Here is a 60,948-nt window from a genome sequence, read left to right as displayed (position 1 = left end):
GACATAAAATTTTTGTAGTTTTTTGAAATTTTGTGGATGAAAATGTGTGTGAAAATGTGTGGAAAGTTGTTTAAAATGTTAAAATGTGAGTTTAAGATTGTGTAACAAATAGACCCAAAATATTTTTAACTCTTAAAAGGGTATTCTTTACTGCATATTTTCAGTCAATCATACGTAAATTAATTTTTTGAGGGATCAATCATACCTAATTGACGATCTACAAAATTAAAATTTGAGGAACCTAAGGGCAATTCATTCTTATTTTAGGTGTTTAAAAAAAAAGAAAAAGAAAAAAGCTCCAAATATTGCTAGTCAGTAGCGACCTTTCTGCGCACGTGCAAAGCAGTTGAGACACAGACATCCCTCACGCCCAAAACTTTTTTGGCTCCTCAACAACACATGCTACTCTAGTCAGCATCTGTCTTCTTCAAAGTTCATACACACACATATAAAAAACACAAAGCAAAATCAGTGGAACAAACAAGCCAGCACTGTCCTCCACACACAGTTACAATGCACACTCCTTCACATTTCCTCCTCCTCCTCACCATTTTCAGTAAGCGACATTCTATAAGACTATAACCCATTTTGGTTGCTCAGAAAATCTTTATATTTGCTTTCTCAAAGGCCAAAACCCACATGGGGGATTGCTTAATCATTTTTATTGTTCTTTTTCCTTCTCAGGTTTGATCAAAGTTGCAGTGAGTGAAGAAGGGATTTGCTCTATGCCCCCTTCTATTATTAACTCTGATTCGGACTCGAAGCCTCTGTACTGGAAGGTCACCAATCCTACACTTTCTCCTTCTCATCTTCAAGGTAAGTGATTATTATTTTGCCTTCTTATTATAACTTGATCTGGGTATTCGTAGAAATGGTTTGTGTTATTCTGTAGAAAAATCCAAAGCATAGAGTTTGATTGCTTTAAACTTTTTCGACTGTGTTTGGTTGCTGAGGATATAAAGCAAAAAAGGGGAGGGTCCAAAGGTATAAATTTTGGGATTTGTTTCTACCTTTGAATTGAAGAAGAAAAAGTAGAAAACAATGCAAAAATATGTTTCACAGGGTGCTGTTGAAGAAGGGTTTTTTTTTTTTTTTTTCTTTCCCTTCTCAAAAGAACATATCAAAATATTTAACAGTTGATTTCTGTGACAACATAAATTGAAAATGATGATTTATGAAATAATTTTTTTACTGTTTTATTTAGAAGTTACTTATAATTTCTAGACCAAGAAAGACTTTAATTTTAGAATTCTGTGCTTTAGTGATGTGAGATTAATAAGTTGGACAACACAACTCAACCATGTAGTAGTAGCAGTTTGGTTGGGTGAGATTTTTATTTAATAAGGTTGAGTTACTTGAGTAGTAATAGGTTTATCAAACATAACTTTTTGGGTTGTATGTTTAGTAAGTGAAAGTGTCCTTATTTTCTCCAGTTTTAGTGAGAGTGGAAAAATCATAAGAAAACATATTTGGTTAGTTCAACAATTCAAAAAACATATTTGATTAGTTGAAAATTTAAAGGTTGTCTTTAAAAAGGATGAAAAGTGGTATAAAGGTGATAAATTAAAGGAAAATTTTCAGGGAATGAAAACTAAAAACTTATAATTTAGCAAAAAAAGAAGAAAACTGAAAACTTATCTAATAGCTGACCAAAGCTCAAACAAAAATTTTTTTTTCCTGTTTATGCATGCATTATTTCAAGGATAATGTTTTGGAATACATCATGTGGCAGCGAATCACTGTGCGACTTTCTTAATGGCAATTTTTGGATGCCAAGAAACTAGTGAATAACTCTGGGAAAGTTGATACTTAGCTATCAATCAGTGCTTGCATCTTGTGCAATTATTTTGCTGTTGATATTTTCTTTTGAAGCTACAATCAGAATTTTTTAAACATTATTTTTTTAAAACCTTTTTATTCTATTTTTGAATTGAAACAAATCTAAAAGGTGTTGGACAGATCCTATAATCATCTGAATTCTTTTTGGGTTCTTATTGCTAGACTTGCCAGGTTTCACACGCAGTGTTTATAAAAGAGATCATGCTTTAATAACACCAGAAAGCCAAGTATTCAGTGCTTTACCTGAGTGGTACTTTTGATTTTGCATTACAATTTATTATTAAAATGGTTATTTATTTTCTGCTGGTGCAGTAATTTGAATTTCTTTGACAGGACTGAAACATTGGGAGCATACTTAATTACACCGGCAATTGGCTCAAACTTTGTAATGTATCTAGCAAAAATGCAAGGTTTGATTGTAGAACTGTATTGGCAGTCAATTTCTTTGATTTCAAGTTTTGGTATGGGTCATATAGTTTTCATGCATTTTGTGGTATATGATGGCTCTTCAGCTTAAGAGATAAATGCTTCAAGATTTTAGATTGGTTCATACTTTAACGTGTCATAGTAATTGCAAATCATCATTCATCATGCACAAGTTGGCACATTCACATGTTTTATAAAGACTTGAGCTTTTTGCCAAACATCTGCATGCAAAAAAAAGGAGCAATCTAAGATTGGTGTATAGACATTGCAGTTGTTACACCGTAAATTGGGAGAATTTGCTATATAAGAAAAATGGCTGGAGTTTGTGTGATTCAACTTGGTTCCTTAGAGGTAACTGGCTCATTATTATACATCTTGTAAACCATAGATAACAAGCATGTAGTTGAACTCTGCAACTATCTGTTTGTTTTGGTAGGAAAATTATCCAGCTTATGATTTTTAATGACACTATAGAGATTTTTCTACACACAATCAATTGTTGAAATGCAATGAACTGTCATGTTTTGTGTCTAGTCTTGTTAAATCCTTACCTTTTAGTGTCAGATGGAAAATGTTCGTGTTAATATATATTATTTGTTATACTTCTATTCAAGATTTATTTTATTGGTTCAATATTTAAATTCCAATTTAATTAAGAGTCTTATAGTTTTAAAGGTCCAATTATAAGAATTATAGGGTTAAACAGTATTTAATATGGATTTTTATTTTACAAATTATGGCCACTTTTGTATTCAGGGTTAGAAATATAGTTTCTGCAACTCTTGCATTAAGGGTTTGGTATTTTAGTTGAGTCTAGAATTATCTTATGTTTCCTTTGAGCCCAAGTTAGTCTTTATTACCTTATTAGGTTTTTAGTTTGGTAGTCTGATGAGGAGTTTGTTTACTAGTCAAAATAGGAGTCCTAGTTCTATTAGAAAAAGCAAGATCTAGAGACTATATAAAGCGTGTCATTGTACTCAAACAAGGAGTTGATTAATACAAATATTAACTGTTTTGAGTACAGAGACATGTTGGCCTTATTGTTCTTTTTCTCTTACTGTTCATGTGAACTATTCACAGATTGTGGGTAGATTTGATTTCAGTTTTTCTTCACCTCTTTGCAATCCTAAATCAAACCTATTCCGTTCTCTATTTAAAGTCTTAGTCATTCTTGAACCCAAGCTCTTCTTTCTAAAGTTCTAAACACTAGATCCACAAATTCCCCTAAATCTAAATCCACCACAACAACATGTAGACTGATTTCCCCAATTTGTTCTATTTCACTAACTTCCCATATGCTATACGTTCTTTGCCTGCATTTCTTCATGTTATTTTGTGAATTTTTTTATCATGCACAGGCAATAAAAATGTAATGTGAAATTACAGAAATCAATACTTGACATACATGATTTGGCACATTGAGGTTCTCTCTCTCTCTTTCTCAACTAGAAATGAATTGCCCTGTGGTCTTTAACAGGAGTGACGTACCCCATAAAGTCCTTTATTATAGTTTGTGTCTGAAAGATGACTCAATGCCCTGAGATGATTTAACTAGGTAGTTGGGATTAGCTTTGTGAATTCTGTTGTGCTACTCCGCTCTGATGGCCATTTTCAATTATATTCATTAATTTCTTAATTACAACTCAAGTCATGTCTTCTAGTCTACTCATCTTTCCTTTTTTTTTGCAAGAATGAAATTTTATTAAAATAAAAAGGTGAAACCCTAGTACATGGGGTGTGTAGAAGAGCCCCACCAAATAATTAACATCTAAAACTACAAAGATCTAAAAATTAATAAAAGAAGTACAAGTAAGATTTCCAATATCCCAAGGTCATTTGAATTAGGAGCTTATGTTTCCTGATTATAGGAGATGTGTTTTGATTAAAAAGAAATGCCTCATAATGGTCAAAATCTAGCACTAACGCGCATGAAGTCTAGGACAAGCTTAGGGATGTTCTCTGACCACACCCAACTTTCTTGCATGGCATGGTGTGATCAAGTCAGCTTCTTGGTTACGCGGTCAACACAATCTTACAGTCTTTACATTTTCCTTAAAATCAGAGATATCCTATTTACTACATCCATTAAATGATCATGTGATTCAGTTAAAATTGTTGTTTTTACCTCAAATTTCTCTTATTGCAAAAATAAAAGTGGTTGAAATTTCTGTTTTCACCTCAGAGGTCTCTTATTGCATAGATGCAAGCAGGGCACTGCTATATATGTACCTTTAATTAGTCAATATATTGAACAGAAAGTGTATGGAAAGTTATTTCCTGATGTGCATTATGTGCCATGTCTGTCATCCATGATTTGTGTGATGCCCATTTAAGGATATGTTGTTTGAAAAAAAAAATTAAAAAAAAAATGATATGTTTTTTGAATTTATTGTCTGCTGAGTATTTTTTTCATTGCTGTTTGCTCAATCCTGAGCAGGGAATTCAAAATCTGGGCTCCCGCCATCTAATGTTGAGAGGTACGCATATTTACTTTTTCTTTCCCCCTTCTATATCTATATCATATGGACTATTATTCAAGCAGGTTATAATTATAAATTTAATTTACTTTGTAACATTTATTGTTTGTCCCTCTAGGTTCATATTTGTGGTTCAAGGTGCTGTGACTCTTGCCAATGTTTCTGGCATTAGCCATGAATTGATAGTAAGAAAGTTTATTGATATTTAATTTTAATTATGTTTCTCAGCATGAGATTACTAGTTTTGATAGCATTAAGGTTAAGTAACTCATTATGAAATATATCATATACTTTCTCAACTATTCCTATTTTGATAATTATTATGTTTGCTTTATTCATTATTAAATTATCACACATATTTATTGCTATCTAATTCTAATACTATTGTGAAAATTAAATGCCTCGACTTTTATCTACATGGCATATGTGTAATATGTCTTGCTTTACTTCCTTACTTATGTTCATGAACATTCAAAACCTAATTTCTTATTTTAAATTTTATAAAAAAGAATTTTGTTGTTGTATTGGTGTGTAATGTAATTCATACGCCATTCAGAATCTTGTATGGTTTTGGTTATGCTTATCTATTTGATTAATCATTCTTTTATGTTTCCAAACATTTAAATCATGTTATGTTTGCAAAAAAATTTCGCTTCTTGGCTAATGAAACACCAGGAGTTGCCAACTAGTTGAGCTACAAGGCTCTTGGCAACCATAATCCTAGGAGGTTGAGTTGATCGAAAAGAGAAATTGTGAAACAGAACGGAAGACAAACAGAAAGAGCGCAGAAGCAATGACTTAGGTAATCGATTAAGAGTGAGATGGTACTGGTTTGTGTGGTTGAGAACATGGTTGAACATGTTTGCCCTACCTTGGTATGCCCTTTTTTTGGGGATAAATTCTACCTTGGTATGCCATTAGGGGCTTATTTTAAATTGAAATAGATATGGAACCCTATTCTAGAGAAGTTGGAGTGTTGGTTATTTGGTTGGAAGAGACTTTACATGTCAAAAGGGTGGAGGATGATGCTTTTTAAGAGTACTTAGTTGAGCTTACCAATTATTATTTATCATTAATTAACATCCCAACTAGTGGGGCAAACTGGATTGCGAGATTACAGCAGAGTTTCTTGTGGGGTGGCTTGGGAGATGAATCCAAACATCCTGTAGTGGGATGGGATACAGTTTGTTCTCTTGTTGCTCATGGAGGTTTAGGTATTAGGAAGCTTGCCTTTTTGTAACCAAAATCTGCTCGGTAACCTTCTCTGGCACTTTGGGGTAGGGGAAACATGCTTTTGAAGGTGTGTAGTAGTGGTGAAGTATGGTGTTGGATGGGGCGGTTGGAGTACGAAACCTATTTGAGGACCCTATGGATGTGGTTTGTGGAAGAGAATCAGGGTGGGTTGGGGTAGGTTTTTACATTACACTCATTTCGAAGTAGGATTGGTAGTTTGATTTGATTTTGGCATAAATGTTGGTGTGGAGATCAACCTTTGAGGGTGGTTTTTCTTGTCTTGTATGACTGTGCAACAGATAGAGACATGTCTTTGGAGTCTTTGCTGGTAAGACAGTCAAGGAGGGGGGGCTAGGATGTCACATTTCTTTGGGGCTTTAATGATCGGGAGTTGGAGTTGGTAGCCTCAATTCTTCTTCTTATTGACTCTAATATACCTCTTAGAGAGGGTTGTGATCAAATGAGGTGGAGGTTACAAAGGAGTGGGGAATTCAATGTTTGTTATTTCTATTGCTTTTAGTGGCTCGTGTTGTACTCTTCCCTGGAAAGGCATCTGTGGAGTTAAAGGCCCCATGACGGATTTCCTTCTTTGTTTGGATGGCGTTTTGGGGGAAGATTCTTACTTGTGAGAACCTCATTTAGCAGGTTATATGTTAGCAATCTGGTGTTGCATGTGCCAGTATAGTGAGAAGATGCTGGATCATCTATTGTTACATTGTACCACTGCATTTGAGTTGTGAAGCTGTCTTTTTGATCCTTTGGGATTCGGTGGGTGTTACTAGAAAAGGTCATCAATCTTTAGATCCGTGATGCTTGATGTGAACTATAGGGACCCAATTATTAGCGATGTTAACTAGTTCTTTATGTGATTGGTCTTGCACATTACATAGCGGTTCGCTAAAAGTACTTCTATCGTCGTGTTTATAGATTTGTTGTCTTTTTGTATATAATTTCCCATGGTAAGTCTTTAGGCTTCTTTGTGTCCATTGTTAGTGTGTGTTTGGGACTAGCTTATAAGCTAGCTTTTTACCTTTTAGCTTCTATGTGAAACCCTCACTTTTTCTTACCTTTGCTCACATTTTCAAAGTACGAGTATACTTTAGCACACTTTCGGCAAAAAACTAAATAAACTGTTCCCCAATAGACATTAGTCTTTTTTCAGTGAATTTAGCATTACCTATAAAAAATAGTTTGCTATTATACTCCAATGAAGGCAGTTTACAGTTTGCTTGAATGATAAAATTTATTGGAGTTTTTCCTTCTATAGCTTGGTGTTGATTCCTGTTAATCGTAGGTGCGGATTCCTTGGTTTTGTTTCTCTTGCTTGGTGTTGATTCCAAGCAAGCCTAAGTGCTGATTCTTAGGTTATTTTTAATTTTCTTTTCTTCAATTTTGGTGTTGCATGAGTTTTGGTTTTTTCCTGTGTCAGTATGTATGTGCGTAAAAGTAGTTGTTTGAATTATTTGGCTTTGTTTGTATAATAGCAGCAAATGTTTTTGTGATTTGATTGATGTTTTGCATAAGGTGTACAGTGAGACTATTAAGGATCATTGATAAAGGTTGGGAGAAAGTATATTGCCATTTTTACTTATCAAACAAACAAAAGTATAATGCCATTTTTACTTATAAAAAAAAGTAAGTCTATTGCCATTTCTCTTTAAAACGCAGGTTGATTCATATGCTTACTTACCGCCTAATTTTCAACATTCACTAAAGTGTGATGCATCTGCTACTCTTGTGGTATTTGAGCGAAGGTATGAGTCCCATTGTGTTGTAATTGATTGGATGTATTGTGACCTCTTCCATACCTTTCATTTTCATTGCATGCTTAGAATGAGAATTAACTCAGGGTACCCTGACATGCCATTAAAGCTACTGAATTATTTGTTTTATGAGTTATGGGTTACTCTGATATTGAAACATTATTGACACCAAAGATATTTAGGTCTATGAGGTAATCCTTAATACATATTATATTAAACTGTCATGTCTACTTTTAGGTATGCCTCTCTGGAAAAGTATGTCACTGAGCAGATTGTCAGTTCAACGAATAAACAGCCACTCCTTGAAACTCCAGGAGAAGTAAGTTGTGGATTGTTTGTTATTATGTTCTTAATATTTCAGAAACGTTGGAACTTGAAAGTCCTGTTTTCTTGTATACTAATATTTTTTGTTAATTCAAAATAAAAATAAAAAATAAAAAAACACCCACCCAAAATACTGGTTGGAAATCCATCATTGGTTGCATTGGAGCCTTTCCTTGAGTTGTATTGATGAGAAACAAGCCTCCTTTATATATTTTTAATTTTTCCTGGCTCTTGGAATCCATACAACAAATACTCAATTGTATATCGCCAATGTATATGTGATTTCTGGGAACTATAGCTTTTTATTTCCATTGGATTTGTATTTTGGTGATAAGCTTAATAGTTGTTATTAACTTTGTGTGTTCTAACTTTTTCTTTACATGTTATCAGATCTTTGAACTTAGGAAGCTTCTCCCCACATCTTTGCCATATGACTTCAATATCCATGTAAGCTTTAATTAACTTGTTTGAGGCGATTCCCGGTTTTCTTGGTCATGTCATTCTTTTCAGTAATTTACTATATACCATGCCTGCAGATCATGGATTTTCAACCTGGAGAGTTTCTTAATGTGAAGGTATTCTTCTCTTTCTTGATGGCTAAACCCTTTTCATTGAGTTTCTGGAAACTGCTCCATGAACCTTGATGTAGGTTTGGATATGGGACATATTAAATCATAATATCAGTCTAAGTAATTTCTAATCTGAGTTCCTTAACTTACATTTAAGCTAAAGATTGGTGATCCTAAAAAAGTAATTAATTTTATGAATCTTTAGGGCCTTGTATAATTCACATCCTGAACAATATAATTTCTTTTTCAAAAAATAAATTTGATTGATTTCCTAGTGTAGGTTATGTTAAATAATTATTAAAGTACCTAATTGTTTTGATAGTTATTTTAGTCTCCAGCTTCTCTAGGATGCTTTCCTCCCAATGTTATGAGGGACTCAGTAAATTATATCTTTTGTCTATTTGCTTTTACAGGAGGTGCATTACAATCAGCATGGTTTGTTGCTTTTAGAGGGACAGGGCATTTATCGCTTGGGTGATAGTTGGTAAGAGTTTTTAACAGCTGAGAGTGTGTTATGATGTGAATATTTTTCCTGCTGATGACATCTGAGATGGACAACAATTATTTGATGATATTGTAGACTAATGTGAAAATAGTTAGTAGGAAATGGAGTGTACTAAGGATTACCTGATTTATCTTGTACCTCTCAATGACCTAAGGTTTGGGCATTCAGTACGAAGCCTAGATTCCTAACTATGCTTTACATCTTATCTTGGACCATGGTTGCATTAAACTGAATGGTGCCAGTGCATGCAAGGAGTATTATGCTCACTGGCTTAATATTGATTCTTCTTAATTTTGGCAGACTGTAACTCTTATGTTTGATGTGTCCCTACTTAATTATTTTTTTCTTTGAGTGAACTATTGTATGGTTTTAGAGATAATTGTATTACAAATGGGATTTTATTGTGAGGTGAGATTAAATTTGGTTGTTGATTGTATTTATTAATTACACGGTGCTGGTGATGGCATAGAGAATCTTCATAGAATATCTTATTGGATTCCATGAAACACTTGTCCATGAATTGATGCTAAGATGTCATTAATTACTATCTTCTTGGCCTCAAGAGGGATTTTGATCTTTGAGCATTATGCCTAAGAATTACAGTTATGTTTTATCTGGCTCTGTTCTTCCTTGGGAATCATGGTTGTTGTTGTCATATATATATATATATATATATATATATATATATATATATATATATATATATATATATATATATATATTTTAAATTATTTTTAAATTTTTAAATTTTTTTTATTACTCTAATGCCAAAATTGCTGTGAGTTTTTTTGTTATAATAGCTCTTATTTGGTAGTAACTATATGAATTATGCAGCAGAATGAACTCCTTCCAGCATCCTTTATGTTCTTACTCACTTTTTTATGAGATCACTATTTCAACACATTTCTATTCTATTTGGATCCACAATAACTGGCCGTAAGGTCAGCAACACAGTCAACGACTCTTTATAAATCATAGCAGTTAAAATTAAAGTACTTTTGGTTTGTACTATTTTTAACGAGTTCTGAAATGTCCAAGAAAAGTTGCCTGGCTTTGCCAGTCTGTGTGACAGTTGATGAATTTGCTTATTGCAATATTTTAAGTTTTGTTTACAGGTATGAGTTATGTCTGCGTTCTCTCTGATTTTTTTTTTTTTAGTTACTGCCACATGCCAAATCATTTCTAATTGCATCCTCTATTTTCATAAATAGGTATCCGGTTGAAGCTGGTGATGTCATTTGGATGGCTCCATTTGTGCCTCAATGGTAAGTGAGAAATATATTCCGTGTTTCCTAGATGAGTTAACTGATGATAATTTGTAGAAATGTTTTGCATCTTCCTTCAATATGGTCTAAATCAATAAACAATGACATCTTTCGCAACCTTTTCAGGTATGCTGCACTTGGTAAAACTCGGACACGATATCTTCTGTACAAAGATGTAAATAGGGATCCATTGTAATAACATGTAACATGAAATAAGCACATAGATGTTACTGTATGAATCAGACAACTCCTATTGTATAATGTGCGAACTGTAGCTGTCACATGCTATGCATATCACTTTGAATTGTCGTCATAATGTGATGTATGCATTCGTTTATCAGAAATTCTAGTAATTTGCTGCAGGAATGCCATTTTCTCCAGTTTTTAAGTTCGCCGGAAAATGAAATTGCCAGAAATATGGCATAAAATTATGGGAAATAACTGATTTTACTGGAATATAAGATACCAACTCTATATGATTTTATTTATTTGATACTTTTATGTTAAGGCACGTATTCGTAGATCTTGAACCTATTACTCTATTGTTTCTTAACCAATTAAATAGAAAAGAAATATAAGAAACATGAATTTCAATTTGAAGTAAGGTTTCTTTAATCCTATCAAGCAATTTGCAATTACATTCCCTCCAACAATGAAGGAGAAAATGATCAATAGTTTCTCCATCTGCTTTGTACACTACAATACGAATTGATAACGGTAACTTGTTCTTCCACAGGCTATTTATTGAGAATTTTAGCATGGCAGCAGTCCAAATGAAAAAAGCAACCTTCATTAAGGACTTTCATCCTCAAAAGAGCTCACCAAGGATTTCACATCAACTTTACGAGCCTATGTATACTTTAATATTCCAAAAAAAAGTGAGAAGCATAAAGGGTATAAAAAAAAAAGGTTTTCAATGACTTTAAGCTTCTGATCAGGTAAAGCCTGAGAAAACGAGGGACATCAATGGATGGCATTGTTATGTGTATAACCTCTTTGTATACATACATCGTTATGTCAAAATGCTGCAAATTTTTTTTTTTTTTTTTTTTTTTGAGTTCGGCCTGATTAACATAGAAAATGACTGGTGTCACATCTTTCATCCAGACAATTAAATTGGGCAATGTAATTGTCCATTTAGTAAGAGAATGAGCTATAGTGTTCCTTTAACGGCAAACTTGGAAAAAACTAATTAAAAAAAGACAAAGAAAAAAGAAAAAAAAGAAAAAGGAGAAGCTATGCAATATATTTCTTCACATTAGAACATAAAGCAATGGCAATGTGGTTTGACAAAATGGTTCCCTTGTATTTTAATTTCTGTCACACTCTTTTGTCGAGTTCTCTACTTCTCTTACTCATTTTATGTTTCATATGCCATTTCCAAATGAGTTTCTTTTCGAATATTGGCTATGTGCATCATTCAATCTTCCATGTGTGAGACTGAACTAGTGGGAAACTCATAACAGGAGCCATCTTGGCTCACCATTAATTTTGTGTGCCTGTCAGTCAGTCTAGCATTGGACATAAATTAGGAGGTTGAGAATGTATTCGATTTATATCCAATCTAACATAACTCAAAGAATCAAGAACTGATGAGAAGAAAAATATAAAAGAATTATATTCTAGTTTAGGGATGACAATTTTTCCCCGCCCCACTTGACCTGCCTCTCCCCGCTTCGCCCCGTGCGGGTTTTTCCCGTCCCGCAAAGGTGATGGGGCGGGGATGGTGCGAGATTTTAGACCCTTACCACGAGATGGGTTTACACTTTTTAGACCCACCCCGCCCCGCTCTGCCCCATCCCTGTCTCACCCCGCGTTAATAAGGATTAAGTTGTAATTTTTTCATACTCTAAAATCTTACTATTTAAACAAAAATATCATCAGCTTATTTTATTCTACCTAACGTGGTTCTACCTCTCTTTTCTCTCAAGCAAAGTTGGAAATAAGGTACCAATTTTACCTCTTTTTTTTGTCTTTTTATTCATGATTCATATGTCTTTCTCAACTTACTTTTCATCATTAACATAATATGAGATTTTTGTGTCATACTATGAGATTTTTGTTGTGACATTGTCTTGTTAAACATTTAGATAACATTATTTAGTTTTTGCTAAAAATTAGTTTGATTTGATAGAATAAATTTATTTATAATTTTAAGTATATTTTTAATATTGAAATATGTCATTTTATTTGAAAAAATGGTAATAATTATAGGGAAAATTAACAAAAAATAAAGTTTTACGGTGTAGGGCGGGGCTTCGCGGGTCTTCGCGGGGCCTTAAGGGGCGGGGATGGGGCAAGAAATTTTTCCCGTCATGCGGGGCGGGGCGGGGCGGGGATGGGGCAAGAAAAATCTATACGGGGTGAGGGCGAAGATCCCGCCCCGCCTTGTCCCATTGCCATCCCTATTCTAGTTTGGGATTGAGTTTGAATGTAGACGTTATTTTGGAAAAAATTAAAAACAGTTTGCAAATGAGCTTTAACTTGAATAATACTTCCTCTCTCAATAAAAAAAATAAGGTGGAAGTTGAAGTTCTGAGTTCAAGATACCAAGAAAACAAATAGCCAAACAGTTTTGTTTCTATAATCTGTGATCAAATTATCACAAAAGAAAATCAGAGATCACACTGTTCATAATAGTGGTCCCCATATTAAAAATATGAGGAAAAGAAGATTAATTTTGCAAATTTACATTGAAGGATCAGGATTCTTTAAAGTTAAGATTATAGCTTTACTTAGAGTACTTAAATTCCTGATTATTTATAAAAAAAATTGGTTCAAATTTTGGCACATCATCATGTAAATAAGAATTTGTTAAAACTATTTTATCATTTGTTTAAGTTATTGATTTTTGTTGTAAACGAAACCAACCATTTATCAATCAATAATAAAGTTTAAAATACAATTTTTGATTCTCTCAAAAAAAAAAAAAAAAAAAAAACCTTTTTTGATAATCAAAGTTTAAAATACCTTATAAGCTCTAAACTATCTCAATTTTATGTTGCGCACGTATTCTAGATTAGAAGTTTAGACTCACTTTTACGCAATCTGAGTTTAATTATCAACATTATCATCAAATGTACGATTATCCTCTAAAAAACAAAAAAACTTTCCACCCCAATTTCCTTGTAGCCCCTGTCAATATCACGGGGGAATAGACTGTAGAACCTATGGTCCGTATATTTCCACGTGGCACTTGATGCATCATCTTGGAATAAATAAATAAAATTTGGAACCACAAATAAAATGAGATGAGAGAAAGCACTAGCAACACCACCACTACCGACCCATTTTCTTCATCACTGCTTTCCTCCATTTTTCCTCGACTATTTGGTGGGATGTAAGTACTCCAAGGCAGCCTTTCCCAATTCGGGATATTATGATAAACATTACTCTGCTTTTGTACAATAAAAAAAGATTTTTTTTTAATAATTTAATAATTTTATATCTTTTCATTTTTTGGGTCCTGTTAATTGGCATTTTTAGAAAAATTTATTAATTGACTATTTTAACAGCTAAAAAAAAGTTTTAATATTATTTTAATGAAAAATATAAAAAATTGAAAAGAAAGTTAGTTAATTGTTTTTTTTAATAAAAAGTTTCTAAATTTTTCATAAATTAGTATCTTTAGGGCATCTCGTTAGTGTCTTCCTTTTTCATAAACTACTTTCTCCAAAGTTATCATTAGTGGCATACTTCTTTGACAATAAGATGTCACAAATTTTCACTTTTTAAAGGCTTTCTAAGTTCCCTTCCAATGCCCTAAAAAAAAAAAAAAATTCCGTTCCAATGAATTCCTTTTGATTAGCACTCTGACTAAAGTGGTACCACTCAAATGCCAAAGAAATAATGTTTTAAAGGAAAAGAAAAAATAGATTTTATATATTCATATATTAACAAAAGATAGTATTCGTTAATATCATAGACCTTATCATTATGATGTCGGTAACACTTACCATCCTTTTTTTGATGGGCTTTGGTTAAATTGTGTGGATTTGGTTAGATTGGATTGTATTATTAGTGCGTGTTGTATGGGAGTGTTGAGTCTTATATTAAATGTTTATTAGGTGAATGCTAAGTATATAAATGATTTCATGGAACTCTAATTATAACTTGACTAGTCTTCTTGGGGGTATAAGTGTAAATGTCGCTAGTGCTTTTCTCAGATCATAACAAATGATATTAGAAGTAACTCTATGTAGCTCGAACGGGCACTGTAACACAACATGGGTCCTAAAGAGAATGTTAGAAATTTAATTAGAGAAGATTGAAATATCTCAAATTGTGTGGATTTGATTGGATTAAGTATTTTATATGGGTTGTGTGGGTGTGTGTTAAGTCTCAGGATCTTGGATATATAAGTAATTATAAGGTGTCACAATTGTAATTTAACTAATCCCAATATATATATCGTGGGTTTCAGTTAACTCAACCGGTAAAGTCTCTAATAGTTAATAAAAGATTTAGGGTTCAATCCCCACCTACATCAAAAATTGATTGGTGTCTCGGTCTGATGATAAAAATTTATAATTAGGAGCGGACGTCACAAGTTGAAACTCTCTAAAAAAAAAAAACTCCTAAAATATATATCACATATATATTGCCGGACCCCAGATTTTTATATTTTGAAAGTATTTCATAATTGCATCATGGTTAATGCTATCCAATACATCTATTAAATTAAAAACTCATAATTTAAAAATAAAATATAAAGGCCTTATACAATCAATTTCAACTCAAACAATTTAATAATCAAATAATTCAATCAATGCGTTTTTTTAAACCACATTACTAATTAAGTCTTTTAATATATTTTTTTTATTGCTAGTAAAAAATTTATTAAGAGATTCTTTTTGAGATTCAATTATTTTTTATATTCTTCTCTCTCTTTTTTCTTCAAACTTGTTTCAGAACAAAATCTATAATTTTAACTAGGACATTCACAATTAAAAAATATTTACAAACCAAAGAAACTCCACGCGTATTTGATATATAATTATAATATATAACTAGAACAATATTATTTTTATAATATAGAATAATAAAGCATGATTTTTTTTTCGATACAAAACATGATTTATTAAGACACTAATGTAACTTCACTTAACAATAAAATCATCTAGTAGCTTCAAAAACAAAGACAGATACACTTTAAAGTATAATATATATATATATATATATATATATATATATATATATTTACTTTAAATGTGACTCGTGAGAATAAGTTTTTTTTATACAAGATAGAAATTTTACTTTAACCTAATCTAAGTGTATATGTGTGTGAAGTTCCCTCCTAGAGACTTGAACCCCGACTTTTGCCCCCCACACTCCACAGACACTTATACTTGTGGAGTGACCATCGCATTAAGGGTGTGCGGTGGTACCCCGTGAGAATAAGTTAGAGTAAGAGAAAGAGAGATTAATTTGATGGTGCTCGGTTGTCAAGAGAATCTTTGAGAGAGAGAGAGAGAGAGAGAGAGAGAGAGAGAGAGAGAACAACAAAAAGATACGCGAGTTTCAATATTTTTAGCTAGTTGTAGACCACTTTCTAAAGAAAAAAGGTTAATTGCCAATTGGGATGAACGTGATTTATTAAGGCACTAATGCAACTTCACTTGACAATAAAATCATCCAATAACTTCAAACTTTACAAACAGAGACATATACACTTTAAAGCATAATAATATGATGAAAAATAAAATAAATATATTTACTTTAAATGTGACCCTTGAAAATAAGTTAGAGTAAGAGAGAAAGATTAATTTTATGGTGCTTGGTTGTCAAGAGAATCTTTGAGAGAGAGAGAGAGAGGAAAACCCTTTTTTTAAGTTAGAGAGATATATAACAACAAAAACAAAAGATATGTGAGTTTCTATTATTTTAGCTAGCCGTAAACCCGGCCAGTGGCGGCTCTATTATTTTAGCTAGTTGTAAACCCGGCTAGTGGCGGCTCTAGGAATTTATTTTAGGGTGGTCATTAAGATATTTGAATTGTACAAAATTTAATAAAAGGATAACTTCTACAAGTTGTGTTACTAAGAAGAGCAAAATTGTTGCGATTACAAACCAAAAAGAGTATAATTTTCGTCATCATCAAGGAGAACTCACAACAACAATATTTTTCTTGGTACTATTTTTTTAAAGAAAAATGAAATTAGAGATTATTTTTATTAAATAGGTTCATTGAGCTAAATTTTTTATCTTTTGGTTTTATAATAGACTTTTTGTTGAACATTTTGTTCACTAGCTTCTTGTTGTTTGATCTTGTCTTGTTTTTGTTAGATTTATGTTTGTTGTTATTTGACCTAATATTGATATTTTTTTTATTTAAGCTTTTTAAAAAAATGGATTAAGGATTATGTTTAGGGGCAGAATTAATTTTGGACTAATGCTACGCCCATAACATTTTTACAATAAATTTTATGCAAGAAGCTATTATTGGTGGGTAAAAATATTATCAGTATTAGGCCCAAATTAGAATCAGTAACAGCTTACTAGGATTTGTTGTGGAATTATTGTGAAAATGTTGTGAATGTAGTAGCATTACTCTTATTTTTGTTGAACCCAAATTTTTGAAATTCTCAAGTCAAAGTATTCAACATTTTTATTAGGGTGGTCACAATAAATTAGTTTAGCATATAATTGTTTTTTTGGCAAATATATATATATATTACAAGTCAGGGTGGTCCTATGACCACCCTGGCTTGCATGTGAAGCCACCACTATGTAAACCACTTTCTGAAAAGATAAAAAGAAAAAAAAAAGGGCCCACCGCCAATCAAGATGATATATATATATATGTGTGTGTGCGCGCGCGCGCATTCTTTTCTTTCACTTGGGCATTAGTAAATTGTTTAAGTTCTTTTTTAGAAGTCCTGGCCTGAACAAACTAACCCCAATGCTTCACTTGTTGAGAAATGGTGACATTGGTGAGGGCTATATATATATATATGTAATGATCTATTATATATATATGTGTGTGTGTAGAAAGGAATTAAAATTTTGAAAATGTTTTCATTGTTTTTGTCCTTAACCAAAAAGAAAAAAAAAAGCTGCCGTAAAAAACTATTATGCATTCATTAATTATACAACCTTAAGAGAGAGAGAGAGAGAGAGAGAGAGAGAGAGCACTTGCTACCTTTCCATCCTTTGGTGTTGGCTCAAAAAGGTAGTAGGGTATGGAGTACAGAGAATGGATAACATATTTATGGGAAGTAAACCAATGGAATCAATAGATGCCCAACATATATGGAAACCAATGACTATATATTTTATTACCCTTAATTGTCAACTAGGTCTTGACATTAAAAATTAGCGAATCAAAATTCAAAAGACACCCAACGACAACCTACATACATTAATTTTGAAACAAACTGCACTCAGCCTTATTAATTGACATTATTGTGAAGTATTAGCCGTTGTTTACGTGAAGTTTAGGGTTGACTAAAATCTATATATAATGATGCCACTTTGTGATCATTTCATTATGGAAATTGTTATATATAGGCACCGAAAATCTACACTTAATTCATCATGCTCTTGGAAGAATTTTGTTACATATATACTTAAGAGAAATGATATATCCACAACATTTTTACAACAAATCCTAAGTGGCAGGTTGTTACTGGTTGTTATTGTTGGGGTAAAAAAGTAATCTTCGTGTTAGGTTCAAATCTAAACCAATAATAACTAACCACCTGTGATTTGTTGTGAAAAAATTGTAAAAATATTGTGGACGTAACATCTCTTCATACTTAATAATGTAAACTATGTATTCATTATATTTAGAATCAGGTGCATATCAGAATTTTGAAATGATTTTCAGAATAAAATATGAATAGTGTTAACGTGTACAGGCATTGTACACCATTGAATGTATGATAATCACTACTTTATTACTTTTGTGTTGTACTGAAACATAAGTGAAGTGAATGTTTGCAAGAGGGTGTGAAAAAATCAGTACTTTTTTCGTTGCTTGGAGAACTGTTCTTTTGTTATTGTTTGTGAGCCCTCCAAAAATTTGAAGCTCTATCTCCTGTATTACAAAAATTTATTTGAATATTAAACTTATAATTAATTATTATCAGTGCCTTTGTATGATTTTTGCTTGGCATCTTTATTATATATCCTTTTTTTTAAGCCTTAATTTATTATATATCATTATTTAGATAAAAAACCACTTTTGCATTATGAGAATGAATAGAATAACACATCAGTTACCTTTTCGAGTCCCATCCAATATAGTCATAGATCAACACAGTTAAACTTTTGTTTGTTGTGATTGCATTTTGTCCTAGCTAGGTGGATTAGGTTGTTTGAAGTGGATTGTTCATATATATATATATACATCAGTTACCTTTTCGAGTCCCATCCAATATAGTCATAGATCAACACAGTTAAACTTTTGTTTGTTGTGATTGCATTTTGTCCTAGCTAGGTGGATTAGGTTGTTTGAAGTGGATTGTTCATATATATATATATATATATATATATAAATGAATTTTGCTAATATGTGCCTTAAGGGTACACAATAATTAATTATTTTTGAAAATATTTTAACGGGAATTGAAAAAGTATTGATAACTTTTTCAATTTTCGAGAAAATGTTTCCAAAAATGGATGGATTAATGTGTGCCCTACGCATTAACCGGACCCTATGTAAATTGTCGTTACTCTGATAGACATTTATGAGAGCTGCATTCACTTGAGTGATTTCGAAACAGTGATTTGGTTAAGGTTGGATTATCGAAAAGGTGTCTGTTTAGGCTTTTAGATTTCGGGTGCGGGCTCAATGCTACAAGGCATTGATGCAGCCACCTAAGGCCTCCAGTGAAAATAATGTTCCTAAATTTTAATCAATAATATTAATTAAGTCGAAATATTAACAAATAAATAAAATAATATTTTCTTATCAAATGAAAAATAAATAAAAAAGAGAAAGAAATGCTATATTCACAACATTTTTACAAAAAAAATCTTAAATTGCAAATTGTTAAAGGTTGTTATTGACAGCAAAAAATTAATTTTAGTAGTAGATTCAAATAGAAAACAAGAAGTAACTTAACATCTAAGATTTGTTATAAAAAACATGGTGAATGTAGCACTTCTAAAAGAAAAAAAGAAAAGAAATAAAGCAATCCACAAAAAAATTCACAATATTTTTCACAATAATTGAGTTAGTAAACTTTTACTAGTTTTCAATTAGATTCACCACTAACATTATTCTTTCACTCACTTTTATCAATCTGTCACATCAACAAATGTAAAAAGTTTTGTCAAATTTTGTGTGTATATAAACTTTTTTTTATTTATTTATAAATTCTACATAATTCATGTTAATTAATAGTAATTTTACATATGAAATAAGATAATCAATTTTCACCTTAGACCCCCATATGCATCAAGCCCCGACTGAGATTTCATTCTCCATCCTTTATATATATTTTGCTAAACTCCTCTATATATATATGTGTGTGTGCGCGCGCGCGCGTGTACACACTTACATATTGACAACCTTTCAACACTGTGCTAGGGTAACTTCAATGTTGGCTGCGTTATAAATATGCTTTAGAGTAACATACATTTGCATTTACTGGACGTACATGAGCAAAGAACATCCTTCGTGTTTTTCAAAATATATATTTTTAATAACTTTTATATTAAATGTGGTAATAAAAAATTAAGAATTTATAATTTATTTTCAAAAAACTAAATTTGAGATTATTTATAACATAAAAAAAGCAACCAAAAAAAAAAAAAAAAGTAGAAACCAAATGCACTATGATAGTATGATTATCAAATAAACAAAGTTTCTCTCCAAACTAGTTTGAAGAAAATTTTTTCAAACTTCTCATGTATTTCTTTTTTGGATGTGAATTTTGAAAATCTAACCATTGAATTTCATGTTCCTTATGTTCTTAACATGCATATCAAATTTCGTTTAAATCGGATATTATTTACTATCTGATCAATTAACTTATTTTTTTTATATACAACTTTAGATTACAAAAACTTGAAATTATAACATTTATTTGATGACATAACAATTGCTCTTTGATTTTCTTGAAATTTTGTAAGCATTAAGGATGTAATAAGAACATGCAATTTAACGATTAGATTTTCAAAATTCACACTCAATATAAATATATATGATAAGTTTGTAGGGTTTCTCTCCAAACTAGTTTGGAGAGAAACTTTGTTCTTAAATTACTAGTACTAACTCATTGATGTGACACGATTGACTTTTTCTTTTGAGTAATGGGTAAAATAAAAAGACAAGATTGACTTATGAAGCATTGAGACTCAATTTAAGATGAAAGCATCAAAGCAATTTGTTACTTGTCCCTCGACAAATTTCACACCTAATTTCTTAATTATGTTTCGCATAGAAACGGTGAAATTTTTATATTCAATTATTGAAGTGCGACTCTTCTAAAGGGTTCTATCTCTTCGTAGATCAGTAGCAATCGTTTACCACTATTCATTAAAAAGGTATATGTTAGAATATAAATAGACTATAATTTTGTTGAGAAGTGTTACGTTTATAACATTTTTTAACACTTTTATAACAAATCATATGTAATAAGTTATTATTGGTTCTAATTCGAATCTACAATTTAAATTACTTTTTTGCCCACCTATAATAACCAATAACAACTTGCTACTTAAAGATTTGTTGTGAAAGTGTTGTAAAATATTAATTGTGAGGACCCGAGGACCTAAGAACCCGAAGACCCGAAGAAAGGAAGGCCAACATTTAGAATGAAAGATGAGGTCTCTCCAGGTGTGCCCGAAGATGAGGTGGCGTGGACGGTAACTAAATAAGGGGCATGTTACAAATATCTGGTTGTAATAGGCTGATTTGGAAGGTTGCAAGGTTGCATTAAATGCTTGGCAACAACCATTCTGGCCGCATTAATTAGCAAGCATTTCCTCTATCCGTCGCATTAATGTGGACATGACCTGAACAGTACGGGATGCAAAGTGGAATCTTGTTCCATTGCCGACGGACAAGTGTCACGGGAAAAGGACTGCAGATTGCAAGGTGTAGGGCTACGATGAAAGCAAAGAATAGTATAAATAGGAATCAAGAGATTACGAGAGGGGGGCTTTTTGTTGTTGAACCCTCTCTACCAAATGTATTGTATGAGGACTCTTAAGTGAATAGAGCAACAATAACGTTTTGAAGTTGATTTTATGAGCTTTTGGTCCTTACAATTGGCGCCGTCTGTGGGAACAACAACAGCGTAGCATATTCCATTTAGAAGTGTATGGCGGAGGTGTATTTGGAAGGGGAAGAATCAGTAAGCTCACGAGGCAGGGACGTAGCTGCGAGTCTCCAACGTGATAAAGGGAAAGGACATACTTCGGGGGTGGTGAAGGCATATGATGGCGATCATAGGGCTGAGCAACGATCGTTAACTGAGGGGCATATGTCTCGCGACGACGTGTTGCGACAGATGCAATCTGAGATAGCGTACTTACGCAAGCGTTTGGATAGTAAGAAGCGAAGACGCAAGGATAATGCTAGCTCTTCCAGTGATAATTCGGAAGCGAACCCAGGAGGAATTCATCCCCCAATGTTTGAGCCTACTCGAAGTATGACCCGTGCTAGTGTGTCTTCGGGTGTTAGGGCAAAGCAGCTGAAAGTGACGAAGATGCCCGATACTGATGGAATATATCGCGAGGACGGGAGTGATGCAATGGGTAAAGCCCTGAGACAAATTGCCAAATCCCCTTTTGTAACAAGGATAAACAGAGCAAAGCTACCTCGTAGGTTTTCCCAACCCCTTTTTACTGTGTATAACGGGAGGACTGACCCTGTAGAGCACGTTAGTCATTTTTGTCAGAAGATGGCCGTTTATTCGAATAATGAGGCATTGATGTGTAGAGTCTTTCCCTCCAGTTTGGGGCCCGTGGCTATGAGGTGGTTTGATGCTTTGGCAGAGGGTTCCCTGAGGTCCTTTGAGGAATTGACTAGGGCATTTGGAGCAAGGTTCATAACTTGTACTAGGATTCCAAAACCTTTGGATGCTCTACTGTCTATGTCTATGAGGGAAGGTGAAACACTCAAAACCTATTCTGACCGATACTGGGAAACGTATAATGAAATCGATGGGGATGTGGAGAGTGTAGCTGTGAGAACTTTCAAGGTGGGTCTTCCCACGGAATATGGGTTAAGGAAGTCTTTGACAATGAAGGCCGCGGTAGACATGCGTCAGCTTATGGACCGGATAGATAAATATAAGTGGGTGGAAGAGGATCAGATGCAAAGCAAAGGCAAAATGAAAGGGTATCTAGAGAGGAAAGATCTTCGGGTGGAAGGGTTTCAAGGTATTCGGCCCAAACGAGACTTTACAAGCCATCCGAGGACCGCCGAGGCTCCTCTAGTTAACTCACTATTTAAGGAGCCTGTGCATCACATACTGGAGAAAATTCGGCATGAGCCATATTTTAGGCCACCAAACAAAATGAGTGGAGATGCATCTACGAGGAACCAAAACCTCCACTGCCATTACCACCAGGACAAGGGACACACCACGGAGAAATGCCGGACGTTGCGTGACCATTTAAATCAATTGATTAGGGCCGGGAAGATCAATCACTTGTTGGCAAAGCCGAATGGGAATCAGGAACAACTAGATACTCGGAAATATTGGGGTCAGGCCCCTCAACCATCTTTAGGCACTATTAACGTTATCTTGACCCAGCCAAGAGGAGACTTTGGGAAATTTCCTCGGGTTATGACAGTTCAAAACAAATGTGGGACTGAAGACGTGGAAGAGAATCATCAAACAAACAAAAGACTCAGATCCTCGGTGGCGCTTACTTTGGGTTTTTCTGATAAGGATAAAGAGGGAACATTTCAACCCCATGATGATGCCTTGGTGGTCATGGTTCGTATTGGGGGATATGATGTGAAACGTGTATTGGTGGATGATGGAAGTGGTGCCGAGATTATGTATCCGGACCTATTCAATGGGTTAAAGTTGAAAGAGGAGGACTTGGAAAAATACGACCATCCCTTGGTTGGTTTTGATGGAAACCAGGTGATCCCACGAGGAATGATTAGGCTGCCCGTGCAGGTGGAGGGTTCCGAGGTACAAGTAAACTTCATAGTTGTTATGGCATATTCTCCATACACGGCCATTTTGGCTAGACCCTGGTTGCATGCAATGGAGGCAGTTTCATCAACTTTACATGTGATGGTGAAGTACCCTACAGGGGGAAGCGTGGGAGTGTTACATGGCAGTCAAACGGTGGCTAGGCAATGTCTAATGTCTGCCATTATTCGCACAGGCCGGGGTTCGTTGGAGGCGGAAGTTCCTGAGACATCATAGCAATTAAAGGAGGCTGCTCGGGAAGTCGGCCCAGTTGAAGATGAAGGGTCTGCCGAGGAGCTAACCAAGGTAATTATTGGGGAAGATAAAGAGAAGTATTTTCAGGTCGGATCCAAGTTGACGATACAGGAAAGAGAAGAGTTGATTCAATTCTTGCGAGATAACATTGATGTTTTTGCATGGACGACTTATGATGTGCCAGGAATTAATCCAGAAGTTATCTGCCACCATTTGAATGTTAACCCTCATGCGACGCCTAGACAGCAGCCTCCTCGGCGAGCATCTCTCGAGCACGCCGAGGCAGTTAAAGAGGAGGTTGGTAAGCTAAAGCAAGCTGGTGCGATCAAGGAGATCTTCTATCCTGAATGGCTGGCCAATACTGTCGTAGTGAAAAAGAAGAATGGAAAATGGAGAGTCTGTATTGACTTTACGGATCTGAATAGGGCATGTCCCAAGGATCCCTTCCCTATTCCTAGAATTGACCAATTGGTGGATGCAACTGTGGGGCACCCCCGAATGAGCTTCTTGGACGCGTTTCAAGGGTATCATCAAATCCCGTTGTCACTGAATGATCAGGAGAAGACAGCTTTTCGTGCCCCGAATGGTAATTACCATTACCGAGTAATGCCCTTTGGTCTAAAGAATGCAGGGTCCACTTATCAACGAATGGTGACCAGAATGTTCGATGCGCAGTTAGGACGTAACATGGAAGCTTATATCGATGGTATGGTAATCAAAAGTAAGAAGACAGAAGACCATTTGACAGATTTGCAGGAGACCTTCTCGGTGTTAAGAAAGTATAAATTACGTTTGAATGCATCAAAGTGTTCTTTCGGAGTGGGCTTGGGAAAATTTTTGGGGTACATGATTACTCATCGGGGAATTGAAGTTAATCCTGACCAAATTAAGGCTGTCTTAGGGTTGCATCCCCCTCGGAGCCCTAAAGAGGTGCAGAGGTTAGCTGGCATGATTGCAGCCTTGAACAGGTTCATTTCGCGGTCGGCAGATAGGTGCCGCCCATTTTATCGCCTTTTGCACAGGTGGAAAGATTTCCAGTGGTCTAACGAATGCAATTTGGCTTTTGAGGATTTAAAGTAATACCTATCTAGACCGCCGATACTATCAACGCCCGAGAAGGAAGAAGTGCTATATGCTTATCTAGCCGTCACAAATCACTCCGTAAGTCTTGTCTTAATACGGAATGATGACGGGGTCCAGAAACCAATATACTATGTCAGCAAGTCCTTGCAAGAAGTTGAACAGCGATACTTACCGCTGGAAAAAGCGCTTCTAGCCGTGGTGCATGCAACAAGGAAATTGCCTCATTACTTCCAAGCTCACACCGTGGTGATACTCACTCAGTTGCCTCTACAAGCTATCACAAGGAAATCGGATTATACGGGTCGTGTAGCAAAGTGGGGAACCAAGCTGGGAGCTTATGATATCAAGTATATGCCCCGGACGGCTATCAAAGGGCAAATCCTTGCCGACTTCGTAGCCGAGTTCACGGACGGTCAAGCTTATCCCGAAGATGCCGTGATGTCAATAATGTCCATTGGAACGGAAAACATCACTCCATGGGAAGTCTACACGGATGGGGCATCAAATCGAAAGGGAGCCGGGGTTGGAGTTGTGTTAATATCCCCCGAGAAACTAGTCATTGAAAAGTCATTGAGGTTGGGATTCCCAGCAACTAATAATGAGGCCGAGTACGAGGCTCTCTTGGTGGGCTCCCAGATGGTTAAACATTTGGGAGGAAAAGTAGTGAGGGTGTTCTGTGATTCCCGATTGGTGGTCGGGCAAGTTAATGGAGAGTTTGAGGCAAAAGATGAGCGGATGAAAAGCTATCTGAAACGAGTCCAAGGGGTGTTGGGTTTGTTTGACAGTTTCAGGGTACAGCAAGTCCCAAGGGGACATAACTCTCATGCTGATTCATTAGCAATGTTAGCCACTTCGTTGGGATCGAAGTTACCGCGTATGGTTGTGGTGGAGGATTTGTTGTCTTCTAGCTTAACCAGCATCCCGGCAGTACGGGTTCACAGCATTCATGTAGGCCCAAGCTGGATGGACCCAATTATAGCTTTCTTACAGCACGGAATACTACCTGAAGATAGAAAGATGGCCGAGTCAATACGAAGAAGCGCACCCCGTTACTGGCTATCGGAGGAGAAAAAACTCTATAGGCGTTCCTATGCAGGTCCATACCTCCTTTGCGTACATCCTGAAGCCGTGGAACCTTTGCTGGAAGAATTGCATGAGGGTGTGTGTGGGAGCCACACTGGAGGAAGATCATGAGCTCATAGAGCCATGACCCAAGGGTATTGGTGGCCAAGCATGCAGAGAACCTCTCAAGAGTATGCCAAGAAGTGTGATCAATGTCAAAGGTTTGCACCCAATGTACATCAACCAGGAGGTAACTTAAATCCGTTGTCCAGCCCATGGCCCTTTGCTAAGTGGGGTTTAGATATCGTCGGGCCGTTTCCTCGGGCAACAGGTAATAAGAGATGGCTCATCGTCGGCATGGATTACTTCACGAAATGGGTGGAGGCCGAGGCATTAGCCAACATTAGGGATGTGGATGCAAAAAGATTCATCTGGAAAAATATCATAACTCGCTTCGGGGTCCCACACACCTTGATATCTGATAATGGTCTTCAATTTGATAGCAAAGTTTTCCGGCGGTACTGCGCAGAAATGGGAATAAGAAATGGATATTCCACACCGTACTATCCCCAAGGAAATGGACAGGTCGAAGCAACAAATAAAGTCATCTTGGCAGGTTTGAAGAAACGATTGGATGACGCTAAAGGAGGCTGGGTAGAAGAATTACCTCATGTACTATGGGCTTATCGCACTACACCCCGAAGATCAACAGGCGAGACTCCCTTTTCAATGACGTATGGGATGGAAGCTATAATCCCATTAGAGTCAGGTTTTCCCACCCTGAAGTCCGACCAGTATGACGAAGCGAGCAATCATGATCTAATGAATGATTGTTTGAATACAATTGAGGAAAGTAGAGAAATAGCCAATGTGAAGATGGGCAACTATCAACAGAAGCTCAAGCAGACGTATGACAAGGGAGTTAAGACCAGGTCCTTGGTACCAGGAGATTTGGTACTAAGAAAGGTAGTGGGGGTAGCAAAGAATCCTGCTTGGGGAAAGTTGGGTCCTAACTGGGAGGGGCCATATAGAATTACCTCAGTAGCAGGTGTAGGGGCTTATCGTTTAGAGGATCTGGATGGGAGGGTGATTCCTCGTCCTTAGAATGTAAATAACTTACGACGATATTATTATTAAGAAAAGAATTTCCTTTTATATGAGGCTTCTGTTCGTTTCAATTCCGTACCTGCAAAAAGCATAAGTGTTAAACTGACCTTAGTTCTTGTTCGGCTCCTCGGGCCACAAGTCTAAGAGAAATTAATCACTTGCAAAAAGCATAAGTGTTAAACTGACCTTAGTTCTTGTTCGGCTCCTCGGGCCACAAGTCTAAGAGAAATTAATCACTTGCAAAAAGCATAAGTGTTAAACTGACCTTAGCTCTTGTTCGGCTCCTCGGGCCACAAGTCTAAGAGAAATTAATCACTTGCAAAAAACATAAGTGTTAAACTGACCTTAGTTCTTGTTCGGCTCCTCGGGCCACAAGTCTATGAGAAATTAATCACTTGCAAAAAGCATTAGTGTTAAACTGACCTTAGCTCTTGTTCGGCTCCTCGGGCCACAAGTCTAAGAGAAATTAATCACTTGCAAAAAGCATAAGTGTTAAACTGACCTTAGCTCTTGTTCGGCTCCTCGGGCCACAAGTCTAAGAGAAATTAATCACTTGCAGAAAGCATAAGTGTTAAACTGACCTTAGCTCTTGTTCGGCTCCTCGGGCCACAAGTCTAAGAGAAATTAATCACTTGCAAAAAACACACAAGTGTTAAAATTGACCTTAGCGCCTGTTCGGCTCCTCGGACTACAAGTCTAAGAGGAATTAAACGCTTACGAGAGCATAAGTGCTAAACTGATTTTTTGTTCTTTCTCGGACTACAAGTCTAAGAGGAATTAAACGCTTACGAGAGCATAAGTGCTAAACTGATTTTTTGTTCTTTTTCGGACTAAAGGATCCCAAGCATCTAAAGCGTTAGCACAAATGAATCATAAAGCCTCGTCGCTCATTATCATGCCTGCTCGTTCAAATGTCAAAAAAGATTAAGTAGTGGAATTATGGTATCCAGGTTAAGTTTTTTTGTGTTTCTTCAAATCACAAGTATGATGAACAATTTAAAGTAGTATTATGATTTTTAAGGTAAGCTTATGAATTCGTGTAAAGTGACAATCGGATGGTAGCATATTGTAGTAAGACTCGTATGTGAAACAAAAAGAGAAGAGCCAAATGTTAATTCCTTAATAAGTACTCATTACAAAATTGGGGCAATCATACAGCCCCTTACATCCGTATAAAAAAAAAAACAACAACAAAACAGCAACAACAACAAAAGAAGGAGACAACTATGATAGATTAACTATGCGACAGGTTGCTTGTCCTTCTTCTTCTCTGTTTGTTTGTCTTTCTTTTTCTTTTTTGGCTCTTCGGCCACATCACCCGTGATTGTTTCTTCCACGGGATGTACTGTGGGAGAAGGGCCCTTTGAGGCTGCAGCATCAGAAGGATCAGAAACAGGAATAGGCTCAGCTGGTTCACTTGGTGGCATAGGGGGAGCAGGAGCAATCCGAAGTGCTGTGGGGTAGTAAACATTGTCTGGGGCTCGAAGTTCAGCATCGGCAGCTACCCCAGCAGCGTCCAAGGCTTGACCCCATACCTCCAAGCAGAACGCCCTAGCAACCCCTTTGAGTTGGGCAGTCAGGCTATCCGAAGCCTTTTTTATTCCTGCATCGTACGCAACTTGTTCCGCTACAGCCTGCTCCTGCTCCTTGGCGGCCAATTTCTCTTGCGTTTGCTTAAGCTCAACAACAGTTAGAGCGAGCCTACTTTGGGCTTGTTTTTGAGCTTCAAGAGCAAGGTTTGCTTGAGATTCGTAGCTTTTCAGGGCTGACTCAGCATTCTTGTGAGCCTTCTCTACCTCGGACAGGTGAGTGAGGGTCTCCTTCAAATTCAACTCAGCTTCTTTTTGTGCCCTCAATGCCGCCTCGGCATTCTGATCAGCTTTGCGGGCAAGATCCAGTGAATGATCTACCCATTCCTCAGCCATAAATGAAGCTTGGACCGCCTATGATGTATTCAAGTACAAACAGAAGAGTTAGCCATAATAAAGAGTTAAACTTATGTATAAACTGTGCAAAGGCTTAAAAATACCTTGGCCAAGTCCTGCTTCAAAGACAAGAAAACCTCCCTTTTACGGAAGGATCGTAACTCGCCATATCCTCGGGAAGGCACGAGCCTTCTCTAGACACTCGGCCACCAGGCTCGAGCTTCCCTTCTTCGGGTCCCTCAGGTTCGCGTCATCCATGACAGGGCTGCCCGAACTGAGAGTGAAGTTGGGTCGCCAGGCTGACGCCTTCTTTGTAGGCTCACTACTGGGGTCCTTAGACGAACCAGTAGGAACAACTTTCTTGGAAAGGGCCTTTGTAGCCCTGGTATCTTTAACAGAGGGGTCAAGGTTTTCCCCCTCTTCGATGTCTATAACATGTTTGCTACTCTGACCCCTTTTGCGTTTTTTATCTGTTGCCTCCGAGGGGGGTGCCTGAGTAACAGCTGGAGTAACGGGACGAGGAGGAACCGACACGGCTGGCGAGGAGCTGCCTGCATGTGCCTGTAGTAGGGCCAACAGGTCAGGCTCTTTTTCTTGGAAACCCATTTGACTGGTGGACGGTTGGGAACTGGAAGGAGCGTCTGGGCGGTAGAACACCTCAAAGTCTTCCTCTGTCACCTCGAGAGAAGGGAGCTCGGGCGTGGCAGCTCTTTCTTCAACGTCGGGGTTGGCAGCTTGTTGCAAAGGAGGATGGATCAGTTGGGCGGCGAGTGAAGCAGGGAGTTGTGCGTCCTGAATTCTTGCAGGGGGAGGTACGGCTAATAAAAATCCCGGGGCGGCAACGTCAATTTGAGCTAGCCTTAAATCTCTTGCTCTTATCACGTTCTTCGGGCTTTGGAAGCGTTTAGTAGAGGGGTGGTATCCGAGGATGAGGTGGGCTGCTCGGAGCTGTCCGTCCCTATGAACGAATATCTCCGATCGAAGAATCCTGTTCAAGTCAGCACGGTTCACGGTAGACAGATTCGGGGCAGTATGGTAATCGTCTGCAATAAAAATGAAGTCATTTAAACAAATACGTGGTGTGGTGTAAAGCACAGAAAAGAATATGGTTAGTCCTAAGTGCTAGGTTAGTCCTCGGGAACCCTACCTGGTACCCCTTCTCGGGTAGGGCAATGCAATCCGTCATGCCAATTGCCCGAGATGACGAGATAATCTTCATCCATCCCTTTGCTTGAATCGGGTAAACAGGAAATCAGCCTAACAGAAGGGATTCTACACTTCATATAGTACTTAGTCCTATCCCCTTTTTGGCAGTTATATACCCAATTTACATCCTGCCAAGTCAAGTTGGTTCCCAGTTTTCGATTAAGGGCATCCGCGCATCCTAAAATTCTAAGGACATTTGGGGAGCATTGCGAAGGGGTAAGTCTATAATTTATTAGAAAATCCCTAGTTACTCTACCCATAGGAATTTCCATACCCCCCTCAATAAATGCAATCATCGGAATCAAAACGGATTCAGGTGGCCGAGACACCAGTGGAATATCTTCTATCTCACAATACGTAATATCTACGTCATTGGGGATCCGATATCGGTCCTTAAAAGCGGCCTTCGCCTCATCCGTATTCACTAACTTAGCGTATCTACCCATTAACCCCCGCTGCAAGAGGAGAAAAGTAAGCAAGGAGAGACAAAAGGAAAGGAAAATGAACACACCTCTGAAAGTCGCTTAAGGATGATCCTCGGGAGCTCACTTTTCTTTCAATCCTTCGAAATGGCAAAATGAGCTTTATCCAGTGTAAAAAGTTGCTTTTATAGGGGTGGGGGAAGTGGAGGTAATGGGGTAAAAAAAATAATAAGAGCGGTAACTTTCCCGCTCATAATTAAGAGCAGAATCTGAACCGTACATTTCTCATCCAACCGTAGAACGTGCGCGGGAAAAGAAGCGTCAGGCGCCATAAATGCCACAACGTGGGATACGAGGCGCCAGATGCGGATCATGGGGCAGTGAAGAGACGTATGTACGTGTGAAAGCATAAAATGGGTAAGAAGCGTGTATAAGAAGTTAAAACTTAGTTATGAATACATGATTCATAACTCAAGTATTAAAGGGGCTGTTGTGAGGACCCGAGGACCTAAGAACCCGAAGACCCGAAGAAAGGAAGGCCAACATTTAGAATGAAAGATGAGGTCTCTCCAGGTGTGCCCGAAGATGAGGTGGCGTGGACGGTAACTAAATAAGGGGCATGTTACAAATATCTGGTTGTAATAGGCTGATTTGGAAGGTTGCAAGGTTGCATTAAATGCTTGGCAACAACCATTCTGGCCGCATTAATTAGCAAGCATTTCCTCTATCCGTCACATTAATGTGGACATGACCTGAACAGTACGGGATGCAAAGTGGAATCTTGTTCCATTGCCGACGGACAAGTGTCACGGGAAAAGGACTGCAGATTGCAAGGTGTAGGGCTACGATGAAAGCAAAGAATAGTATAAATAGGAATCAAGAGATTACGAGAGGGGGGTTTTTGTTGTTGAACCCTCTCTACCAAATGTATTGTATGAGGACTCTTAAGTGAATAGAGCAACAATAACGTTTTGAAGTTGATTTTATGAGCTTTTGGTCCTTACATTAATGTTGTGGATTTAAGTTATTATTGGTTCCTAAACTCTCTTATACTGTCCATGGGGCTGCCTGACTTTCGTCACGGTGGTTGACGTGGGTGATCATGACTTTGTAAGTTTTAAGAAATTGTTCCTATTTGGTTGGAGATTTTTAATATCGTTGTTTAAAACGATGTGAAAAATGTGATTTAAAAAGTGTGGTCGAAACACGTGTTTACAATATTCATAAAACAAAAAATGTATTTGGTGTCATGTTTCAAATAACATGTTTCAGCGTATAAAAAAACATAATTATGTGTTTGATATATGTGTGTTTTATTTTTAAAACGTTGACAAGTGGGCCCTATGGTTTGATACGGGTGTGTTTGGTATGTGGGTTGTCTAATCAAGTGAGCTCCATGTTTTTCAAAATATTTACAAAAGTGCCATTGAGCAACGTTGTTTAAAATCTGAAAACTGGTGAGAGTAGTTTTTCAAATTCAACGTTTAAACACCAAAAAATGAACAACGTAACTCAAATACTCCTAAAAAAACCCTTACCAAACGCGTTATTTTTTTAGAATCACAGTTTTCAGTGTCTAATCAAGTATTATTGTTTAAAATGATGTGAGAACTGTGATTTAAAAAGTGTTGTGAAAATTCGTGTTTAAAGTACTCATAACGTAAAAAATGTGTTTGGTACCATGTTTCAAACAATATATTTTAAAATGTGAAAACCATGGCTGATTATAGACCCATAAGTTTGGGTAATGTAATATCCAGAATTGTTTCCAAGGTTGTAGCCAATCGTGTTAAACATGTCCTCCCTATGGTGATATCTACTGCACAAAGTGCTTTTATACCTAATAGGCTTATCACTGATAATACTACTGTAGCATATGAGTTGTTACACAAGATGAGGAACCAAAGAAAAGGAAGAATGAGACAAATGGCAGTCAAGCTGGACATTAGCAAGGCCTACGACCTAGTAGAGTGGGGCTTTCTATGCGAGATAATGTTGAAGCTGGGTTTTGACCCTAAATGGGTCCATTTTGCCATGGAGATAATCACAACAGCCTCATATTCAGTTCTAATAAATGGGGAGCCACGAGGATTATTAAAACCATCAAGAGGACTAAAGCAGGGTGACCCACTTTCCCCATACTTGTTCCTGCTTTGTGCTGAAGGCTTGTCCGCCATGCTAAGAAAAGTTGAAGAAAGCCATATTCTGAGAGGGATAAAATCTAGCCAACATGGGGTGTGCATCTTTCACCTCTTGTTTGCTGATGACAGCCTCTTATTTTGTCGAGCCATTGTGGAGGAGTGTCAAAGACTACTCAATCTCTTGGGGACTTATGAAGCTGTATCAGGTCAAGTCATCAACAGACAAAAAACAAATTTGTTCTTTAGCACCAATATCAAACTAGAAGTGAGGAGGGTAATACAACAAATGATGGGGGCAAGGACTATGGTGAATTGTGAAAAATATTTGGGACTACCAATGGTGAGTGGAAAATCAAAGGTTAATACCTTTAAGGAGCTTCAAGAAAAAATCACTAAAAGGGTGATGGGGTGGAAGGGAAAAGTTATATCTAAAGCAGGTCAGGAGATCCTAATTAAGACGGTTGCCCAAACTATACCCACCTATTCCATGTTTCTATTCAAACTACCAAATGCCATTTGTGACAAAATTAGCTCCCTCCTTTCAAATTATTGGTGGGGGCAAACCATGGACGAAAAGAAGATCCACTAGATTAACTGGAAAAAATTGTGTACAGATAAGAAGAGAGGAGGTATGAGATTTCACGACATCTCGGTGTTCAATTTGGCAATGTTGGCTAAGCAAGCATTGAGGCTCCTGCATAATGAAAATTCACTCTTCTATAAGGTGTATAAGGCGAGGTATTTTCCTAACTATAACTTCTTGACGACAAAATTGGGCTTTAATCCATCATTTGTGTGGAGATCACTGTTGGCTGCAAGAGGTGTGTTAAGGGAGGGGTCTATTTGGCAGATTGGGGATGGTAGCAGAATAGGGGTGACCACACATAAATGGCTCCCAAATGCACCAGTCTTCTTACATGAACCAAATGAGGAGCTGAAGGTGTGCGAGTTGATAGACCAGAGTTCACGGCAGTGGGACAGGGGTAAATTGGCAGCAACCTTCACACCTAGCACTTGTAAACAAATTTTATCTATTCCCCTCAATAATCTTGACTCCCAGGACAAGCTGGTTTGGACTGCAAACAAATCAAAACCATTCTCGGTAAAGACAGCATACAGAGTAGCTTTGCGACTGAAATCCACTGCTTTGGCAGAGCACTTTTCAGTTCGGGCACACGGCGTTACTTGGGGAAAAATCTGGAAGCTTAACGTTCCACCAAAGGTGAAAACATTCCTATGGAGGGCCTGCTTAAATTGTCTACCAATGGGGGAAAACTTAAGTCGTAGAAAGATCCCGGTTGAGGTAACATGCGAGTTTTGCCGTAAGGAACCAAAGACGATAGCACATGTACTCTAGAAATGCCCGTTTGCAAGGAATGTATGGGCGCTGGTCAGAGGCGAGTACAAAAATGTAGCAACGACGTGAATGACTTCTTTCTGCTCTTCAAGCATATGCAGGAGACGTTGGAGCCAGCAGAACTAGACAAGTGAGCAATCACGGCTTGGAGTATATGGAATGCACGAAACAGATATTACTTCAAACATGTTCAGTCACAGCCAAGGTGGATCATGGAAAGTACAGTGGAATTGTTGGTAGAGTACCAAAACCTGATGGCAGAACAGCAGTTACGACTTTAAAGCTAGATATTTTGGGCTTGCGTATGGGATACTTTCTATAAGTTCAAAAAACAAAAAAAGCATATTACAAGATAAAAAGAATGGATTTTTGTTATAAAAAAAAATTATGATATTAAAAACTAGTTAAACATTTTTTAAGTAATATAAAAAAGACCATATTTAAATATATCGCCTTAGGCCTCAAAATTTGTTGAGCCGCCCCTGGGCACGTGTATCTATCTTTTTAAAATTTTGGTGGTACGCTCAATGTTAGAGGTACCTAGATATATTAAGTTATCCTGAAGTCGGGCTTGACACCTAAATAATTTAAAATGTCAGATGATGGTTAGACAGGTTCACCACAATGCATAGCTATACTGAAGATGATGATCCTAGAAACATAAGCCAACATATATTATCCTAAAGAAATTAAAAAGATTGAAGCACCTTAGTTTTGACTTGAGATTCAAACAAAACAAACAAATCATGCACCTATAATATCAAAACACCTTAACATTAGCAACTTAGTTAGCATCAACATGGTTCAATCAGAAAATCAATTTGGGTTTTCTCAAAGCATCCATGCAACTTTTTTGGAATCCCCTTCTATCATTGCTCCCTGCAAATTATGCCCAAACATTAATTTTACAAAGCCCCTTGGACGACTATGCTAGCTAGCCCCTTTGGATACCGGCCAATGCTCAAAAAATAATTTTTTCAAATCTGTACAAAGATGATCATAATCCAGATCTTTGCGGCTTTGCGCTGAGAGATGTGTTCAACTCGACCCACAACAGACGAATCCTCCTCTGAAATAGCCAGATGATTCCAGCTGACCCACAAAATTGAGAGATTTTCAGCTCGCCTTCTTCAATGGTCTCCTTCTTCCTCAGTTTTGAGTGGGTGAAAAAGTGTGAGAGTATTTTTGAGGAGAGAAGGCGTTTGATCTGTTTTGTGTTCTGATTTGGCATATAAGATGTTAGTCTAACGGCAATTGGGGAGGTGGTTACAAAGCACTAATGGAAAGAATTACAAGTGGGTAAAGTGTCAAAAATCAAACTACAGGTAGGTAAGTTGAATTTCAGGCAAATCACAGGTGGGTAAATTATAATTTGCCATAATATATATAAAAGTAAGTATAATTTTATAATTTTACATTTGAGCCACTCTTCCAAAAATCCTAGCCCTCCTCTAGAGTAAATTTACATTGATTTTATTGTAAAAACATTTACAGTAGTTGCAAAATAGTCTAAGATTCCAAATTTTCCTAATCAATCCCCAAAATGCACCTACATCAGTCTATACATTATTGTGCAAAAATAAATTCATGCTATAATAACCGTGTAAATTTACACATTAATATAGCTATACAAATGAATATTTTAGTAACTCTTTAGATAAAGGGTAGTGATTTTTGGTTGAGAAAGAGAGAGATGTGGTTTGAGATGATAAAAAAAAATGATATTCTAATGAATGTAGTGTGAAATAGATAATCTGATGTCAGGTGTTTTGTAAAATGAGTATTAAAAAAAAGGTTTTTATGATAAAACAAACAAAAATTTTTGGACAAGCTAATGCGAAATTGCAAATGGTCTAATGTAGTAAAAAACAATGGTGTTTTGTGTTTTTTTTTTCTTTGTTAATATATAGATGATTACACTTTAATGTATTACGAAATAATGATTTTATGTCTTTGTTTCTATTTTATTTTTATTTTATGACATCGTTCTGTTTTTTATTTTTTATTTTTATGAGATCATTCTTTTTTTTTTCTTCCACAATCACATGTAAATATGTAATAATAGCAACGACAAAAGTGACATAGCAATGTGAACATCAACTAGCTGTATAATTTTATAATATGCACAATAAGAGACAAAGGGGCTTCTTATTGAGTTATTGTGATATATAAAAGTGAGGAGAACTCCCCCCCCCCCCCCTCTTGTGGTTTTTTTTTCTTATGTTAGTATTTAAGTCAAGGAAGGGGCACGACTAGGGTAGCAATTCGTGTTTATATGTTGGGTTCGTCTCATGTAAATATGTAATAAAAGCCACGATAAAAGTGAAATAGCAATGTGAACATCGATTAGCTGCATCATTTTATAATATGTACAATATTATAAAAGTGAGGAGAACTCCCCCCCCCCCCTCCCCAATTTTTTTCTTACTATCCTAAAGGGAGTTGAGGTGGTTTTTTTCTTATGTTAGTATTTAAGTCAAGTAAGGGGCACGACTAGGGGTAGCAATTCATGTTTATGTGTTGGGTTTGTCTCATGTCAATTAATGAGTATTCGATTATATGGATCAACACTAAACCAATATGTTTATCAAACGGGTCAGAATTCCTCAATCCTAACATTATCTTGTTTATTAAACAAATCAATTGTGTTGGCCCATTAATCATATATTATTAAAGTGAAAAAATACAAATTTTAGCATTAATTCAATTGATTTGAATTATGAAAAAAAAAAGGTTTTTTTTAAAAAAAAAAATCATATTTAAAACTAACAAAATAATTGCATCATATATAATTATTCAAAACTAAATGATATTTCAATATCGCAAATAATTAATCACAATTCGTCAAACAAAATAAACCACAATAGCTAATGTTCAATCCCAGCAATCAATTTAAAGAAAATAGATAAAGGTAAAAGTAAAGGACGATGACAATTAAGCATTGGTGGCAAAGAGTTCAAAGATGAAAGTAAAGGACGATGACAGCTAGGGTTTCAAGTGATAGAGAGAAGTGAAAGACAAGGGCAACGATTACTTGGCCCTGCAATAACAATGGGTGACAGTTGTAATACCCCACATAATTTTTTTTATTTTAGAGTTTTCTTTAAAATATAATTGTTGGGCTATAGGCTTTTTTTTTAATTGTTATTGCAGCCCACTACCCACTAAGCCCACATCTTATAATACAAGCTACAGAATAGAGGAAGAGATAGTCAGGGTTTTATCTAAGAGGCTAAGAGGCTAAGAGGTGTTTTCCTTGGAGTTAGAACACGTACAATTGAAGGGACAATCAGATTATTCAAGGTAAGATTTCTCTCAATTAGAAACAAGAAAAAAATTAGAATTTTATTAGGTTATTTAGAAATTTGATTTTGATCCTAAAATTTATATTCTAACGTTTAGATTTTCCGTTGGATTAGATATTAGATTTGAGCCAGTGGGATTTCACGAATCAATATTTTTTGTTTAAGTTTTCTATTGGATCTGTACATATAATGAATAGATTGAAGTCAAACAATTCGGCCCTCCTTCTTTCATTGAATTGATATATATATAATGGTTAAAGAAGGTTAAAGAAGAAGTCAAAGAAGGGGGCTACATCCTTCTGTTGGATTTGTGTATATATATATATATATATATAAAGGTAAAAGAAGAAGTTAAAGAAAGTTGCTATTGTTATTCGGTTGGATTTGTGTGTATATATATATATACAATGGTTGAAGAAGAAGTCAAAGAAGGTGGCTATTATGCTTTAGTTGGATTTGTATATATATATAATGGTTGAAGAAGAAGTCAAAGAAGGTGGCTATTATGCTTTAGTTGGATTTGTGTATATATATATATATATATATATATATATAATGAATAGAAGAAGTCAAATATTTTCGGCTGTGGTTTCTTTGCCTCTGGGACTTATGCTATGCCGTGTTATATATATATATATTAGGATATTAGGATAGTTGTAAAGTTTTCTATGGTGGATATATATAATATGGCTTGTTTGGGGTTATGTATATCAAATTAAACTCTAAGGCATTAGCTGCTGCCTCTGCATTCTGATAAATTCAAGAAAAACACATATTTGTTTTGGGTAGAGATACTTTGCATTAGTGCTATCATGTAGTTCAGCAAAGTATTTTACTAGTGAGTCAGTTTTTGTAGTTTAGTAAAATTTATATTTTGTAGAGGATATTGAGTAATTTTCATAATTGATTATAGGTCCGATTTAAGAGTGTCTTGAGGCTCTTGGGAGATTATTTTGGCTGAATTTTCAGAGTGATTCGAGTGCGGTAAGTAATTATGCATAATATGCACAAGTTTTGTTCTTTAGGTTCTTAGAAGTTAAAGATTTTCAAAGTTATATTTTTAAGCTTACATTTTTTAAAAGTTTATCAAAAAGCATTTTTACACTATTGAAAGAGAAATTTTAATTGGCTTTTAAATAATGTTTTAAAAGAAATTTCGAATTTTAAATAACGTTTTGAATGTCCAAAACCCATTTAAAAGATGATTTTTAACTAAACTATTTTCTGAAAATAATTGAGTTTCAAAGTGAGTTTTCTAAAAAGATTTTTGTTCTTTAAATTGTTTCAAACCAAGTGATTTCGAAATCATATTCTTGTTTTTCAAATGGTATTTAAGACGTTCCTTTTAGCAAACTGGATTTTCAAACTTATTCAAGAATTTTAAAAATACTTATATAAACTCTTCAGTTCCTATTCGTTCCCTAAGAGAGTCAAGCATCTTTTGATTTATGTTTCAATTTGATATTGTGATATTCAATATATCTTTATTGTTGGAACAATTGTTAATATTGAGAAAATTATTATATGTTGTATAAACTTTATTGTTTGTGATATGTGACTCAAAATGAGTGTTTTTAGAATTGATCAGATATATATGTGTAAATCCGCTCACAGGATTGTATGTGAGAATATGTGTTGATCCCTCACCAGCAGGGGTTAGATGTTGGTATTTGCTCACAGGATTGTATGTGAGAATATGTGATGTGTATATGTGACACTGTGCTCTGATCAATTATTTGTATGTGTTTCCAAAAGACTTTAAGATATGATTATATGTGTATTAAGTGATTCTTTACATGTTTTGAAAACTATATTGGATATTTTGAGTGAAATTGTGAAATCAAACTCGTGCTTTGCTTGACTATATTCCGTTGTGTATTCTGTATAATTACTTACTAGATGTGTGGCTCACCCCATCAATTAATATTTTCAGATTAAAGTATTGTTGGGAATTAGAACCTTTGGACCGCTTGTGAGGTGCAAGGTAGAGCGTGGAAGTTGTAGGCGGCTTCAGTGTTACTTGAAGACTCCTTAAATTTTAGTTACCTTTATTTTGTAGTTCACATTTTATATAGTGGAGTTTATTTTCAATTTGTGGAGTTTTGAAAAGATTAATAGTTATTATTATTTTCATTTTCTGCTTAGACTTCACAATATTTTGGAGATTATTATAAATTGTGGATTTTGTTTATTATAAGAGGTTTATCAGAAGTATTGTTTATTTGGAGTTTTATTGAATTAAGCTTAAATAAATTAGGTTTTTTTGAGCTAAGTAAGGTTAGCAAGATAATCAGGTATCTAAATTCATGTTTCATGCATTTGGGTCTTGACAGTGTTGGTATCAGAGCTCTAGGTTATGATTCTGTAGACAGTTAGGACTTACGATATTTTTATAAGATGTGGCGGAATAGGCTTGAATTATTATTCATAGGCAAAAGGTAGTTTTGGGAGTTTGATAATTGTTAGAAGCTATATGCTTATATGCTTAGAATATTATAATAGTAAAGGGTTTAGTATATCTTGTATATCATGACTTTGCTTGTGATTTATTTGACTCTAAGGTGTTGTTTATTTGGTTATAGGAAAATGCCACCCCGCAATTCTACCCCTTCTGGTCTTGAACCAAAATCTGAGAGCCTTGAGGGTGTTTTAAGTGCTATTAAAAGTCTTGCTGAAGTGGTGGAGAAGCATGTTAGTACTAGTGGAATAGTTAAGCCCAAAGATACGGAGGCTGAAGGATGTACCATTGAGCAATTCAGGAAATTGGGTCCTCCTTCATTTTTGGGCAACCCTGATCCTACAGAAGCAGAATCTTGGATAATGCAAATGGAGAAATTTTTTTGATGTGATTGGTTGTACTGAAGTGCAAAAAGTCTCCTTTGCTTCCTTTATGCTGAAAGGGGAAGTAGAGCATTGGTGGAGATCTACCAAAAAGACCTTGCCACTTGAGGAAGATGAGATACTAACTTGGAGTATTTTCCTTGAGGCCTTTTATGAAAAGTATTTTCCAGAAAGTGTACGGGATGAGAAAGAAGTGGAGTTTATGGAGCTCATTCAAGGGAATAAGACGGTGTTACAGTATGAGGCTAAATTTACTGAGTTGTCTCGATTTGCCCCTCACATGGTGGCTGATGATGTTAGGAAGGCTAAGAAATTTCAGAGGGGACTACGACCAAGTATCAGAACTAGGATGGCAGCCTTACGATTGAAGTCTTATTCTGAGGTCGTGGAGACTGCAAAGGTTGTTGAGAAGGAGTGTGAAGACTATCAGAGGATTAGGAGTCGAATAACAAAAGGCCTAAGACTGAAGGGTTTCATAAAGGGAATGAACACAATAAGCCATTTAAGAAGAAGACTACAGCAGAACCAGAGACTAAAATGGTGCAACAGGTAGTAGAGGTTTGTCAGAAGTGTGGTAAAAAGCATAAGGGTGTTTGCTATCGTGAAAGTGGGGCTTGTTTTAAGTGTGGTCAAATGGGTCATCGTATCAAAGATTGCCCAGCCATGAAGAGTGAGTTGGTGGCGAAGCCCGCTGATGTGAAGCAAAGGCCAAAAGTCCAAGGACTCGTGTTTGCTATTACTGAGCAAGATGCTAAGGCATCCAAGTCAGTAGTAACAGGTACCATTCCCATATTTTCTCATACTGCACGAGTTCTTATTGATCCTGGTTCTACTCATTCCTTTGTATCTTGTGCTTATATGAAATATGCTGATTGTGTGCCTGAATTGTTGGACTTTGAACTTTCTGTTTCTACTCCTTTGGGTGAAACTATGGTTGCTGAGTTTATATGTAAGTCTTGTGTGATTAAGATTGGAGAAAATGAGTTGTTGGCTGATTTGATTCTCTTAGAAATTCAAGAATTTGATGTAATCTTAGGCATGGATTGGTTAGCAACTTATCATGCTAATGTTGACTGTTACAAGAAGGAAGTGGTGTTTTGTATTCCAAGTCGACCTGAATTTGTATTTCATGGGTCTAGAGAGAGCCTCGTGTCTAATGTTATTTCTGCCATTCATGCTAATAAGTTACTTAGAAAAGGTTGTAAAGGTTATCTTGCATATGTGGTGGATAATGAGAAGGAAGGGATTAAGATTGATGACATTCCTGTTGTGAGGGACTTTGTTGATGTATTTCCTGAGGATCTCCCTGGGTTACCGTTTGATAGAGAGATAGAATTTGCCATTGATTTAGTGCCAAAAACTGCACCTATTTCTATGGCACCATATCGTATGGCACCTGCAGAGTTGAAGGAGCTTAAATTGCAATTGCAAGAGCTTTTAGAAAAGGGATTCATTAGACCTAGTGTATCTCCTTGGGGTGCTCCTGTTCTTTTTGTAAAGAAAAAGGATGGGTCTATGAGATTATGCATTGACTATAGGCAGTTGAATAAGGTCACTGTGAGGAATAAATATCCCTTACCTAGGATTGATGATTTGTTTGATCAATTGCAAGGTGCTAAAGTCTTTTCGAAGATTGACCTTAGATCAGGTTATCATCAACTCAAGGTTAAGCAAGAAGATATACCTAAGACTGCCTTCCGTACTCGCTATGGACACTACGAGTTTCTAGTGATGCCATTTGGATTGACCAATGCCCCTGCTGCCTTCATGGATTTAATGAACCGTGTGTTCAAGCCTTATTTGGATCGGTTTGTTATTGTTTTTATTGATGATATTTTAGTATATTCTAAAACTCAGGAGGAGCATGCAGAACACTTGAGGATGGTGTTGCAGGTGTTTGAGGGAGCAGAAGTTATATGCCAAGTTTAAGAAGTGTGAGTTTTGGTTAGACGAGGTAAAGTTTTTGGGGCATGTAATATCTAAGGATGGCATTTTTGTGGATCCTAAAAAGGTGGAAGCTGTGGTAAATTGGCCTAGACCAACAAATGTATCTGAAGTTCGTAGTTTCTTGGGTCTTGCAGGTTACTATAGGAGGTTTGTTGAAGGTTTTTCAAGTATAGCAAGTCCTTTGACTAGGTTGACCCAAAAGAATGCTAAGTTCTTGTGGAAAGATGATTGTGAAAAGAGCTTCCAAGAATTGAAAGACCGGTTGGTTTCCGCTCCAGTTTTGACATTGCCAACGGGTTCAGGAGGGTTTGTAATTTACAGTGATGCTTCACAGAAAGGTCTTGGTTGTGTGCTTATGCAGCATGGAAAAGTGATAGCATATGCTTCTAGGCAGCTAAAAAGGTTTGAACAGAATTACCCTACTCATGACTTAGAGTTAGCAGCAGTGGTCTTTGCATTAAAGATATGGAGGCACTACTTATATGGGGAGACGTGTGAGATTTACACTGACCATAAAAGTTTGAAGTATTTGTTCTCTCAAAAAGAATTGAATATGCGGCAAAGGAGATGGATTGAGTTGTTGAAAGACTATGATTGTACAATACATTATCACCCTGGTAAAGCAAATGTGGTGGCTGATGCCTTGAGTAGAAAATCCTCTAGTAGGGTGGCAAGTATAATTTCGAGGAAAAGACCTTTCTTTGAAGAGTTGAAGGAGATTAATGTGGAGCTCCAATTTAATGAGTCAAGGGTACTTGTTGCTCATTTTCGAGTGCAACCTACTTTAGTTGGAAAGGTGAAGATTGCTCAAGAATCTGATCCTAATTTGGTAAAGATTATGGAAGAGGTGAAGGAAGGTAATCGAGCTGAGTTTGAAGTTCAAGGAGATGGTGTTTTACGATTTAGAAATCGATTATGTGTTCCCAATAATGCTGAATTAAAAAGGGAAATTATGGAGGAGGCTCATAAATCTGCATACACTGTTCACCCAGGTGGCTCCAAAATGTATCGAGATCTTAGAGAGGTGTATTGGTGGAATAATATGAAAAGAGAGATTGCAAATTTTGTATCTCGGTGTTTAATTTGTCAGCAAGTTAAAGTTGAGCATCAAAGGCCTGCTGGGTTACTTCAACCTCTCAGTATTCCGGAGTGGAAGTGGGAACATATCTCTATGGACTTTGTGATTGGATTGCCTAAGTCAGTTAAGGGTCATGATGCTATATGGGTAATAGTGGATAGATTGACCAAGTCTTCCCATTTTCTACCAATCAAAACTACGTTTTTATTGGATAGATTGGCTCAATTATATGTTATGAAAATAGTGAGATTGCATGGAGTTCATGTCTCTATAGTTTCTGATAGAGACCCTCGTTTCACCTCTAAGTTTTGGAACAGTTTACACAAGGCTATGGGAACCAAGTTAGATTTTAGTACAGCTTTTCATCCTCAAACGGATGGGCAATCAGAGAGAACTATACAGACACTTGAAGACATGCTAAGAGCCTGTGTGTTAGACTTGAAAGGTAGTTGGGAGACTCACTTGCCTTTAATTGAATTTGCTTATAACAACAGTTACCATTCCAGCATAGAGATGGCTCCTTTTGAGGCATTGTATGGCCGGAAGTGTAGGTCACCTATTTGTTGGAATGAAGTGGGTGAAAGGAAGTTGCTTGGTCCAGAACTAGTTCAAGTGACTACGGAAAAGATTCAGTTGATTCGTGAAAGACTTCTAGCTGCTCAAAGTAGGCAAAAGAGTTATGCAGATAATAGAAGGCGAGACTTAGAATTTCAAGTTGGGGATCATGTATTCTTAAAGGTGTCTCCATCGAAAGGTGTGATGAGGTTTGGGAAGAAAGGCAAGTTAAGTCAGAGGTATATTGGTCCTTTTGAGATCTTGGATAGAGTGGGCAACGTATCTTACAGGTTGGCATTGCCACCAGCTTTGTCACATATTCATAACGTATTCCATGTATCAGTGTTACGAAAGTACATGCCTGATCCATCACATGTTTTGGAGTATGAGCTGATCAATGTTAGAGAGGACTTGTCTTATGAAGAGCAACCAGTGCAGATTCTTGATAGGAAGGAGCAAGTGCTACGTTCAAGGAATATATCCTTAGTGAAGGTGTTGTGGAGAAATCATACAGTTCAAGAAGCGACATGGGAAAAGGAGGAAGACATGAAGGAAAAATACCCCTATCTATTTTCTAATTGAGGTACGTCAAGTTTAGGGGACTAAACTTATTTTTAAGAGGGGAAGAGTGTAATACCCCACATAATTTTGGGGAAATTATGGAGGAGGCTCATAAATTTTGAATGTCCAAATCCATGAAAATAAGATAAGGTGAGATGAGATTGAGGTTTAAGAGTCAGAGGCAGCCATGGGGCTTAGGAAAATGCAACTAAGAAAGAAAATGAATGCATAGACCTAGTGTTTTGAAGAGTATATTGGTAAAATGACATTTAGTTTAATGAGTCAAACAAATTTTGTGAGTTAGACGCAAACACAACACGTTTATTAAACGGATCAGTTTTGTTAATTCAAATATAACACAAACTCGTTAAGTCTCAACTCATAACCAGTTAACTTCATATATAATTGTATTGTGTTCATGGCTCATGTTGGATTTCGCCACCCCTAGGCATGACTTAAATTGATGTCTTATTAGTTTTGCATGCATTCATGGCCTTCTCTTTTAAGGCAAGAACGTATGGCTAAAATGTTGAAACGTTACTAGTGTGGTCATTTTCTATCAGTGAAGAGCGGGCTTTTTGGTGGCGGACATAGTGTGTTTTGTTCTTGTAACAAACACCCATTGTTGAGTGTTTATTTGTGATCGAGAAACTCACAGTTGGAGCTTTGGACGTGTAAGGAATCTTGAGATATTGTAGAACAACCTTATGGATTTGCAACACTTATTATGGGCATAATTCGGTATACCTGTAAACTTGACTTACGTTCGACTTTTTTTAACATTGGTATCGGAGCTTCTTGATAGGTGTTTCTCAATATATCCAGGATTTGTTCTGGATGTGTTTTGTGCTTTGATAATATGCCATGAATTAAAATGAATATTATGCACCTCACATAGTCTTCAACGGAACATTTAAACTCTCTGAACATTTCTAGGCTCCAAATTATATATGTTGTTACTATAACATGTTTTGCCCCGCCTTGCCCGATTTTCATCTCTAGCTCAAGACTCTAATAAGTATCATGCTTTTCGATTTGGAGCGTTTAAAATTCCCTTCTAGGAACTTAATCCCCCCCCCCCCCCCCCCCCCTCTTGTCCTTTTTAATATCTATTAAAGTAATGCAATATATACAAAATATTTTATAAATTGTTGATATGACAAACTTTAACTGGTTCTTATAACTATTTGGGTTCACCATTAACATCATATTTTTATTTACTAATAACCATTTATCACATCCGTAGTTTGTAAAATGGTTTATAGTTTTAACATTTTTCATATTAATTTTAGGAACTTTAAAAGTTCAACCATAAGTCAAAGCCGTGTGTGGAAAGCTAAACGGCAAGTCAAAACCTTTGGTAATAAGTTTATTCTATTTAATAAATATTTTTTGTTCATAAAGATGTGGATAGACTACGTATTTGGTCTTTATTTTTACACTATATTTCAATTTATTCCTTAACTTTTCAATTGTTTAAATTTGGTCCCGTTAATTTAGCCCCTGCCGTTATTTCTTGGATGAAAATTACTGAAGTGACAAACGATTAAAATAAAAAATTAGTTTATTGTTGCATTAGTGGAAACTAATTTTTTATTTTGGCCAATTGCCATGCCAGCAATTTTCACCCAATACATAATGTCAGAGATTAAATTAACACGACACTGAAAAAATATGGACTAAATTGACACAATTGAAATGTTAGGGACTGCATTGAAATATGGTATTAAGAATAGGGACCAAACACATAGTTTAGCGTAAGTATTTTTTTAAAGGAAAAAGAAAAAGAAAAAGAAAAGAGTAACGATGGCACTCACTCCTTTCACCTTTGTGTCAAAATCTATGGTACCCCTGAGTTTTTAGTCCAAATCTCAACCATTAACATTAACATGGTGTTGTTTTAATTTTGACTGTTAATTTAAGTATAATATGAACATGTTTACGGGTAGAACAGGCTAGTTTATAAAATGCAAAAAAAAAAAAAAAAAAAGTTACTCTTCCTAAAATCTCTTTGATTTTTTTTAAAGGTAGGAATCGAAAGAAACTCTAATTTCTCTACCACTGTTTTGTCCCCCCCCCCCCCCCTTTTTTGTTGGTTTTTGAGAGATTTATGGAATTTCATTGCACTCCCTTTTATTTTAAATATATATTTTTGTGGGGGCCCGAGGACTGAGGATGAAGATTAAAGAACAAAGGATAGCTCAATTAGAATGAGTGCCAAGGACCCGAGGACATGGAGGCATGATTGCGTGGAGATGTACAAAGGGTAAATTGGTGATATATGATAGAGAAAGGGAAAATATCGGGTTTGAGGGCAGGTAGCTGTGAACTCCGCATTGAATGCTCTGCACTTAGTTTCTTAGCCGCATTAAATAAGGAACACCAGCTTTATCAGTTGCATTGATGTGGAGGTGACCTGAACAGTGCAAATCACAGCTAAGCAGCTTCTTTCTATCACCTTCTACAAACAAACATACAAGTGTCAACAAAGGGAAATAGTTAGGTGAGAGATAAATGGTTGAGATGACAGAAGCAAGGAGTATAAATAAGGATGAAGGAGACCAGGAGATGGGGGAGACGATTCTGTGAAGAGAGAGAGAGAGAATATTGATAATTGAATGTAAGAGGTTCTTCCTTAGGAAAAATCCGAGGACGAGTATTGATTGTTTCTTTTTATTTGAAGTGAAATCCTCAGGACGCAGCCGTCCTTTGTTGTTTCATTCCTTCTCTATAATTTCTTTGTTTTGGGCATTGAATTATTGGATTCATTCTTGGGCTTTTAGCTTTGTACGTGATTTTTGGTCCTCACAATTTTTTTTGAGAAACTTATTTTAAATATATGGGGATGAAAGACTGTGTTAAGTAGTTTGTTATTGTAGCACCAATAGTTGGAGCTTTGGGATTTTGTTGTTTGTTGATGCTGCCTTTCCCTTGTGAGGCCTTGTTGGTCGTTGTATCTGGATTCTGGACTTTGTCCTTTGTTTGCTGGTTTTTCCAGATTGGTTATTAAATGATTCTTGATTATCAAGAAAAAAAAAGTGTGAGTGAGATTGGAAAATCAGAGGCGATGGAATGTGTTAATATTGTATTGATAACATATTGCTTTTGAGTAAGAATACTGACTGCAAATCAAAATTTCCTTCAATAAACTTTTATATGCATGTATGTTGGTTTCAAATTACATAATGGTGTAACTTTAAACAATATTATATCACTCAATTTTTTATATTATAAATTTTGACAAATCCACTATTGGATTACATTATTTTTGCTTATTCTCTATATTTGCAATAATTTAAGGTGATTAAAGGTCAATAACCACCTCACCAATTAATTGTTTGAATTCATGTTTTTGTAGTTTAAAATAATATATAAAAGATGAGTTTATGAATCAAAAAGTGAATAATCCAATTGTCATGCATGTTAAGAATATAAAGAACATATAATCCAACAATGAGATTTTCAAAATATGAATTTAATGATATTGCTTAGAGTTACTTAGGTGGTGTAACATTACTTAAAATTACATATTAATTGGTATAAAATATTTAGAATTACACTAAATGCAATTTCAACAAACTATTATTTTCAATCCTCCCCCTCAAATTATTTTCTGATCTGGTCAGCGTGAGTCTGGAGAGGTGTATGTGGTAAATGCTTCAGAGGTATGATTTATCAATTTAATTATTTGGTATCTTTTGTATCAAGGAAATTTGCACTGCTTAAACATGTTGATGGAAACTACTAAATTATTGAGTCAAAACAGTAAAACTTTAATAGAATTGACTTAAAACCCATTGATTTGCCAAGTTATACGATATAATTGAAGACAAGTTTTTTGATAATCAATTGAAGACAATTGATACATTTAGACAGCTGGAAACATAAGGTGGTTTGTATATAATTTTGATTTGAACTTCAACTTGTATAATATTTTTCAAGTTTTATGTTGGGGTAAAATATATAATAGATAAATTAATATAATATGCAATCCTTAATTTTTCTAATAGCTGTTTTAAGGTTTTCTTAAAATATTGTCCTTAAGTGCGTATTAGTTATGAACTTAAATATTTACCAAAGATATCATGAAAGAGAATATGTATGTGAGTTTCGGGGCCCGTTTGGTACATGTGTTTAAATAACAGTTTTCAGTTTTTTTTTGGAAATACGTATGGGTAAAAAGTGCGTGTGAAAATACATGTAATGTTGTTTAAAAACTAAAAACATGTGTTTAAACACATGTACCAAACATGCCCTAGATATTGGGCAATGAAATGGAATATGATAGCCAAGGATTTAATAGAAATGAGTTTTACATACCCCATACAATAGTTGTGGTATAGAGGTGGTATACCTTACATTCGGTACATATATCCTCTCTCTCACATGGAAGTGGACCCCACACGTGTGGGGTCTACCTCTATGTAAGAGAAAAGAAACATACATTGGATATATGGTATATTTTCTCATGAGTAAGGAGAATGAGAATGATTTCAGTTAGAGTCTTGCTCTGCCCTATTATTTGGATACTCTATGCTAACTGCCTCGGCACCCAATGAACTTAAACATTTACCAAAGATATCATGAAAGAGAATATGTTTGTGAGTTTAGATATTGGGCAATGAAAGGAAATATGATAGTCAAAGATTTAATAGAAATGAGTTTCACATACCCCATACAGCAGTTGTGGGTATGGAGGAGGTATACCATGCATTTAGTGCATGTATCCTCCCTCTCACATGAAAATGGACCCCACACGTGTGGAGTCCACCTCTATGTAAGAGAGAAAAAACATACACTGGATGCATGGTGTATTTTCTTGTGAGTAAGGAGAATGAGAATAATTTCGGTTGCAGTCTTGCTCTGTCCTGTTCTTTGGATACTTATGCTAACCGCCTTGATGCCTCCAAAGGAAGGGGGTGCTTGTGAAACTATATATCCTTACCAATAAAAGGCAGCATAAGTTACAAGAACCATTTTAACAATGATGGAATAAAAAATGTACCAATATCGAATCCTTCAGGTGAAGTGTAGGCCATACAGTAGAAAATCAGTATTATAGTTAGGTTCATATCTTAAGCTTTTTTGTATCCCTATTAGGGCAAGAATGTTATGATCCTAATGTCCTACATGGATTAAGTGTAAGTTTAATAATGTGTTTATAAACTCTTGGACACTCTTCCTTGCAAGTCAATTTTCAATGGTGCTCATAGGTTTCTAACATTTGGTATCAGAGCCAACCACCACGTTAAGTAATTTGATGTAGCTCATTGAGTATGGGACCATATGAGTTGCGGCTTTGTGGCTGGATTTCAGAGGGGGCGACCTAGAGGCTAGATTAAAATTACTAATAGGTGAGTGGAGCCACCAAAAAGAGAAAGGGCTACCATCGAGTTAGTGTTGTTAGAGTGAGCCGTCGTAGACATCGGTTGCGGAGTATGGTGGTATGTTACCATCGGATTTCGGTTTATTTGGTCTTTCATTTATTATTATTATTATTATTATTATTATTATTATTATGTTGAAAGTGAGTTTAAGAAGTATACTTATACTTGAAAAAGGTGAGGTTTTAAAAAAATTTATATAAACAAAATAAGTTAAAAGCTAAATAAAATAGCTCGTGATAAACAGATTTTCATACCAATCTTGTTATATTTTTCTTGTCACTTCACATCCACTAGAGTGCCCTAAAGAGTCTAGGACCTTTTCAACTATGGTGGCTATATATTAAAGCCATTTTTTTTTCTTTTAATGGTAGTACAAATGTTCTAATGCGTTTGGTTCTTTTTCTTTTTCACTTAAATACCCATGAGATGCCAAAAATCACAAAACTGTCTTGGAAACCTCAAACATGACCAAAATATTCTCACAATCACTGGGGGAAAAAAAAAAAAAACCAAAATATCACTCTAGTATGACCAAAATTAGTGGTTTTGATGCTTCTATGGTAATGTTCAAAGTTTTTAAGTATTTTAGTCACTTGGAAGGTTTCAATAATATTTACGTCATTTATTGTATTTTAGTGCCATTTGTTCATTTTTAGTGTTTTTTAAAATTAATTTTGAAAGTTAAAAAATGTAGCCATTTTCTTAATTTTAAGGTTTTATGGGTATTTAAGTTATTTTAAGGTTTTAGGGATATTTTGATTAGTTCAAAAGTTTTTGAGGGGGTATTTTAGTCATTTTATATATTAATGAGGATATTTTGGTCATATTCAAGGTTTTGTGTTTTGTTTTTTAATCTCATTTTATATATTTTAGGGGAAATTATACTTTCCCCACTTGTGGTTGACTCAAAAAACACTTTGCCTACCTGTGGTTTAAAAATTAATACTTTACCCACCTGAAGTTAGCTTTATTTATCTCATATTACCCACATTTGTTAAAAACATGGGTAAATTTGTATTTTTGTTACCCTTTTATGTCTCACTCCTCTTAAAACATAAAAAACTAAAAAAATCAAGGAAAAAGAAGATCTAAAAACTATATTTTGTAAAAATTAAAACCTAACTTTTACGTCCTTTTTCATATATCAACTTTTAGATATTTTATTTTAACACATTGCAGTTGATATTACATTGAACCAACCATCGCTCTCAAGTAATAGGATACTAGCCTTATTACATGCACTTTGCGCGTGCGATGAGGCTTTTTTTAGTGGTAGTAGCAAAAAAAAAAAAAAAAAATCTATGTTATTTTATTTTATATATATAATTTTTATTTTGAGAATCTAATTTATAAATGGATAAAGAAATTTGAAAATCAACAGAAGAGTGACCCTATTTTTTAGGCAATTTTTTAGTGCGAGTTAGAGTTGTATTTTTACCGAATTATCCTTTAGTTTTGTCTCTACATAGAGATGTAGGGATATTTTAGAACAAAAAAATCCGGCCCAAATAGGAGAATCCTCTTAAATAGTAGTATAGACAAGAATCTGCAAAAATAATTCAAATTGATTTAAAAATTGAAACCCACAATATATATATATATATATATATATATATATATATATATATATATATATATATATATATATATATATATATATATATATATATATTAGAGAGTTTCAACCTATGGCGTCCGTTCCTGATGAGTGCTCTTTGTCATCAGACCAAGACACCAATCAGTTTTTGGTGTAGGCAGGAATTGAACCCAATTCTCTTATTCAACTATCAGAAACTTTACCAGTTGAGTTAACTAGAATCACGAAACCCACCAAATATAAATACTAACATTCAAAAAGAAGCACCACATAAATCCTAAATGGCTAACTCATAATAAGAATCTAAATCTAAATAAGCAATTCACTTGATTTGGACTGAAATCAATAAAACTCTTTTATCCATTCCCCTCCCAGAAAAAGAGACCGAAATAGTATTGCCATAACTAGTGTAATTTAACCCAAAAAGGGGAAAAAAAAATGTTAGCAGATTACATTGGAGCATTAAGCTACTGGTTATAACAGATTTAAGGCATCCTTCAGTTTTTGGAACATTTATTTGAATAATATATGCCTGAATCTGAAGCAAAAATCAGATATAATTTAAAATAGAATATCTAAAAGTTGAAATGCCAAAAGATGTAAAAGTTAGATTACCCCAAAAAAAGAAGAAGTAAAAGTTAGGTTTTAATTTTCATAGAACTTAGTTTTTTGATCTTCTTTTTCTTTAATCTTTTAGTTTTTTTTATAGTTTTTTTTAGTTTTTTTTTTTTTTTTTAGTTTTTTTTTTCATGTTTTGAGAGAAGAAAGACATAAAAGAGTAATAAAAATACAAATTTAGCCCTATTTTTAATAGAGGTGGGTAATGGAAGACAAACAGAGCTAATCGCAGGTGGATAAAGTACCAATTTTTAAACCACAGGTAAGTAAAGTGTTTTTTGAGCAAACCACAAGTAGGTAAAGTGTAATTTCTCCTATATTTTATGAATATTTTTGAACATCTTTGGCAAGCATTTAAGCACATAAGCTTATGAGTGGTTACATCAAAGCTTATTGAGCTCAAATGTTAAGCGAGATCATGAATTATCTTCAATATCATCTTAATTTAATTTCTCAAGTTTGCTTAAGGATGTTCATTTAAAATAAAGTGGCTAGGATTTTTTCTTTTCATGTATTGCAAAAAAAAAAAAAAAAGCGGTTTCATCAAAGCCTGTTGAGTTCAAATGTTATGCAAGATCATGAATTATCTTCTATATCATCTCCATTTAATTTCTCATTTTATATATTTTATGAATATTTTTGAACATCTTTGGCAAGCATTTAAGCATATAGGCTTATGAGTGGTTACTTCAGAGCCTATTGAGCTTCAAACGTTATGCGAGATCATGAATTATCTTCTATATCATCTTAATTTAATTTCTCATGTCTGCTTAAGGATGTTAATTTAAAATAAATTGGCTAGGATTTTTCCTTTTCATGTATTGTAAGAAAAAAAGAAAAAGAAATTAAAAAAAAAAGTGGTTTCACCAAAGCCTGTTGAGTTCAAACATTATGCAAGATCATGAATTATCTTCTATATCATCTTCATTTAATTTCTCATGTTTGCTTATGGATGTTAATTTAATATAAAGTGGCTAGGATTTTTGCTTGCTATGTATTGTAAGAAAAAAAGAAATTAAAAAAAAATCAGATTAATAGAAATGAAAAAAAAAAGTTATATTAAAAACATTTGCAATTTAGGAAGAATTTGTAAGGAAATTTAAAAAAAAAATCAGATTAATAGAAATGGAAAAATAAAAACAAACGTTTTTTTTTTATCAAAATAAAAAACAAACGTTATATTAAAAACAATTGCAATTTAGGAAGAATTTGTAAGAGAAAAAGAATTTTTTTTTTTTAAAAAGATCAGATTAATAGAAATGGAAAAATAAAAACAAACGTTATACAGTATTAAAAACAATTGCAATTTAGGAAGAATAAAGTGGAGATGCAGGGTATCGATCCCCGTACCTCTCGCATGCTAAGCGAGCGCTCTACCATCTGAGCTACATCCCCATCACATTGTTTCATTGAACCCTTGTAATTAATTTTACTGTAATTTCAATTCATTTGAAGTTGCAATTTCACTCCCTCCGAAGCTCATACAGGAGAGTGAAATTGTAATGGGTTTGGCGCTTTGGAACTAATGGAGGTGTATAGAATGGTTACTTTTTTTTATTGGAGCTAAAGGAACAAACTATTAGTAAATGATTTTGATTGTGGGGTTTGTGTTTGATTAGGTTTTGTATCTCCTTGCTCAATTCAGTTATAGCCCATTTGCTTGTTGAAAAGAAGAAACTGAATATCAAAAAATTGTGACACTTTGTAATTGAATTTCACTTGCTTTTATTTCTGGTTCCGCAATAAATTCAAATTATAGAGTTTGGTATGTTGGTGCTATATATACGAAACAAAATTTTGATGAGAGAGAATGTTCTAGTCATGAAATGCAATGAAGATGTCCTATGGAAAACAAAAAAACGTGTGCTTTATGACTTCGTTTTGAAGTTTGAGGTAGAATTTTCCAGGAAGATTATAACTTGATCAAATATAACTACGGTTTTCTTCTTTTTTGGTGGGCACTTCTGTTATATAATGATAGGGGGATCCTACTCTGGTAATTTTTGTTTCCACTTAGCATTTAAATGTACCTAAATATCTCTGTTTGTGTAAAGAAATGGGCTTGTAGTTGTGATCTTAGTCCTTGTTACTTTTGTGTTCTCAGTTCCGTGGTGGGCCAATTTCGATTGCTGAGTACATGGAGGAAGTTTTGACAAATCCTAAGGCTGGTTTCTACATTAATCGGGATGTGTTTGGAGCAGAGGGTGACTTTATAACCTCCCCTGAAGTAAGCCAAATGTTTGGGGAGGTAATTTTTTTTCTATTGAACTTCCAGTCGCTCATATCTCCTCTCAATTTTCTGAGGATTTTCTAGGACAGACTAGGACAAAGAACTTTATTATCTGAGTTGCTTTCATTTTTTAAGATTTGCAATCAAGAAGAATGATTTCTCATGTCTTCTTATGTAACTTCAGATGGTTGGTGTTTGGGCCATGTGCCTGTGGGAACAAATGGGACAACCAAATAAAGTGAACCTTGTCGAGCTGGGTCCAGGACGAGGAACTCTGATGGCTGATCTTCTTCGTGTAAGTGACCACATTCCTTGTCATGCTTCTTTCTTGGATTTTCGATTAATCATTAATGTTCAAGTGAAAACGTTAGTTTGTCTTCACATTCCTTGTCATGCATCTTTCTTGGATTTTTGTTGTTGTTATTTAGTTAATGAGCATATGGCATGGTTCAGATTTTAGGTTGAAGAACTGTAGCTTTTATTGTAGGGTGCCTCCAAATTTAAGAACTTCACTGAATCATTACACATACATATGGTGGAATGTAGCCCAACACTGCAGAAGCTCCAGCACAGCAACTTGAAATGCAAGGATGAAGACAATACCGATGACAAGTGATGATGCTGAAAAATCACTAATAAGCTGCACACACTCCCAGATCGAAACAACACCTACAAAAGTAAAAGAGAAGACCTAACAGAGAGCACCGGTGTGGTGCCGGCCAATAACCCTCCGAAGGTCAAGTTAGAGCTTTTCACAACCCTAAAGTGCCAGAGTTGAGTCGATTATGCGTACCTTGATTTATGAGGGTTTTGAGGTATTTATATTAGTGTAGGGTTACCATCCATACCTTAGCCAGGAAACGCTTTTCTTTTTGGATAGCGCCTCTTCGATTCTGCATACCTTATAGAGTTCTTTTCCTTATAGGAGTCTTTTGATTATGGTTAAACGTGTGACGTAAGAACTCTCCTTATTCACATTTGTGTGGAGATCAAGCAAAGCCATATCAGACTTATCGCGAGATGTAAGTTGATTCCGGTTAGGAATCCTTAAAGCCTAATCAATACAAATAGAGGCCAGATGTTACAACCGTCCACTATGTGTCCTTGTAACATTGACCCGTTGACCATCCATACGTGAATACCATACCGTCATGCTTCAAGGAGAGATCCATCTCCTATTTTATCCTCTTCAACAAGGTTAACAAGAGTGTCAGCACATTGACTGGGACTCCTGTTTAATTGGTTAAACATCATATAATGGGCAAGATGTTTTGCACCACACAGTAGTACTAGGCTATCAGGTTCGCCATCATTCACCATATGCATGGGTCGCCAACTACCAACAACTCAAAAAGCAATGTCACTTAGCTAAGAACTATAACATTACATGAAAATATATTGGTGAGCCATGATGTCATTTAAAGCAATGTTTCATTTCCTTCATTTTTTTTAGTCCTGAATAAAATTAAAGAAAAGAAAGAGATGGGTGTGATTAGGCCTGTTCAAGGATTTACTGACATCGACAAAACCGGTCTGATCGCACCGCTCCGCCCCGTTCAGGGCTCCGCTGATGGTTTTTGGCACGGTGGTCGGCGGTAGATCTTCAGTGCCGACGTCGGACCAGTGCAGCCATCTGCGCCGAGATGTGCACACCGACGAAGACCGAACTGACCTAAGCATGGTGTGTGTGTGTGTATATATATGTATAAGAATTAAGAAGAAGAAGACGTTCTAAGAAGAGGCCGCCTAACGTTCATCCATGAACAGAGTTGTTCTCATCAAAAAAAAAATTTGGAATTCTAAGCAGAGGCCTAAAGTTTATCCTAACGCCCTTATCAAAAAAGAAATTTTGAATTAAAAAGCAAGTTAATGTGTGTCAGGTGGTAGTATGAGACTCTTGTGTGTGGTCTTGTCTAAGTAAGACTACTAGTATCTCCCACTTGCATTTTTTGGAGAAAAAAAAAAAAAAAAATATATATATATATATATATATATATATATATATATATATAAATGTTGTATGGGTTAGTGAGATAGTAGGTTACAGACCGCTGAGTATATTATATATATGATATATTGTATAAGATATAATGTGTGTGTGTATATATATATATATATATATATATATATTATATTATAAGGTTAACGTGTGTCAGAGCAATGTTATGAATATCGTTTTGAAACTCATTTCGGTTTGTCTATTGAATATTTCGGTATTGGCCAATTTTGAGTACCGTTTTGAAAAACATTTCGGAATTACTACTAAAATATATATTTATATATTATTATTGCTCTTAGGTAAAATAATGAATTTAATATCTTTCTATTAGAGTAAAGTGGGATTTTTTCCATTTCCCAACCCACCCATGTGACTAGTACACTATAACAGTGTAACAAGTGAGCTTCCAAAAAGCTTCCTATTATCTACTTTTTATTATTATTTAAAAAAAATTTATTTTATGATTTTTTTTAAAGGGTCCGGTTAACATGTATAAGGGAATAATTTATTAGTTTTGTTTTGCTTTTCTACCAGAGCAATGACTTTTACGGGAACAAGAGAAAAGCATCTGACAAATTATTTTTTTTCTGAAAAAGACTAAACTACCCTTCACTCATTTCTCCTCCTCCTCCTCGAAAGTTGAAACACAGGTTAGAGCAACCACACCAGATCAGCTAAAATTTTGTAAAATGAAAAAAAGTACAACTTTTACATGTTTTATGCAAAAAATCACCCACATCAGTGGGTGTATAAAGGTGCAAAATGGTGGAAACCCATAAACGAGCTACGATATCGTGTAAATATACATGAGTACTGTAGCTCGTGTATGGATTATTTTAATCCTTTCCGTTCGCTCCATTTTTCCTCTCTCTACTCCGTTCTCAACGAACTCAACAAACTCAATATCATCCACAGAGAAATTAACACAGAACAGATCCTCAGTAACAAACTTAGACATACACTTGCTCCAAAAAAAAAAAAAACACACAGATACACAAACACACCCACGATGCTTTGGTCGGCGGAGCTGTGGATCGGAGCTGGGATCGGTGGTGCTGGGGATCGGAGATCGGAGCTGGGATCGGTGGTGCGTGGATCGGAGATTGCGGCTGGGCTCGGCGGTGCGAGGATTAGAGATCGCGGCTGGGCTCGGCGTGGATCGGAGATCGCACTGGGCTCGGCGGTGCGAGGATCGGAGATCGGGCTGGGCTCGGCGTGGATCGGAGATCACGTTGGGCTCGGCGGTGCGAGATCGGAGCTGGAAAATGGGTAGAGAGAGAGAGAGAGTGAAAGAGAAATGAAGAGAAGGAGAGAGAGAGAGAGACATGAATCAGAAATGAAGAGAAGAAATGAAGAGAAGGAGAGAGAGAGAGACATGAATCAGAAATGAAGAGAAGAGAGAGAGAGAGAGAGAGAGAGAGAGAGAAATTACCAAAAAATAAACAGTAGGCGCGCGGTAGTTGAGAGATATAATTAAAAAAAAGTGAGAAAATTATTATTTAATTAATAGAGGTGGTAGGATAGATGAACTGATGTGGGTGATTTGTAAAAATGAATGTGTAAAATTTTAAAAGGAGGTTTTTTGTGTAAAATAGATGAAATTTTTAGCTGATCTGGTGTGGTTGCTCTTATACACTCAAACAAATTAACCGAAAACAACACTGTACCACCAAATAACCTCTTACAGAAATTCTCATTAAAAAAAAAAAATTCTCTTACAAAAATTACAACTCATACAAATTTCAGATGTTACTAGAACAAACCCAGAACATATAATCAATAAAAAAAAAAATTATGACTTAAATACTTTTAAAAAAGAAATAGCTATGGGTTTTAAATAGTTGTGAATCTCGACGCCGGAATTGTTCAAAGCTAAACAACTATTTGTTGCCGACGACAGGAGGGACCTTGAAATGGGTGTGTCGGCCAAGCGTGGTTCATGATCGGGTGTTCCTTGAAGCCATCCCCATTTCTTGCTTGAGTTCTCTTTGATTTCAGTGGTCTCTGTCTGTTGAGGGAATGAAAGAAAGAAAGAAAAAATACAGAGAAAGAGATGGGATCTGAGAGAAAATGAAGGAAAGAAAGAAAGAAAAAATTGTAGTGAAACTGAAGAAACAGTACCACTGAAGACAAAGACTTGCCTCCCGAGTAAGACTTCTGTCCAGTGGAAATTTTCACTGGACAAGTTCGGATTCGGACACGTGTCTAAGAGTGGACACGTGTCCACCATCCAATGTGTCCAGTGAAAACTTCCATTGGACACAAGCCACACCCCTCCCTTATAGCGGTGTAGCAGTTGAAAGGAAGACAAGAGCCACATGTTGTCCTCATACGTGGTAAACAAAGAGCCACACAACATTTTTTTTTCGTAAAGGCCTACACTGCACAGTGAATAATGGATCACAACGAATCAATCCGTAAAGGCCTACACTTCCTAGATATTTGTTAGACTTGCCTCCCTTGGCTACTTGCTACAAACAATTATCTAAGTTTAATATTAAATAATGCTATCAATGCAACGTTTTATAAGTATTTGTGAAATTATTTAAGAACTTATATCACAATTAATTATTTTAACTATAATGAAATTTATTATAAGTATTTGTGAAAATTGTAAAATTTATTATAAGTATTTTTTTTTGAAGCAAAATTTATTATAAGTATTAATTGGGTCTATTATTCACGTTATTTTTATTCTGTCACGTGACATTATTTTATTAGACAAACTAAACACATGTAATATTATTTTGTGACACTTAGTGGAAAAGTATAAATGAAGAGGCTACTGATGTAAACAATGAATATCAATTTTAGTGAAACAATATTATTTCTATGGCAAAATTTTTCTATTTTTTCAAGAATGCATGATATTCATTGGCATAATATTGTCAAAATGATAATATAACACCGACAAAAATAAAAAGTTGACAAATATCATATTGGTGATTTTTTAAGCAAAAGACCTAACATTTCAAATGAAATATTGGGTTCAATCCCATATCTATTGAAGTACAATTTTTCATTTTCTTTGCACCATTTGAGAAAGTCGAGTTTTCCTTCTCCTTCTCCGGACATGTAGAGATGTTATGGCCAACATGCTTACAAAACCCGCAAGTTCTCTTTTGCTTTCCCAATTCTCTTCCACCTTTCATTCTTTTTTGCTTTGGACAACCTTTCGTCTTTGAGAGCGGAGGACAACGAACAAAACAATCTCCATCAATAGCATCATTAGCATTAGCATCAACCATATTTTCCTTGTCCACTAAATTTTCATCACTCAACACTATCAATTCTTTTCACCTAATGATGTTTCGCGACACCAACGTGGTGGAAGATACAAAGATGGAATTCAGTAACAATCTTTGTGAATGAATACACTAAGTGTGTGACGACAAAGTATACCCCAAAATTCAAAATTCTTGCAACTACAACTAGCCATCTCACCATCCCATAAGACCAAGTGCTTTTGACTAGTTTATTTTCTTCATAATATTGCAACACAAATTCAATACCATTCTCTTTTAAAAAATGGAAGATCTCCATGCTTCACACCTTTCTTAAGCTCCATAACACGTATTATTTGCCTAACTGAAAGTCCACCCTTTTTCAATAAGAGAATGCGATCTTTATCTTTTTTAGTGATAACTCGATTGGCCGGAAGAAACCTCACTTTCGAAGGGGACAACAATTCATGATTGTGATCTATAACAAACTTAGTGACATGCCATTCTCGTGGAAAAATGTTAAATGACTTTCGCAATGTAATTCTTAGATGAGCTTTGCATCCACATCTTGTAGATATCTTATTTTGTTGCTCCTTAGATGAATCCACTGTTTTTAATTGTTGTCTACCTTCTTGGTGACAAAAGAAATTGCGTCTTATATTTTCTCCATTTTTTGTGACAAAACGGCCTTTTCGAATTGTAAAACCATATCGATTTGCATAATTTTTATAGAAAATGAAAGCCTCTTCTTCACTAAGAAAACATTGACCAACAAAAGGTTCAAACTCATTTTCTATTGAATTAATATCTTCATTTTCTTCAATAACTCCTATTTCTTCCATTGGATATTCATTCCAAACCACTAATTCCTCCCCACAAATGTCATTGTTTTCTCCATAATTTGGAAGCTCATTTAAGTCAACACAATTCCTTGAAACACTTTGATAAATCTCACTTGCAATTACAATATCATTCATTTGTTCTATGTTGTAACAAGGATAAAAAAAAAAAATCAACATCATATTCAATTATAAATGAAATATAAACTATAAATAAAATAAAATAGAATAAAAGAGTATACCTTCTTGAGGTAATTCATTTAAGTCAAAACAACTCATTGGAACTAATTGATGAATTTCATTTGCAACAAAATTCTCATCCATTGATTCTACAATAATTTAACAAAAATGATAAATAAATATTAACATCATATTTCAATATATTTGAAAAATAAATTAAAAACAAAAGAAATATATGTACCTTATTTATAATTCTTTGAATACTATATTCTTGTAGACATTCTAGGATCATTCATTGAACTCTTCTTTCTTACTTGTATTTTTGCTAAACATTGAACTCTTCTTTTAGTTTTTTCTATGATATTGGTAAAGTGGAGGAGAAGAAAAAGTAAATATTGGTAAAGTGAGTATTGGTGGGAGATGAAATAGGAAATGGAGGGAAATTGCAAAAAGAGCATTTTTGTCATTTTATTTGGTTAGATCCGACTTGTTAAAAAAATGAGAGGACAATATTGTTTTTTC

At 35.4% G+C, this 60,948-nt stretch overlaps 4 protein-coding genes and 1 non-coding gene across 5 annotated transcripts; 3 read left to right on the top strand and 2 right to left on the bottom strand.

Annotated features, from left to right (window-relative positions):
• The first annotated feature begins 399 nt into the window (after positions 1-399).
• LOC142614157 ((S)-ureidoglycine aminohydrolase) lies at positions 400-10,763 on the top strand. The gene is made up of 13 exons (XM_075786704.1): positions 400-556; positions 685-816; positions 2,002-2,089; positions 2,173-2,249; positions 4,703-4,742; positions 4,861-4,927; positions 7,644-7,729; positions 7,976-8,057; positions 8,453-8,509; positions 8,599-8,637; positions 9,045-9,115; positions 10,348-10,401; positions 10,528-10,763. Exons 1-13 carry the CDS (start codon positions 514-516, stop codon positions 10,595-10,597), a joined length of 906 nt encoding a protein of 301 aa, XP_075642819.1. The 5' UTR covers positions 400-513; the 3' UTR covers positions 10,598-10,763.
• Positions 10,764-21,674: 10,911 nt separating this feature from the next.
• Positions 21,675-23,744, top strand: LOC142611969 (uncharacterized). Its single transcript, XM_075784112.1, has 2 exons — positions 21,675-22,399; positions 22,460-23,744. Exons 1-2 carry the CDS (start codon positions 21,675-21,677, stop codon positions 23,742-23,744), a joined length of 2,010 nt encoding a protein of 669 aa, XP_075640227.1.
• A 1,452-nt stretch (positions 23,745-25,196) lies between these two features.
• LOC142611968 (uncharacterized) lies at positions 25,197-27,011 on the top strand. Its single transcript, XM_075784111.1, has 2 exons — positions 25,197-26,004; positions 26,416-27,011. The coding sequence occupies exons 1-2, from the start codon at positions 25,197-25,199 to the stop codon at positions 27,009-27,011; spliced, it is 1,404 nt and encodes a 467-aa protein (XP_075640226.1).
• Positions 27,012-53,276: 26,265 nt separating this feature from the next.
• Positions 53,277-53,349, bottom strand: TRNAA-AGC (transfer RNA alanine (anticodon AGC)). Its single transcript has one exon. It is a non-coding gene; the product is annotated as a tRNA-Ala (tRNA).
• A 6,339-nt stretch (positions 53,350-59,688) lies between these two features.
• LOC142611966 (protein FAR1-RELATED SEQUENCE 11-like) lies at positions 59,689-60,384 on the bottom strand. The gene has a single exon (XM_075784109.1). The coding sequence runs from the start codon at positions 60,382-60,384 to the stop codon at positions 59,689-59,691; it is 696 nt and encodes a 231-aa protein (XP_075640224.1).
• Between the last annotated feature and the right edge of the window lie 564 nt (positions 60,385-60,948).

The sequence above is a fragment of the Castanea sativa genome, chromosome 10 (assembly GCF_040712315.1).
Source record: "Castanea sativa cultivar Marrone di Chiusa Pesio chromosome 10, ASM4071231v1".
In the NCBI taxonomy this organism is placed as follows: domain Eukaryota; kingdom Viridiplantae; phylum Streptophyta; class Magnoliopsida; order Fagales; family Fagaceae; genus Castanea; species Castanea sativa.
The sequence above is the reverse complement of the archived record's forward strand: the minus strand, read 5'-3'. Positions and strand labels throughout refer to the sequence as shown.

Excerpts from the sequence above, each read along its gene's own strand:
- LOC142611968 (XM_075784111.1), top strand. The coding sequence starts at position 25,197 with ATGCCCCGGACGGCTATCAAAGGGCAAATCCTTGCCGACTTCGTAGCC. Across the intron at positions 26,005-26,415 it reads GCTGGAAGAATTGCATGAGG|TTTTCCGGCGGTACTGCGCA; the intron begins GTGTGTGTGGGA and ends TTGATAGCAAAG.
- LOC142614157 (XM_075786704.1), top strand. The coding sequence starts at position 514 with ATGCACACTCCTTCACATTTCCTCCTCCTCCTCACCATTTTCA. Across the intron at positions 2,090-2,172 it reads TTCAGTGCTTTACCTGAGTG|GACTGAAACATTGGGAGCAT; the intron begins GTACTTTTGATT and ends TTTCTTTGACAG. Across the intron at positions 2,250-4,702 it reads GTATCTAGCAAAAATGCAAG|GGAATTCAAAATCTGGGCTC; the intron begins GTTTGATTGTAG and ends AATCCTGAGCAG.
- LOC142611969 (XM_075784112.1), top strand. The coding sequence starts at position 21,675 with ATGGCGGAGGTGTATTTGGAAGGGGAAGAATCAGTAAGCTCACGAGGC. Across the intron at positions 22,400-22,459 it reads ACTAGGGCATTTGGAGCAAG|GGAAGGTGAAACACTCAAAA; the intron begins GTTCATAACTTG and ends TATGTCTATGAG.
- LOC142611966 (XM_075784109.1), bottom strand. The coding sequence starts at position 60,384 with ATGAATGATATTGTAATTGCAAGTGAGATTTATCAAAGTGTTTCAAGG.